The 72089-nt window shown below is 45.1% G+C and overlaps 2 pseudogenes; both read right to left on the reverse strand.

Moving 5' to 3' along the window:
• Positions 1 to 34920: 34920 nt before the first annotated feature.
• On the reverse strand, positions 34921 to 37357 carry LOC147985363 (replication protein A 70 kDa DNA-binding subunit A-like; annotated as a pseudogene).
• A 263-nt stretch (positions 37358 to 37620) lies between these two features.
• LOC147985364 (uncharacterized) lies at positions 37621 to 51551 on the reverse strand (annotated as a pseudogene).
• Between the last annotated feature and the right edge of the window lie 20538 nt (positions 51552 to 72089).

Below are 72089 nucleotides of genomic sequence, written 5' to 3' on the forward strand. Positions count from 1 at the left end.
TTTAAGAACAAGCAAGATGCTCATGGGACCATCATTCGAAACAAGGCAAGATTGGTGGCACAAGGTGAAGGAAATATGCCCTAGAGGCAATAATAATGTTATTATTTTATTTCCTTATATCATGATAAATGTTTATTATTCATGCTAGAATTTTTTTATCTGGAAACATAATACTTGTGTGAATATATAGACAAACTAAAACGTCACTAGTATGCCTCTACTTGACTAGCTTGTTAATCAAAGATGGTTATGTTTCCTAACCATAGACATGTGTTGTCATCTGATTAACGGGATCACATTATTAGGAGAATGATATGATTGACATGACCCATTCCATTAGCTTAGCACCCGATCATTTAGTATGCTGCTATTGCTTTCTTCATGACTTATACATGTTCCTATGACTATGAGATTATGCAACTCCCGTTTGCCAGAGGAACACTTTGTGTGCTACCAAATGTCACAACGTAACTGGGTGATTATAAAGGAGCTCTACAGGTGTCTCCAAAGGTAAATGTTGGGTTGGCGTATTTCGAGATTAGGATTTGTCACTCCGATTGTCGGAGAGGTATCTCTGGGCCCTCTCGGTAATGCACATCACATAAGCCTTGCAAGCATTGCAACTAATGAGTTAGTTGCGAGATGATGTATTACGAAACGAGCAAAGAGACTTGCGAGTAATGAGATTGAACTAGGTATTGAGATACCGACGATCGAATCTCGGGCAAGTAACATACCAATGACAAAGGGAATAGCGTATGTTGTTATGCGGTCTGACCGATAAAGATCTTCGTAGAATATGTGGGAGCCAATATGAGCATCCAGGTTCCGCTATTGGTTATTGACCGGAGACATGTCTCGGTCATGTCTACATTGTTCTCGAACCCGTAGGGTCCGCACGCTTAAGGTTTCGATGATAGTTATATTATGAGTTTATGAGTTTTGATGTACCGAAGTTAGTTCGGAGTCCCGGATATGATCACGGACATGACGAGGAGTCTCGAAATGGTCGAGACATAAAGATTGATATATTGGACGGCTATATTCGAACACCGAAAGTGTTCCGGGTGATTTTAGAGAAAACCGGAGTGCCGGAGGGTTACCGGAACCCCCCGGGAGAAGTAATGGGCCTTATGGGCCTTAGTGGAGAGAGAGAGAGGGGCAGCCAGGGTGGGCCGTGCGCCTCCTCCCCCCTGGTCCGAATTGGACTAGGAGAGGGGGGGGGGGGCGGCGCCCCCCTTTCCTTCTCCCCCCTTTATGAACGTCTGGCAGAGCAAAGCTGATGACTACTCGATAGTTCAGTGTGCCATGCTTTACGGCTTAGAACCGGGACTTCTGCGACATTTTGAACGTCATGGAGCATATGAGATGTTTCAGGAGTTGAAGTTAATATTTCAAGCAAATGCCCGGATTGAGAGATATGAAGTCTCCAATAAGTTCTATAGCTGCAAGATGGAGGAGAACAGTTCTGTTAGTGAGCATATACTCAAAATGTCTGGCTATTATAATCACTTGATTCAATTGGGAGTTAATCTTCCAGATGATTGCGTCATTGACAGAATTCTCCAATCACTGCCACCTAGCTACAAGAGCTTCGTGATGAACTATAATATGCAAGGGATGAATAAGACTATTCCCGAGCTCTTTGCAATGCTGAAAGCTGTGGAGGTAGAAATCAAGAAGGAGCATCAAGTGTTGATGGTCAACAAGACCACTAGTTTCAAGAAAAAGGGCAAAGGGAAGAAGAAGGGGAACTTCAAAAAGAACAGCAAGCAAGTTGCTGCTCAAGAGAATAAACCCAAACCTGGACCTAAGCCTGAAACTGAGTGCTTCTACTACAAGTAGACTGGTCACTGGAAGCGGAACTGCCCCAAGTATTTGGTGGATAAGAAGGATGGCAAGGTGAACAAAGGTATATGTGATATACATGTTATTGATGTGTACCTTACTAATGCTTGCAGTAGCACCTGGGTATTTGATATTGGTTCTATTGCTAACATTTGCAACTCGAAACAGGGACTACGGATTAAGCGAAGATTGGCTAAGGACGAGGTGACGATGCACGTGGGAAATGGTTCCAAAGTCGATGTGATCGCGGTCGGCACGCTACCTCTACATCTACCTTCAAGATTAATATTAGACCTAAATAATTGTTATTTGGTGCCAGCGTTAAGCATGAACATTATATCTGGATCTTGTTTGATGCGAGACGGTTATTCATTTAAATCAGAGAATAATGGTTGTTCTATTTTTATGAATAAGATCTTTTATGGTCAAGCACCCATGAAGAATGGTCTATTCTTATTAAATCTCGATAGTAGTGACACACATATTCATAATGTTGAAACCAAAAGATGCAGAGTTGATAATTATAGTGCAACTTATTTGTGGCACTGCCGTTTAGGTCATATCGGTATAAAGCGCATGAAGAAACTCCATACTGATGGACTTTTGGAACCACTTGATTATGAATCGCTTGGTACTTGCGAACTGTGCCTTATGGGTAAGATGACAAAAACACCATTCTCCGGTACTATGGAGAGAGCAACAGATTTGTTGGAAATCATACATACAGATGTATGTGGTCCGATGAATGTTGAGGCTCGTGGCGGATATCCTTAGTTTCTCACCTTCACAGATGACTTAAGCAGATATGGGTATATCTACTTAATGAAACATAAGTCTGAAACATTTGAAAAGTTCAAAGAATTTCAGAGTGAAGTTGAAAATCATCGTAACAAGAAAATAAAATTCCTACGATCTGATCGTGGAGGAGAATATTTGAGTTACGAGTTTGGTTTACATTTGAAACAATGCGGAATAGTTTCGCAACTCACGCCACCCGAAACACCACAGCGTAATGGTGTGTCCGAACGTCGTAATCGTACTTTACTTGATATGGTGCGATCTATGATGTCTCTTATTGATTTACCGCTATCGTTTTGGGGTTATGCTCTAGAGACGGCCACATTCACGTTAAATAGGGCACCATCAAAATCCATTGAGACGACGCCTTATGAACTGTGGTTTGGCAAGAAACCAAAGTTGTCGTTTCTGAAAGTTTGGGGCTGCGATGCTTATTTGAAAAAGCTTCAACCTGATAAGCTCGAACCCAAATCGGAAAAATGTGTCTTCATAGGATATCCAAAGGTAACTATTGGATACACCTTCTATCACAGATCCGAAGGCAAGACTTTTGTTGCTAAATTTGGAAACTTTCTAGAGAAGGAGTTTCTCTCGAAAGAAGTGAGTGGGAGGAAAGTAGAACTTGACGAGGTAACTGTACCTGCTCCCTTATTGGAAAGTAGCACATCACAGAAACCAGTTTCTGTGACACCTACACCAATTAGTGAGGAAGCTAATGATGATGATCATGAAACTTCAGAACAAGATACTACTAAACCTCGTAGATCAACCAGAGTAATATCCGCACCAGAGTGGTACGGTAATCCTGTTCTGGAAGTCATGCTACTAGATCATGATGAACCTACGAACTATGGAGAAGCGATGGTGAGCCCAGATTCCGCAAAATGGCTTGAAGCCATGAAATCTGAGATGGGATCCATGTATGAGAACAAAGTATGGACTTTGGTTGACTTGCCCAAAGATCGGCAAGCAGTTGAGAATAAATGGATCTTCAAGAAGAAGACTGACACTGACGGTAATGTTACTGTCTACAAAGCTCGACTTGTCGCAAAAGGTTTTCGACTACGATGAGACCTTCTCACCCGTAGCAATGCTTAAGTCTATCCGAATCATGTTAGCAATTGCCGCATTTTATAATTATGAAATTTGGTAGATGGATGTCAAAACTGCATTCCTGAATGGATTTCTGGAAGAAGAGTTGTATATGATGCAACAAGAAGGTTTTGTCGATCCAAAGGGAGCTAACAAAGTGTGCAAGCTCCAGCGATCCATTTATGGACTGGCGCAAGCCTCTCGGAGTTGGAATAAATGTTTTGATAGTGTGATCAAAGCATTTGGTTTTGTACAAACTTTTGGAGAAGCCTGTATTTACAAGAAAGTGAGTGGGAGCTCTGTAGCATTTCTGATATTATATGTAGATGACATATTACTAATCGGAAATGATATAGAATTTCTGGATAGCATAAAGGGATACTTGAATAAGAGTTTTTCAATGAAAGACCTCGGTGAAGCTGCTTACATATTGGGCATTAAGATCTATAGAGATAGATCAAGACGCTTAATTGGACTTTCACAAAGCACATACCTTGACTAAATTTTGAAGAAGTTCAAAATGGATCAAGCAAAGAAAGGATTCTTGCCTGTGTTACAAGGTGTGAAATTGAGTAAGACTCAATGCCCGACCAATGCAGAAGATAGAGAGAAAATGAAAGATGTTCCCTATGCTTCAGCCATAGGCTCTATCATGTATGCAATGTTGTGTACCAGACCTGATGTGTGTGTTGCTATAAGTCTAGTAGGAAGGTACCAAAGTAATCCAGGAGTGGATCACTGGACAGCAGTCAAGAACATCCTAAAATACCTAAAAAGTACTAAGGATATGTGTCTCATATATGGAGGTGACAAAGAGCTCATCGTAAATGGTTACGTTGATGCAAGCTTTGACACTAATCCGGACGATTCTAAATCGCAAACCGGATACGTGTTTACATTAAACGGTGGAGCTGTCGGTTGGTGCAGTTCTAAACAAAGCGTTGTGGCGGGATCTACATGTGAAGCGGAGTACATAGCTGCTTCGGAAGCAGCAAACAAAGGAGTCTGGATGAAGGAGTTCATATCCGATCTAGGTGTCATACCTAGTGCATCGGGTCGAATGAAAATCCTTTGTGACAATACTGGTGCAATTGCCTTGGCAAAGGAATCCAGATTTCACAAGAGAACCAAGCACATCAAGAGACGCTTCAATTCCATCCGGGATCTAGTCCAGGTGGGAGACATAGAGATTTGCAAGATACATACGGATCTGAATGTTGCAGACCCGTTGACTAAGCCTCTTCCACGAGCAAAACATGATCAGCACCAAAGCTCCATGGGTATTAGAATCATTACAGTGTAATCTAGATTATTGACTCTAGTGCAAGTGGGAGACTGAAGGAAATATGCCCTAGAGGCAATAATAAAGTTATTATTTTATTTCCTTATATCATGATAACTGTTTATTATTCATGCTAGAATTGTATTATCCGGAAACATAATACTTGTGTGAATATATAGACAAACTAAAACGTCACTAGTATGCCTCTACTTGACTAGCTTGTTAATCAAAGATGGTTATGTTTCCTAACCATACACATGTGTTGTTATTTCATTAACGGGATCACATTATTAGGAGAATGATGTGATTGACATGACCCATTCCATTAGCTTAGCACCCGGTCGTTTAGTATGTTGCTATTGCTTTCTTCATGACTTATACATGTTCCTATGACTATGAGATTATGCAACTCCTGTTTGCCGGAGGAACACTTTGTGTGCTACCAAACGTCACAACATAACTGGGTGATTATAAAGGAGCTCTATAGGTGTCTCCAAAGGTAAATGTTGGGTTGGCGTATTTCGAGATTAGGATTTGTCACTTCGATTGTCAGAGAGGTATCTCTGGGCCCTCTCGGTAATGCACATCACATAAGCCTTGCAAGCATTGCAACTAATGAGTTAGTTGCGAGATGATGTATTACGAAACGAGTAAAGAGACTTGCCGGTAACGAGATTGAACTAGGTATTGAGATACCGACGATCGAATCTCGGGCAAGTAACATACCGATGACAAAGGGAACAACGTATGTTGTTATGCGGTCTGACCGATAAAGATCTTTGTAGAATATGTGGGAGCCAATATGTAACACCCTCGATGCGACTATATCTCCCACATGTCGAGGCACGACTTAGAGGCATAATCGCATTGAAGGCATATGTCGCAAGTTAGACGATCTTCACAACATCCCATGTAATATGAATAATAAAAGGGGAGATAACATAGTTGGCTTACACTCGCCACGTCAATCAAGTACATAAATAACATTACATCATCCAAACACTCATGGCCTGACTACGACGCCAAAATAAAAGATAACCCAACATGCGACACGGTCCCGATCACCCCCAACTGGGCACCACTCCTGATCATCAGGAAAGGAAACATAGTAACGTTGAGAGTCTTCGTCGAACTCCCACTTGAGCTCAAACGCGTCTCCTGGAGCGGAATCATCAGGCCCTGCATCTGGTGTAATAGTAATCTGTGAGCCACAGGGACTCAGCAATCTCACACCCTCGCAATCAAGACTATTTAAGCTTATAGGTAAGACAAGGCAAATATATGGAGCTGCAGCAAGCGACTAGCAAATATGGTGGCTAACCTATTCGCAAAAGAGAGCGAGAAGAGGAGGCAAAGCGCGAGCGAGAAACTAGAGAGCAAGCTGCACAAACATTACTCCAACACCGTGTCCGCTTCCCGGACTCCGCCGAGAAGAGGCCATCACGGTAACACACTCAGTTGATTCATTTTAATTAAGTTAAGGTTCAAGTTATCTACAACCGGACATTAACAAATTCCCATCTGCTCATAACCGCGGGCACGGCTTTCGAAAGTTCAAATCCCTGCAGGGGAGTCCCAACTTAGCCCATGACAAGCTCTCACGGTCAATGAAGGAATAGACCTCCTCCCAAGATGTTCCGATCAGACTCGGTATCTCGGTTATTCAAGACACTTCGACAGGTTAAAACAAGACTAGCAACACCGCGCGAATGTGCCGACAAATCCCGATAGGAGCTGCACATATCTCTTTCTCAGGGCACACTCAGATGAACACTACGTACAACTAAAAACCAACCCTCAAGTTGCCCCGAGGTGGCGCTGCAAGTGGCTCTATTTGGACCAACACTCAGAGGAGCACTGGCCCGGGGGGGGGGTTTAAAATAAGATGACCCTCGGGCTCCGGAAACCCAAGGGAAAAAGAGGCTAGGTGGCAAATGGTAAAACCAAGGTTGGGCATTGCTGGAAAAGCTTTAATCAAGGCGAACTATCAAGGGGTTCCCATTATAACCCAACCGCGTAAGGAATGCAAAATCCGGGAACATAACACCGATATGACGGAAACTAGGGCGGCAAGAGTGGAACAAAACACTAGGCGAGAGGCCGAGCCTTACACCCTTTACCAAGTATATAGATGCATTAAGATAACATGGCAATATAATGATATCCCAACAAGTAAATAAATGTTCCAACGAGGAACGACCTTCAATCTTCACCTGCAACTAGCAACGCTATAAGAGGGGCTGAGCAAAGCGGTAACATAGCCAATCAACGGTTTTCTAGGACATGGTGGGTTAGAGGTTTGACATGGCAATTTGGGAGGCTTGAAAGCAAATGGTAGGCATCGTAGCATTGGCATAGCTAAAGAGCGAGCAATCTAGCATAGCAAAGATAGTAGTGATTTCGAGGCTATGATCATCTTGCCTGCACAGTTGTCAGAGTTGACCAGATCCTCAAAAGCAAACTCAACGGGATCCTCGTTAGCGAACTCGTCTCTCGGCTCTACCCAAACAAGACAAACAAGCAACAAGGACACAATCAACCACGTGCAAGGAACAAACAAAATGATGCAAAGATGATATGCTATGCGGGATGCTAATGCAAGATATGACAAGGAATGCATGAACCTGGCCTCAATTTGGAAATGCAAGTGTGCCACTGGAAATATGAGATGAAATCGCTTGAAAACGATATAAAGAACACCGGAATCGGAGTTACGGTTTCGAAATGGCAAGCGATTCAAAAATGACTCCGGTCTGCGATTTATAGCAAGTAGCCATCTAAATGCAAAGAGATGAACATGCTACAGCACCCAAACATGACAACAAAATACATGGCAGGGATGCATTCAAGATTCTTAACAAAAGTCTAGCACTGAGCTACGGCTAATTCATCCATTAACAGGTTCAAACAAGCATGGCAAAAATGCATATGGCAAACAGATCTCAGACTTAGTGAAATTAACACTTGTATGGAATTTCAGATCAGGTAGCTCTCTTCGGAGCAACAAAACTACATGCTACAGGACCTGAACATGGCAAAGTAAAGCATGGCATGGAGCTACCCAAAGAGATTAACAAAAGTCCCTTAGTGACCTTGAGCCAAAAGGGATCAGAAAATACAATTGCAAGCATGTGAACATAGCAAAAACATAATCAGTTTTCAGACTTAGTGAAAACTGGAGCATGCTGAAAACAGATATCAAGTAGGCATGTTTACGAGCTCGATGCACTCACTACGGTGCATGTCATGATAAGCTAAGCATACATATATCAAGAACACACAAAATGCAAGCTAGACATGTCAAGAACAATAGCATAGCATGCACGGATCAACTACAACATCATCGGCAAAATTGCAAACAAGTTGACAATCTGCCCAGATTCACAAAGTAGCAAAAGTAGAGCTCGATTGACTCAAGCTAGGGTGCTCCATAATTGCAAACAAAGGCATAGATGGATAGAGCACTACATGATTAACAAAACATCCTTACTGATCATCCTCAAAAGAGGCACGGATCACTAGGAAACAACATAAACATATGGCAACATGAGATAAACAGCTCAAGGACTTAGTGGAATTGCTAAGTCCCTGAAATCAGAGTTACCAAGTGCACCACTTTGCAAGCTTGTGCAAGTCACCACACACATCACAAAAATACATGGGTTGCACCTCTGAAAACATGACAAAACCCTTAACAAAACATATGTAGAGCATCATGGCATATCAAGCACACAATAATCATGTCAAAAATGACAAAAAGCTAAATGGAGCAGCAGATCTGACAATTATCTCAAGTAGCCCTCTTCTAACAGCATTTCGGGCATCAAGATGAACTCAAATGAAAATGATGCAATGGAATGAAATGATGCACTCTCTAAGATGAACATTTTGATATGCTATATGCATGAATCGGAGCTACGGATGCAAAGTTACGAGGCCATAAACAGGAGCATATGGATCTGAAAATCCGAGGACTTAGTGAAGAAAAAAAATCAACCTAGGGTTACTGTTCACCGGATCTGGATCTCGGCGAAAACACTGTTCACCGGCGGCGCGGATAACGAGGATGACCGGCCAGCGTTGGTGGGGCTTGCCGGAGGTCGGGGTCGGAGCGGCGGACGGCGGAGATGGCTGGAGAGGGAGCCACGAGGCTCGGGCGCGGCGAGGCCGTCGAGGTGGCCGCGGCGGCGCCTAGTGCTGCGGGGCAACGAAGGTGGGCCGACAACGAGGTGCTCCGGCCACCCGGCGGCGGGGCAGCCGATGGCACGCGGCGGCGCTGCTTCGGGCGCGGGCGGCGCTCGAGGAAGAAGGAGGCGGCGGCGGGGTGGATCTAGGCCGCGGGGGCCGGATCTGGGCTCCCGGGCCGCGGCGGCGCGCGGTGTCGGCGGTGGTGACGTGGCAGGCGGCGGTTGGCCGTGGAGACGCGTCCGGTCGGGGCAGACATGTCCGGCCGGCGCGGAGGCGATTTTTATAGGGTTTCCGGGGGAGAAGGAGATCCGAATTTGGAGGGGTCTTTAAATAGGTATAGAGGGAGCTAGGAGAGTCCAAATGAGGTGCGGTTTTCGGCCACGCGATCGTGATCGAACGATCTAGATGATGGAGAAGGCTTAGATGGGTTTTGGGACAAATTGAAGGGGTGTTGGGCTGCAACACACACGAGGCCTTTTCGGTCCCTCGATTAACCGTTGGAGTATCAAACGAAGTCCAAATGATACGAAACTTGACAGGCGGTCTACCGGTAGTAAACCAAGGCCGCTTGGCAAGTCTCGGTCCAATCCGGAAATGTTTAATCCCCACACACAAAAGAAAGCTAGAAATGACCACCGGAGGAGAACGAAGTGCCGGAATGCAAAACGGACAACGGGGAAAATGCTCGAATGCATGAGACGAACACGTATGCAAATGCAATGCACATGATGACATGATATGAGATGCATGGCAATGATAACAACACACGGAGACAAAAACCCGAACCCGAGAAAAATAAAATAACTTAACGCCGGAAATGGCAAGAGTTGGAGTACAAATTGGGAAAGTTACATCCGGGGTGTTACACAATATGAGCATCCAGGTTCCGCTATTGGTTATTGACCGGAGACATGTCTCGGTCATGTCTACATTGTTCTCGAACCCGTAGGTTCCGCACGCTTAAGGTTTTGATGACAGTTATATTATGAGTTTATGAGTTTTGATGTACCGAAGTTAGTTCAGAGTCCCGGATATGATCACGGACATGACGAGGAGTCTCGAAATGGTCGAGACATAAAGATTGATATATTGGACAGCTATATTCGAACACCGGAAGTGTTCCGGGTGATTTCGGAGAAAACCGGAGTACCGGAGGGTTACCGGAACTCCTCCGGGAGAAGTAATGGGCCTTATGGGCCTTAGTGTGGAGAGAGAGGGGCAGCCAGGGTGGGCTGCGCGCCTCCTCCCCCTGGTCCGAATTGGACTAGGAGAGGGGGGCGGCGCCCCCCTTTCCTTCTCCCTCCCCCTTCCTTTCCCCCTCCTAGTAGGAGTAGGAAAGAGGGGAGTCCTACTCCTACTAGGAGGACTCCTCCTCCTCCTTGGCACGCTATAGGGCCGGCCGGCCTCCTCCCCTTGCTCCTTTATATACGGGGGCAGGGGGCACCCCTAGACACACAAGTTGATCCACGTGATCGTTTTCTTAGCCGTGTGCGGTGCCCCCTTGCACCATAATCCTCGATAATATTGTAGCGGTGCTTAGGCGAAGCCCTGCGATGGTAGAACATCAAGATCGTCACCACGCCGTCGTGCTGACGGAACTCTTCCCCGACACTTTTCTGGATCGGAGTCCGGGGATCGTCATCGAGCTGAACGTGTGCTAAAACTCGGAGGTGTCGTAGTTTCGGTGCTTGATCGGTCGGGCCGTGAAGACGTACGACTACATCAACGCGTTGTCATAACGCTTCCGCTGTCGGTCTACAAGGGTACGTAGATCACACTCTCCCCTCTCGTTGCTATGCATCACCATGATCTTGCGTGTGCGTAGGATTTTTTTTTTGAAATTACTACGTTCCCCAACACAAGGCTACTCCCAAGTCGAGGGTATCGACTACGGTGAAACCTTTGCTCCCGTTGCTCGCCTCGAGTCCATTCGTTTATTGATTGCTTATGCTTCTCATCATAACTTTAAGTTGCAACAAATGGATGTGAAGAGTGCTTTTCTTAATGGTCCTATTAATGAGTTGGTCTATGTCAAGCAACCCCCTGGGTTCGAGGATCCCTACTTTCCCGATCATGTGTATCAACTCGATAAGGCACTCTATGGGCTTAAACAAGCCCCACGTGCGTGGTATGACCACCTTACCGAGTTGTTACAAGATCGTGGGTTTGATGTTGGGCTAATCGACCCCACTCTTTTTACTAAGAAGGTCAAAGGGGAGTTGTTTGTATGCCAACTATATGTTGATGACATTATCTTTGGTTCCCCTAACAAAGCTTTCAATGAGGAATTCGCCGCTCTCATGACCTCTAAGTTAAAGATGTCTTCCATGGGAGAGTTGAAGTTCTTTCTAGGGTTCGAAGTGAAGCAAAGAAGAGAAGGAACCTTCATCAACCAAGCCAAATACACTCAATACATGCTCAAGAGATTCAAGCTAAGTGATGTCAAGCCGGCTTCCACTCCATGCCCACAAAGTGCCAACTTGACATTGATCCCAATGGTAAAGCGGTGGATCAGAAGGTATATTGCTCCATGATTGGCTCCTTGCTTTACCTTTGTGCATCTAGACCGGAAATTATGTTGAGTGTGGGAATTTGTGCACGGTTTCAAGCCGCACCTAAGGAAAGCCACTTTGTGGCGGTCAAGCGAATCTTTCGATATTTGGCTCATACCCCAAACTTTGGCTTATGGTACCCAAGAGGAGCAAACTTCAAGCTTGTAGGATATTCGGACTCCGATTGGGCGGGAGACAAAGTGGATAGGAAGTCCACTTCCGGAGGGTGCCAATTTCTTGGTTGCTCTTTGGTGAGTTGGTCTTCCAAGAAGCAAAGTTGTGTCTCTCTCTCGTCCATCAAAGCGGAGTATGTGGCGGCCGGTAGTTGCTGTGCACAACTTCTTTGGATGAGGCAGACTTTAAAGGATTACAGTGTCATTTGTTTCAAAGTGCCTCTTTGGTGTGACAATGAAAGTGACATCAAGATTTCTCTCAACCCGGTCCAACACTTCAAGATGAAGCATATTGAGATTTGGTATCACTTCATCCAGGATCACATTAGGCGAGGGGAGATCGAACTCAACTATGTCAACACTCATGATAACCTTGCAGATATCTTCATGAAGCCCTTGGATGAAGCAAGATTTCGTGAGTTAAGGCATGAGCTAAATATCATTGATTCGAGCAATGTTGCTTGAACCTTTCACACCCTACCATACTCAACTTGTTGTCTAGTTTAGATGTAGGCATGGACATAGGGGGAGTGTTGTTCTCTCAATGAACCTTCCCTCCCCCATTATGCATAAACTAATCAAACTCTTTCAGTTTAGCCATTTTTATGGTACTTGTGCTTCAAAAATGACTTTTGGTCATGGGCCCAAGGTTAAAATCTTCGTGGCGCCATACCTCCGGACTCAACCATAGGTGGCCTCGGCCACCGCCCTCTCTTGGAGAGGTGTGTGTTTCTCGTCCTCTTTGTGTTGGTTTTGCATGTGTGTTTTCTCTCGTTTTCTAGTTGGCTTCTTTTCTTGAGCTAAGCCGTTTTGGCCAGTCTTTTTGCGGCTGAGCGGTACTACCGCTGGGTGCGCAGTACTACCGCTGATGATCGACAAGTGGTACTACCGCCCACCCCAGTGGTACTACCGCTACAGGGCGGGCGATCGGGGTTATGTTGGAGCCTGGGGAGTTGCTTTTCTCCCCCATACCCATTCACTCCACTCGCTCGTCTTCTTTGTCACTCCAGTGACGTCTCGCCGCAGGAGGGCTTCGGCCGGCCGCCGCCTTTGTGTCGTCCCTCTCCAGTTCCTCCGGTGGAGTCAATCCCCACCGTGTCCTCTTGCCATGGATGCGGTATTGCCCCCGTTCCCGTTCTCTTTTTGCCTAGATCTCACATCTAGTTGTTAGGGGCAACTAATTGACCCGTTGCGCCAAATGGCGCAGAGACCCGCTGAAGACATGTTGTCGATGAAAATAGTTTCATGCTGCAAGAACCTTGAACTAAACCATAGTCTGGGAAAAGGGAAATTTTGCATAATATGAATATGTTCAATCTGAAAAAATGGCCACTATGATGAGGTAGTAAAGTTGGCATGGCTGTATTTTTTAGCAAGTTTGAAATGATGGTTATCATGATGAAAAATTTGTGCATGCATATATTTCTTGGGATGATGAGAGAGTAAAGCTGGATTGGCTGTATTTTTTTAGCAAGTTTGAAAACATGCATTATGATGAGAAAGCAAAGTTGGCTTGGTTGTATTTTTTTAGCAAGTTTGAAAACACGGTTATCATGATGAAAAACTTGGGCATGCATATATTTCTTGGGAAAAAGAGGGGAAAAGATAAGAAACCTAAAGAAAAAAGATATAATATAGTCGGTTTATCTTAAAGTAGTTGATTTATTTTAATAGCATAGAGTGAAAGCCGAAACAAAAAATATTCGTTGGTATGAAAAATGAAGATAGAAGTGTTTTGAAATGTTGTCTCTCTCGATAAAAATTGGCTGTACCAATTACTGAGGCATATATGAATATAGTTGGTTTATTTTAATATACTTGGTTTACTTTAGTAGCATAGAGTCAAAGTTAAAAAAAACAGCCGTTGTTATGAAAAATTAAAATAGAAGTGTATTGAAAAGGTTGTGTCTCTCAATAAAAAACGCTTGTACCAATTACTGAGGCATATGCATGTATTATGTGGACTGAAAGTTATGTGCCTGTTTGGCCTAAAAAAAGAGGTATGTGTATGTTTTCTTTTAGAAGCATGTCTAATATTATTTACAGAGGATTTAAGGTTTACTGGGCTGGCCTGCTTGTTGTTTGGCCCACGGGCAATTTTTTTGCCTAGCCCGCTCGCTGTAGAATATCAAGCGGCAGGCATCGGTCCTCCTGCTATTCCTCTTCCTCGGCATCTCCGTCCGGTGGTCGAACCCTTTGTTGAGAGACGAACCCTAGCGTTTGCGTGCTGGTGAGATTTATTCCCCTTTCTGACTGGCTGGGGCTTATTTGAAACATGGATCTGGTCCGCATTCATTTGGATTTGGCAACTCCTTTCGTTTTCAGCCGACTCCTACTCCATTGCTGTCTTTTTTCAGCATGATGTTTTCTTCCTGTTTCCACATAGTTTGTGCCGATTGAAAATCTTTGTTGTTTAAGGTTTGAAGGCATGAGGGGAGATCACATCAACGATCCTGTGAACATTAGCTCTGATGAGAGCGCGGACAACAGCTCTGATGAAGCTCCGGACACGAGCTCTGATGAACCTGCGTACACCAGCTCTGATGAAGCTGACACAAGCTCTGATGAACGGGCGTACAACAGCTCTGATGATGGCGTGGACACAAGCTCTGATGAAGGTATTTTTAGTAATGGTAAACATCAGACATTTGACCTAATAAAATGTGGCCATGATCTGTATTTTAATCATTTGCGTTTATGGGCCATTTGTTTGTTGAATTATTGAGGCATGTGCTACCGTATGAAGAAAAAGAAGCTTTAGAAGACATGCAAGGATGTGTGTGACTGCCCTAGGAAGTGTTCAGTTGGTAAGGACTAATCCTAGATAATCTAGAGTGTTTCTTTCTATAGATAGGAAATTAATTATTTTACTTTTGTTGTTAGGATATGATCCTAATTCTGAAGCCGACTAGATGTATTCAAAGAAATTTATGATGTCAAAGTGTGCTCGAAAGCGTCTTAGTTGCTATGTTCGTTCTGTTAAGCCTGCTATTATGCACTATGTGTGTGAGATGAACAAGAATTTTACCAAAGCTGGGCAGGGAATGGTGAGAAGCGAATTTATTTGCATATATGTGTATTTTGCCTACTCTATCAATCATAGTGTATAACTATAAGTCTGTTGAATGCTTGTAGTACTTCTCTACTTTGTTCACTGAGAAGCACCTGATGAAGTTTCTCTCCAGTCCGGTTGATCGAATGCGGATTAAGCTTTCATCTGGGCATTGTTTAATGTATGTTCGACTGATGAAAGGGGTTAACAAGAGGGCTGCTATAACACATAACTGGAGCCGCTTTGTGGAAAGAGCGAAGCTAAAATAAGGGAAAATCTGTGTCTTTTCTCTCCGACATTGCAAGGGGGTGCCAGTGCTCACTGTGCACAAAATCTAAAGAGGTTGGTGTATGAAACAGAATTTTATTTCTGAAAGAAATATTTAGTTTATTTCCTGGTCTAAGTAAGTATGGGTTTCTGTAGGTTTCTGTGATGCAGTTTGGAAGGAGGAAGATGGGAAGGTGTTCTGCAAGGACATGTAGATATGTTCTCTACTATGATGGTATGCCTATGTTTAGTAATGTTCAGTCGTTTCATAGACCGCGGTCGGGTTTGTTGGGTCAAGGGAACCAGGATGCTTTTCTTTTGGCACTAATGTATCCTCTATGCTATCTATGCAATGCAATGATGATGAAGACTCTAAACTATTAGTGAGCTATATGCTTTTGCCTAACATTGTAATTCTGTCTGTCTGAAGTAACTAAACGTACGCACATAGATATAACATAGTCAGTACATGGGATTTCATAAGATAGGATTAAAGTTTTGTCTGCATGAAAATACTCCGCACGAAGGATAATAAGTTTTGGTAATGCCTTTGAGATAGCTTTCAAAAGTATCCTGGTCGACGTTGTTGCTTGGGTTTACAGCTCATTGCCATGGTCCAACAATGCTCTTTTTGCACTTCTTTTTCCAGACACCCTACATACAGTGCTTTCTTGGTCGGTCAAAGAGGAAGATAGTTGATTTAGTAGGTTTTTCTTGTGAGTGTTTTACCTAGTAGTTCCGTTGCCTGCAATTTCTGGGTCCAGCTTGCTGGTAGCAGGAAAGAGGTTAGAGATCACTTCAGCTGGCGGTCTGTTTGTTGCGCTGCCATTAAACTGTGGTTCTGCTTCAGGTGTTGGAACCAATTCATCATCGGGTTCCTGAAACTTGTTATGAGATATACATGGTCTATTTTTTGTATGTGTAAAACCGGTACACAAACTAAGACAAAAGTATGTCTAATATACCTCAAGAAGTGGTGTATTTGGACTGTCATCATCGGATGAAAGCAACAATGTTAATGGTTGCACCCTATCTTTTTCCATGGCTTCGACTTGTTTTTTAAGCTGCATAGTAGATTGCTCAAAACCCCATGACCAGGATGTTGCTTGTAGAAGTTCTCTTCTGTATTTCTTTAGGGGTTGTAGGTTTGCATCATAAAATACTACTATGTTGTTTTCTTGTAGATAGCTTATTGCAGCTACATTAGCTGATTTAGCAGCTTCGAGGGATGTACTTTTGAAATCCCCATATATTTTTTTGGGTTCTTGGCTGCCCAACCTCTATGAGGTGGTAAATTGATTGAAAGAGAGGCAATTAGGCCATGCTCTCCCATGTCAAGTATGTCATGGTCAGTGAATTGCAGCTTAAGAGTGTTCGTGGCTTGCTGAAGAATGTAACGTTTGCTTATGTTGACATGGGTTGGCGACATCTGCAAGTTGTAAATCAGGCATGGATCATGCAAATGGACAAAGATGTCGTTGCATATATGCTTTAATCGACTATATAAACAGGAAGTAAATTACCCAATTGTCTTGAGGCATGTACCAGTGGAAGGCCCCTGACCATGAGTTCTTTGTCCAATGGAGAATCCGGATCCTCGCCCGCCATATCCTTGCACTAGATGCGTGGCTTACGGAGTTGGAAGATAGAGGCGGCTCGGGGGGTGGTAGATCGAACTGGAAATGGATGCGGCTGATAGAAACCCTAGAATCTGTGAGTTGGAGTCAGTGTGCTTGCTGTATATGGACTGCTGTGGGCTTGGCAAGGGTTTTCAGTGCGGTCTGATATGGACACCAGGCCCAAGGCTTTATTCATTTTTTAGCGCGTGTATTTTAGAATATGAGCCCACTCTCATAGCCGCGCGATCGCATTTTCACAGGCAGATAGAAACAAGCTATTTTGCACTGCATTAGCGAATTAGCTTTGCTGTCTACAGAAACAAGAATTGTATACGGAATAGGAATCCTGAAGTATATTGATGGTCTTGGCTATGCCAGTTATAGAGACATGAACGACACTAAAAATTAAATACAAAGTCACACAGATATAAACGGTACAAGCAACAGAGTCTTGACAGGGCCATCATTAGTTCTTACACAGTCTTGGCAAGTCTTACACAGACAGAGAAATATAATTATACATTATGGTTAAATTATGCGGTTAAACAAAAGGATCGAAACAGACTACAATTCTAAAAGGTCTGGTTTAGGATCCATTCTTGTAGAACAGAACTCTAGAAACCTCTCCTGATGCTTTTTAGTTGCTTTTATGATTTGAGCACCCTGCGCTTGAGCCTTTCTGCTATCTTCTCAATGTTGTTAAGAGGTTCGTTCATAAGCTCATCCATGTGTTCTTTCCTAGATGATCTGTTGAGCGTTGTCACATTGCATATATGATTAGATAATCCATGCATGTATCTTGTAAGAACGAACCAGCCCATAACATTTTTCTTGTTCTTATACCTAGCCATCATTAATTTGTTCTTAATGGTTCTGGTCTTCGCCTTTGTTTTCTGCTTGTTATACTTCGCCACTGCTAGCTCATGCTTTAGAGACCGATTTTCCTCATCCAGTTTCTTCATGTTGCTGTAATTGTAGTCTCTTAGTTTAGTCTTAACCATGCATTTTATGTATCAAATTGCTTCCATGGCAGCTGTGTCCTCTGACATTGCGTGATCGATACACTGTACCCCGGGAATAGCCATACGACTGCCATGATCTTCAACATATGATGTGGGCGTATGAAAAAAACAGTGACACATAGTCTACCGCCATCACATGCTTTGCTTCGATATTCAGCTGCTGGAAGTTCTAAAGTCTGTAAAAGAACATCTAGCATCATCCTGTAAGGGATTTTGATCATCGGTGGTATGGCCTGTGATTTTAAACGGATGTCATTAGGCGCGAGGGCATGAATCATATGTCGGCAGGTAAAAGCTTTTAGAAGGGAAAGTGTACTTTGAATAACCCAAGCAGAACTAACACTATATTAGTTTTTGCAATGGTAACAGCTGGAATGAAGATAACTAATTTATTCTGGACAACTTTATGCACAAGATGTTGATGGAGGTAAGTCTGTATATGATCACTTGTATAAGCATAAGCTATGCATCGAGGTTCTAATAATCACAAGTATGAACTAATGACTATCACAAGTGTGAATTGAATCCTGAATGCAATGTATAAACAGGAGTATTGCGCCTGTATGAAACAAAAAGACACACATCCAACACTGAATCAATGCAGGAAGCTCTCTAGTACTGTGCCTATATGAAACAAGAAGACTTTGGTGTGTGCTTGTATGGAAGTATTTGGTGTATTCTTTTTAGATGACCACGCCAGCATTGGTTTTCGTGGTTCAAAATTTGCCTTGCTGAGTGGTGTCAGTACAGGCACATCTTTTTGCCTGCTTAAAACTTCATGACATTAAGAAATAGTTTTCATAATAAGCCCACGAAGCTTAAACTATAGATCTTGCTAAGAGGAAATAGGCATAGAAAAAGTATCCACAACAGATAATAAAGTATCAGTTGTTTTCTACCATATAACCACCGACCTCAAAACGGGGCTGCGAATTCTCATACTGAGTGTAGGCCTCTTCCATGCCTGGCATTTCCTCCTGCATAAAAAATCAGAACATCTTTAGTGCATATTAAGGAAAATCATTCTGGTCAAAGGAATGCTTTTTTATTTTTCTGAAAGAAAGCCACCTCAAGTAGCTGGCCTTCAGATTGGTTATTATTGGAGTATTCTTCATCCGGAGAAAACCTGGCATGTATCTCCTCTGCATCCAGTGGCATCTCCTTTGAAATCAGGTAGATAGATTAAGCACCGACCACAGCTGCAAGCTTAATTAGAAAGAGGGCACATAGATCTGCGGCTACATCACTGAATCGTAAGGGTAGTTACCTGTGGTCCTGCTAAGGAGTTCTCCGGGCATCCAGATGCTGAAACACATGGACAAACAGCGATTAGCAATATTGACTGCGCTCGCGCCGGTGTGGTCATTGTTTGGGAGCGAGGCACTGAACGTGTGGGAGAGAACACTGCCGATCTAGGGTTTCATCTGGCTGCCTTCATAGCAATATATGATATGTCTATGGGCCTTTTGGCTGGGCTATTGTATCTGGGCCCATACACCACAACTTTCAAGGGCCTCCGTAGTAGTTGGAAAGGAAAAATGCGAATAGAAAGGTACATAGAGGGCCACTGTAATTGTTGATCGCAGGTAATAGAAAAGAGAAGCAGGTAATACATGTCTTAAACTGGCGTTACAATTTGAAAATAAAAATACACTGGTGGCATAGTAAGGTTGCTTGCTAATAAGACATTTGTAATAGGTAGTTTAAGTTTTTGATCTTCTCCCCTATTTGATGTATAGCAGCTTGCTCAGAGAGCAGAATACATCAACTTTTGTAGGCTTCATCACAACAATATTCCTGTGGGAAATGAAGAAATAAGTTAATTGTTATATCATAGGACCTTGTCAGTATGTGTACATAAATTGACCCACACATATAGTATACCTTAGTTTTACAGCATTGTTGGAGATTGAACCGTTATCTTTGCCTGCCACATGTACAACAACATGTAATGATGTCCTGTATGCATATAGTCTGATTCGCATCCACGTGGTGTTATGTAGATGGTAATATAATCTGGGATATCAATCACACTGTCAACCCAGCCGAAATAGTCATATCTATGTGTATTTATGAAGCCCTGTCCAGGCAAACCATTCTCTTCAACCAAGACAAACGGGCTCAATAGCTGGCTTGCTATTTCGTGTCAGAGGATGCCAGCCGGAAGTTCACCTATACTCACACGAATAAATCGGGTAAGTGAAATTTGCTGGCCACCATAAGAAGAACACCAAGGAATAACCTTGAAGATGTGGCCGCCTAGCTCAATGTGTCCCCTTGACAGAACAGTTGATCTGAATGCTGCAAATGTAGCATACTGAACATCCCCTTGATAGTATACAAGGAAAGCATCAAAGCTAATTGGCTTCACCATGATGTATCTTGACACTGGTATATACCGAATGATTGCAGGAAATATTTCATTTGTGTCTATGGGTTCAACACCATCTTCTCGTTTGAGGATTATAGAATGTGATAGCTCCTGGAATCTATCGGGGTCGACCTCGGTGTCTTGCAGAAAATAGTGTGGGGCAGCAGCATCGACGGTGATGTCCCGAGCATTTGGCATAGGTGGTAATGGCTCAATGGGCCTCATTATCTTGCTGAAAGGTTTGTTAAGCACACTAATAAGCACAGCGAACATGTCCAGGTGGATCCCTATTGCTGTGTTTGCTGGATGCCTAAACCTACGTCTGATCTTGATATTCATCCGCAATGGCACATTTTCTGGCACGTCTGTCCAACATATGCACCGGAACGCGAGAAGATCATTGTAGGTGATTGTGTCAGGGTAAAGCTCAGGGACGACACAATATGGATGCAGCATAAAATACACTGTCTTGAATGTCCAAAGATGTAGTGGAAGGTTTGTTATTTCAACTAAAACCTGGGATCCGGCATGGTTATCATTGAAATCATAGCCTGGTGTGCCACAAAATGTTGAGTTTTCATCTGCACAGAGGGTGGTAAAGTATATATTACCCAGGTTAAGCCTTTGTTCGGACTGAAGGAACTTGACTGCTTGTCTGTTCTGCTGCTTGTTTGGGATGCTAATTAAGAACTCCTGGTCAAGAGTATCAATGGTAACAATTTCATCGCATTCAAGTTGAAAAGCTTTAGCCAATGCATTATCAAAGTGCCTTTGTGCAGTTCTACTATTAGGAGAGAAAGTGATTTGGAAATGGTAGTGTGTCCAGATCTCTGGGCATTATGTTTCACCATAAGAAAAAAAATCTCTTGTAATATTTCTTCCGAAACAGACAGACGAGGACGAAATACCTAGCAAGATTATAAAATAGTTTAGGCTATCCGCCAGCTTAGGCGCTGAGAAAGGACGACTGGATCTAAGAATACAGGGGCAGTGGCTCAGCTTAGAGGAACAGGGAGAGAATGGAATCTACCTTGAACTGAAATGGCAGTATAGGATGCAGCTTCATCGGTTGAAGAAGACGCCATAAGCCTAGGGCACCAAGATGTAGCGAGGGAAGAAACCCTAGAAATGGATGCGCGGAGAGTGTGGCAGTGGGTTGGTGGGGTGGAGTAAGAGAGCGTGCAGGTTATGGGGGACAACACATAGGCCAGTCCTCAGCTACACAACCTGTCTGGACATGAGGCACAACCAAGAATGAGCCTACTGGGCCGAAGTAAAAACAGGAATGGGCCAGTGCCTTAAAGGCTATGAAAAAAGGAGGAAATGACCAGAGTCTAAAACAGAGGGGAAACAAAATCATCTATGAAAAGAAGAAATCATCTGCAGACTATGGGGCAGCATATCACGCATAAAAAGTCAAATGATAATCGAACAGCACACACAAAACAGGCTAGAGTTCACTTGATTATATAGAGGAGTTTTTTGTTTTGTCGTGCTTTGATGCTGCTACTTGAGTAGCCAAAGACTTTTTAGCACACAGACATATAAACAGAGGAGTTTTAGACATGCTTCGTAAGAAGCATACACCGCCATCTTGTATGCTTCTACCATGGTCAAAGAGCAAGAAGCATACACGGTCTATGCAAGAAGCATACGCAACAACAGACTCTGCTTGTAGCTGGTCAAAGAGCATTGTGATGGAGCGTTGTCGAGAGCAAAGCTAGATGCATAAACCGCCATCTTTCTCCTTCGATCTTGCTAAGGAGAAGCTAATGTACATAGGATAGATAACCTACAGTAGAACGCAAAGTTTCAGAAACTAGTTCCAAGTATGAGAATGGCAAAACAAGTCCAAGAATAGTAGTATATAGGGAAATTGTGGTGTACCTATAGATATTTTAAGGTTGCATAGGCAGGGCAAAGGAGTCACTGCTGCTTTGTTTTCTTCCCTCCTCCAGCTCCTTTTCCAGCAACGGGGTTCCTTTATTTCAAGGTGTGTTAGTCAAATATAAATAAGCGGAATGCTATACACAGGTTTGGAAACCATCTATATTAGTGGAATGTAAGAAGCAGTACTTACTTCTTGTTTTTCTGAAGTGGACTCTTATCATCTTTTGCATTAGCAGCACCGGAAGGATCTTCAGCCTTTTCATCATCGTTCTCCTAGAGCACCCAACATATACATAAGCTTGATGTAGAGAGACATAGCATATTGATATTGGATGGTTATTAGGCTATACAATAGTAAGATTTTGCCTTGACACCTGTGTATCAGCGCGTGACCATGCTGCTCATTTACTAAAGGTATATGCGTGCATTTATAGTATTATGCGTTAGTTAGGACATGTGTGTTAACAGGTATCTCAGGCGGAGCAGAGAAATATTTACCGCATGTCCTGGAATTGTCACGGCAGATGTCCTCATGGAAGGACTTAGTCGTGGAGCCATCACTACGGGTTAGCTTGAAGGGGTTAAACCGGACAAAGGGACACGAGAGTTTTATACTAGTTCGGCCCCTTCGATGAAGGTAAAGCCTACGTCTAGTTGTGATTGGTATTGCTGGGGTTTCGAAGACCAGGGAGCGAATCCGCTTTGTCTGGCTTCGAGTTGTTGTTTTCTGTCCCTGAACCGCCGCCGGGTCACCCCTTTATATATTCAGGAGGATCCCGGCCGGTCTACAGAGTCCCGAGGCTGGCTCATACAAGTGTCCGCCTCGGTCTCTTCTTTCTTATCTTACAATGCAAGTTTATACAATCATGACGGTTTATTATCATGGGCCCTAAACCGCCTGCGGGCTCTGGGCCTCTAAGCTTCATCCGTAAAGCGCCATCTTCTGGGTTTCCTTGGGCTTCAGTATAACTGAAGGTGAACCGACCCCTCCAGGGTGGTTTACCCTCAGTGGTTATATCCTCAACATTAGGCCCAGATTGATTTGAACCTGTTCATGTCAGTCTTCAATCCTTGAATTTCTGGCAATTCTCGTAAACCGCCACATTGTCTTCTCCCTATGAACTTTGATGAATCGCCATGACGTCATCTTCTGTTACTGTAGTAAATCATTGTGATGTCATTCCTGTATAAAAAGTTTTATAAAGATTCCCTTCTCTTTAATTAATTCCTGAAGATCGAGGCGACAGCTGCATCCTCTTTTGCCGCTTTCGATTCCTCGATTTTCGCGCCTGCCGTTTTATCTCACTTCCTTATAAATAAGACCGAGGTGCCTTCCATTTTCCCCCTTTCCTAACCACATCGTCTTCCTCCTCACGACCTGAAGACCTCAAATATCACCGCCGCCGCCGTTGTTGATCTTCCAGTCCGCACCAACTCAGGCCGCTGCATCGACCTGACTCTGACCAGAAATCAACGGCGAACCTCCACAGCTCGTCCACATCTGTGAGTTCTTCTCCTTCCCCTTCTCAGATCTGCATTGGAACTTTGTTTGAGTTCATCGGCGGTCATCACCGCCCGATGCAAAACCCTTGTTAGTTTTCACCTCCAATGCCCTGTTTAGATTGTAAAAACAACGTAGAACTGTCGCGGCAACTGTTTGTGCTTATCTTGCATAAAAATAGATCTTATTTCCATTGTTTGGAAGCCCTCTTCGAATGCATGAACTTCTCTGCACTGTTTTAGGTCTAGAAATTTTTCCTTCCAGAGCGATTGTTTGATCCAAAATAATAATTGCAACTTGTGAAACCTGTTTGTTCCACACTTAACAAATTTCCAGCTTGGGGTTCTGCCCCCAAAGGCGGTTTATCCTTTAGTGTTGATAATCTATTGTATGTCATTAGACCTCTCTTAAACCACCATCCAGACTTTGAACAGCTATGCCCGGTTCACTTCATACGTATACCTTGAATTGCCGGTTTAACATTTTGACAAACACATACGAACCGCCAATCGTAAACCGTCCATTTTCCTTTTACAAACTTTGTAAGATGACGAAGCAATTCGCTGCTTGCAACTGGGTTCCGTCTCGGATCACAGAAACGCAAATCAATGAATATATCACCACTCGCGCTTTGGCTTCAAAAAATGTCCTCCGTTGGCGAGTTCCTGGCCCTGAGTGCCCCCCTGAACCTCAAGATGGAGAAGTTACTGTATTCTTGCAACATTTAGCTCGAGGTTTCAGTCCTCCCGGATCAAAATTTTTCCGGGATGTTCTTGCCAGGCTCCAACTTCATCCTCAAGATATTGGACCAAATTCTGTGTCCAACATATGCAATTTCCAAGTATTCTGCGAGGTTTATCTACAAGAAGAACCAACTGTCGATCTCTTTCTAGATCTCTTTCACTTAAACCGCCGGACGGAATTTTCTGATGGACCTAATACTGAACTTGGCGGTGTGTCAATCCAAAAAAGGAAAGAGGTTGATTTTCCTCACGCCAAACTTCACAGCCATCCAAAAGACTGGAACCAAACCTGGTTCTATTGTCAGAATACCGCCCCTGCTGAAGAGAATCCCTTGCCGGGCTACCGTCTGCACCGGCTCAGTAATAATCACCCTTTACCTCAAAGATTGCCTGCCAAATATCGACAAGCCTATGCACCTCAACTCGCCAAACTTCAGGCTCTTCTTGCCAACGGTTTAACTGGTGTTGATCTCGTCCGTTGCTGGATTTCATGGTGCATTCTTCCCTTAAGCCGCCGGCCCGGATTGATGTTCGAATACACCGGCAAAACCAATGATCCTCAACGGTTTAATTCAATAGCACTGACGGACGATGAAGTCAGTGAAAGTGTAAAGAAAATACTCGACGAACCGCTTGCCGTATGTACTCAAATTGGTCTGCGTCCTTTTTATGCCTCCAACAAATCGCCCGGGGTAAATATTTTAACCTTGTACTTTTCCTTATCCTTCTTCGCTTTGACACTGCTATAATAATACTTTTGTGCAATCCCATAGGCCAGTAGCTCTTTTTGGAAAAAGAAAACTCAAGACAAAGTAGCTAAGGCTCCTCGTAGTAAGACAAAGGTCATCAAGAAAGCTGCCAGAAAGAAAACTGCTGAGTCTTGAGAACCACCAGAAGATGTCGATGACTCGGCTGAAGAGGTAAAGTTTGATCTCCCTTGACTTCTATCCATATATTTTACTGACAATGATTATTTCCAGGATGATGCGGAGGCCAGCCATGCAGATCATGATGAGGTAATTTGTCTTTCTTCTGACTCGGAACTTGTGCCGGTTCAACGATTTCGCCGTGCAGATCGAAAAGTGAAATGCTCTCACCCTGTTGCTCATTTGGATCAAAAGCTTTCTTTGAAGACACAGCAACCCGAAGGGCGTCGCACAACCCGGCACAGTGGTCAACAGGTCACTTCTTCTGGTTTACCTCATACCCCAAACCGGAAATGTCGTCCAGAGGTTGCTTGTTCTTCTGAAAAACGTTATCTTTTGAAAGGTTTCTTCCGATGCCCTCTCAATTCATCTGATTCAAATTATCAGGCATCTTCTAATTCGTCTGGAGGTTCATCAACCACTCAGCTACCTCCCCTGAAAACCGTCCCTGGGTAAATGTGTAGTCTTCCCTTCTCTTTCATAACTCAGTTGACCATGATAATCTTTGTTTTAATATTAGTGCTCAAGCTCGTTTGAGTAAGAAGGCCAAGACCAGCGCCCCTACTGGTGAAGTTGAGCCGGAGAATACTCCTATGGATGTTGATAAAAATCTCGATAATCTCATGGATGATTTTACTCTGCCAGAGCCAACTATCAATGTTAATCCGCCGGAAGCTGATCCGGCCATGCATGAGGATACCTTAAGCCCACATGCTATGCCTGCAAGTCCGGCTGCTGATCCACTGAAGTCAAGTGCTAATCCGCCAAGCGCAGCCAAAGACGATGACGTTATTGTTACTGGCACTGCTTATACCGCTCCGGGTGATCCGGTTGTCTTGTCAAAACATACCGCCAAGGATGAGTTTATTTCAATGGGCAAGAGGAAGATGGAAACTGATATGTCAAAATATGCTAATCTTTCTGCCCAGGATCTTCATTCCGGTTTCTTGAACCGGCTTTATACAAGTCGAGATACTGAGTCTGACTTGGTAAATCTGATGAAGGAACATTATGAGGTAAACATTTTCCTCCTTATCTTTGTATTTTCACTGCCTTGTATCCTGTAGCCCCCAAGGGTCGGTTTAAATTTGTAAAAACAAACCGGGACTTTGAATTTCCAAACTGCACATTGTTGACTTTTAAGTTTTTTGAACAAACACACATTAGCCCCCAAGTGCTAGGATTGAAACTTGTATGAATCCTTGGGACTTTGAATAAGCAGTAAGAACGAATTAATCCGCATTAGCCCCCAAGTACCAGGATTGAAACTTGTATGAATCCTAGGACTTTGAATAAGTAGTAAAAACGAATTAATCCGCATTAGCCCCCAAGTGCCAAGGTAAGAACCAGTAGTATGCTTGGGACTTTTGATAAAATATTGAAATGCTCCTCTTGATTTTGGCAGGCTGACATAAACCATCAACGGACGCAGATTGCTGATCTTCAAGAAATTATCAAATCTCAGCAAGAAGAATCTTCCAAAGCTAAAAATGAACTTCAAGCAGCTTTAACTTCCATAGAATGACTGAAAGAAAAATTCAAGACGGAACGTGCCAACTAGGACACTGAAAAGGGGACATTGCTGAAACGGGCTGAAGACGCCGAATCTGCACTTAAACCGGTAGCAGAAGAACTTTCTGGGTTAAAGTGCCAAGTAAACGCCATGACCTCCGCAGTATTTTGTAAGTACTCCTTAGCAAATTATTTGAAATACCCATCTCATAAGGTGCCGGTTGAAATATGAAATTCTTAAACCATTGCAGGGAGCCGCATTACTCATCTAGGTTCAGATGTACGGATGAAGCTGAAAGCAGCGTATACTCTTCTGGAACAACTTTACACGGGTGCTCAATGGGTTATCTGTGCAGCCTCCTATGACAAACCGGCCCCAACACTGATCAAGGATACTCTGACAAGGCTATCCATGGTACCAGCACAGCTAGAAGAGGTGAAGCGATCTGCTTCCAGGGCCGGCGCTTTGTTGGCACTTACCCGAGCCAAAGCATGGATAGCTGACTTGGATCCGGTTGACCTTGCCAAAGGCTTTCCAAGCACACAAGAAAATGGGGCAGATTTTGATGATGCAGCCCTTAAAAGAGTGACAAGGGAGATGCGTCCTCTGGCGAGTCAGTTGGCAGAAGATGCTAACTTGACGGTTCACCGGTCTTATTATGATGCTAACAACAAACGGGTTAACCCTGTCATTCCGGAGGCGCAAAATCTTATTCCAAGAATCCGTAAGCACACTTATGCCCCTGACATTGATCCGTCAGAACTTATCAATGAAGAAGCTATCTTTCAGGCCTTAACCCGGATTGACTGGACCACCACAAACTTCCAGCCGCTAGGTGGGGAAGAGGAGGCTGAACCGACGCCAGATGACCCATCAACTTCGCATCAACATGGTAATGAGACTTGATCCGGCAATTAGAATGATGCTCCAGAAACCTTGTTCTGCTGGAAACACCATATTTTGGGCCTTCAAGCGCCTTGTAATAAGCTAGTGGAAATACTTTGATCCGTTGCCCTCGTGTAGCGGGATATACTTTGCGTTGATTTGTCATGAGAATTTCAGCACTGGCTTATGTATTTTTACAATATTATGCAGTCCCTGCGCCTGCATAAGGAAAATCTGTGATATAAAACATTGCTGTTGGTTTACCAATTGTGATGTGAAGAAAAGGTGAAAACCCAACTTCCACCATGCCATGTTGGCATATATGATATAAAACCGGGTTGTGATGAACACTTGCCGATTGCTGGAGACAAAGTGTCAAAGCCAGACCGGTTTTGAGGGATGCCGGATTACCTTTAATTGTATACTTTAACAGAAGATCCATAAGCCATGCCGGGTTTAAGCAACTCCGGTTTAACATAGACCTCACGAAAAACAAAAACTTGGCAGAAAAAAGCAAACAAAAAACTGCAGTCGAGGCTTTTTGAGGGCTGCCAGGCCCAAATCGAGGCTTTTCATGGGCTGCCAGGCCACTAAGTTAAACCATTTTGGCAAAGCCTTTTAAGATGGCCCTCCAACTAACCAATCATCATTTTAACTTCGACAAGTTCAGGGTCTCAATGAGAGTAACTGTCAAACGTTCGACGGTTCGTGCCAGGATTACCTGGATAGGAGTGGCTTACTTGATGAAGGCAGGCTAACCCGGGGTTTTAGGTGAATACACCAGGCTTCCAAGCCGTGGGTCGATACCCAGCTACAAGGGTCCTTTCAAACTCTTTGGTATTTGACGCAAAGAGCCCCCAAGTAACTTTGTGAGCTGTGCTCAATGGGTGCCTATGTTTGAGTTGTGCGTAGCAACAAGACTCTCTTTGGCCCCTTGGGTGTGAAGCTCCCAAGCTTTGTTGTGGCGTGATAGCTGCATCAAGAGGGTAGTAACGCTATGTTCTCTTTGGTGAATACACCTATGTTTGAACAGGAAGCCCCCATGTTAACAGATATTTGAAGAAAAACGGCGGAGGCCCTGCTTGATAGCAAGGATGCCGGTTTATTATATTAATCATAGTATATACATTGTTGAAATATGTACATATGAAAAGCCTATGGCTTCAAGTGTAATAAGGCCGTAAGAGAGCTATGTTCCATGGCCGCCGGGTCTCTTCCTCAGAGCTACGTGAGTCTTCTCGAACGTCAATGAGGTAGTATGATCCGTTGTGCAGATTTTTGCTGACCGCTCGGGCATTGGCAGCCACGTACAACAGTAGAGGTTCATTATCAATTGGAGCAGCGAGGACTGGCGGTTCAGCTAGCTGCCGCTTCAACTCCTTGAATGCCATATCAGCGGCGTCACTCCAGACGAATTTATTTGTTTTCTTCAACATCTGATACAGGGGAATCGCCTTCTCTCCCAAACGGCTGATAAATTGGCTGAGGGCTGCAATCCGGCCCGCCAGGCGCTGAACATCATTGATACATGCCAGTTTAGCCAAGGATGTGATTGCTTTGATCTTTTCCGGATTTGCCTCAATACCTCTGTTAGACACAAGAAAGCTCAAGAGTTTGCCTGCCGGAACACCAAAAACACATTTGTCCGGGTTGAGCATCATTATGTAAACCCGAAGATTGTCAAACGTCTCCTTGAGATCATTTATCAGGGTTTCCTGCTTCCTGGATTTCACCACAATGTCATCCACATAGGCATGAACATTACGGCCGATCTGCTTGTGAAGACAATTTTGCACACAACGCTGGTAGGTTGCTTGGGCACTCTTGAGCCCAAAGGGCATAGAAACATAGCAGAAGGCTCCAAAGGGAGTGATGAAGGCTGTTTTCTCCTGGTCCTTAACTGCCATTTTAATATGATGATAACCTGAATAAGCATCCAGAAAACTCAGGCGCTCACAACCCGCCGTTGCATCAATGATCTGATCGATACATGGGAGAGCGAAAGGATCTGCCGGGCAAGCTTTGTTCAAATCAGTGTAGTCCACACACATATGCCAAGTGCCATCTTTCTTAAGAACAAGCACCGGATTAGCCAACCATTCGGGATGAAACACTTCGACGATAAATCCAGCTGCCAGCAGCCGGGCTACCTCTTCGCCGATGGCCTTGCGTCTTTCTTCGTTAAAGCGGCGAAGGTACTACTTGACCGGTTTAAACTTAGGACCAACATTTAGCGTGTGCTCAGCGAGTTCCCTCGGTACACTTGGCATGTCAGAAGGTTTCCATGCAAAGATGTCCCGGTTCTCACGGACGAACTCGATGAGCGCGCTTTCCTATTTCGGATCCAGATTTGCACTGATACTAAACTGCTTGGATGAATCACCAGGGACGAAGTCAACAAGCTTAGTCTCATTAGCCGGTTTGAATGTCAGGGCCGGGTCATGTTCAGTCGTAGGTTTCTTCAGAGGTGTCATATCTGCCGGATCAACATTGTCTTTATAGAATTTCAGCTCCTCCATGGCACAAACCGATTCTGCATAGGCAGCTTCGCCTTCCTCGCAATCCAAGGCAATCCTTCGGCTCCCATGTACTGTGATCGTCCCCTTATAACCTGGCATCTTGAGCTGCAGATAGACATAACATGGCCTCGCCATGAATTTCTCGTAAGCCGGCCGTCCAAATAGCGCGTGATATGGACTCTGGATTTTCACCACTTCAAAGGTCAAAGTCTCAGACCTGGAATCAAACTCATCTCCAAACACAACTTCCAAAGCAATCTTTCCCACAGGGTAGGCCGATTTACCTGGTACCACACCATGAAAGATAGTGTTGGACGGTTTAAGATTCTTATCCATCAAACCCATGCGACGGAAAGTCTCATAGTATAGGATGTTGATACTGCTTCCTCCATCCATCAGAACCTTGGTAAACTTATAGCCCCCCACCTGAGGCGCTACCACCAAGGCTAGCTGGCCCAGATTGTCAACCCGGGGCGGGTGATCCTCCCTGCTCCACACAATAGGCTGCTCCGACCATCGTAGATAATGTGGTACAGCTGGTTCAACAGTATTGACTGCCCTCTTGTGAAGTTTCTGATCCCGCTTGCACAAGCTGGTAGTGAACACATGATACTGTCTGCTGTTCAACTGCTTGGGGTGACTCTGGTAACCTGACTATTGCTGATTCCCTTGGTTATTCTGCTGGTTATTACCATGGTTGTTCTGATGGCCCTGGTTGTTCTGAAATCCAGAGCTTGAACCGCCGCCCCCATGGAAACCTGGGCTTGAACCACCCGGTGGATCCTGATCATACCGGTATAAATCAGAATTTTTGAACTCCCTCATTATGTGACAATCTTTCCAAAGATGTGTGGCAGGGGCCTCCTTGGTTCCATGCTTCGGGCAGGGCTGGTTTAACAAACGCTCTAGATTCATGCCGCGCTGGGGCGGTTTACCTTTGCGACGCTGCATATTTGTGTTAGCCACCAAATCTGAATTATCCGATTTACGCTTACTGTTATTCCCATGGCCCCCTTGGTTGTGGTGCTGCCCTTTTGCACCGCCGTTCTTCTTTCCCTTCTCCGGTTTGTCCTCCTCTGAATCCGGATCCTTGGTATTATCTGAATCGACATACTTAACTAAAGCGACCATGAGTGTTGACATGTCGTTGCAATGACATTTGAGCCTTCCCAACTTCTATTTCAATGGCTTGAAACGGCAATTGCCCTCCAACGTTAATACCGCGGTATCTGCATTAATACGATCTGACGAATGCAAAATCGTCGAGACTCGTTTAACCCAATAGGTCGTGGACTCCCCTTCCTCTTGGACACAAGCGGCCAGATCCACAATTGACATCGGCTGCTTGCACGTATCCTTGAAGTTCTGGATAAACCGGCGCTTTAATTCGGCCCATGAGTCGATAGAGTTGGTTGGCAAGCTCTTCAACCAAGTGCGAGCTGTTCCTTCCAGCATCATGGTGAAATATTTAGCACAAACCGCCTCATCCACATCTAACATCTCCATTGCCATCTCATAGCTCTCCATCCACGCCTCTGGCTGCAACTCGGCGGTGTAATTTGGTACCTTGCGAGGTCCCTTGAAATCCTTGGGCAATCGCACATTATGCAGTGCGGGAGTTAAACATGGTACTCCTAGGGAACTGAACATTACCCCTGGCTCCACGGAGGCAGTGGGGTGAACCGGAGTATGATGTCGTGCTTCGTGTCGAGCTGTCAACTCGGCCCCCCGTCGTGCGCGGCCGTGGTCCACAACATCTTGCGCATTAGCACCTCCCCTGGCCGGGTTGTTCTCCCGTGGCGAATTTCGGTGGCGTGCACTACTGGATACGGCCCGTTCGTCTTCCACGTGTCTGCTATAACTCCGGCTTGGACAGGGAGTGGAATGAATCCTCTCACGGCTGTGTGAATACGCTTGCTGTTGATTCAGTGCTGTCTGAAGGAGATCCCTGGCCCGACGCGCTTCCACTGCAACTGGTGATTAGCCGTCGGTTGGGAGAGCCGCCAGGCGTGAAGCGGCGGCCACAATATTATCCAACATGTTGGAATAATGCCCAGGCGGCGTCGATGATACAACGTTGTTCTGGCGAGGCAGGTTTGTTGCGCGTGGCTGAACCGGTGCTCCTTCTTCTGGTGCCCCCGCCCGGTTTGGCACGGGTTGGTTACCAGCTCCTGCACCTGGCGTGTTGAAAAGATTTTGCGGCTCATAAACCGACGAGAGACATGATCGGTACCTTCTTCTCATGACCTCTTCTGAAGCATTCTGATCTAGTCTAATTCGGTAAGCCTGTGCTTCCAACTCGGCCTGCTCTGTGGCCATCCTGGCGTTCTCTGCTACCAGGTCCGCTTTAGCCTGGGCTATCTGATCTTTCACCTTTAGAATCTCCACATCGTGCTGATCCCTGGCTGCTGTGTCTACCTCCGCGAACATCAGTGCCGCTAGAGCATCGAACAAATCAGACAAGACTTGGGCCGGAGGCGGCGCCGAGCTTCCTGCACCTGCTGGCGTGGCCGTTGTTGAACCGGGGAGTACCGCTGCGGCGGTAGATAAATGAGGCACCGGTCGTGTGCCGGCCATGAAGACAGCGACCCGGTTTGGTAGACCGGGGGAATCCGGAATACTGTTGTCCTCGGATCCTCCCTCAATCCGGTTGTCGTACAACTGGTAAAGCGATTCGGTTTCTCCGGAAGACTCGTCATCACTACGGATTACGGTTTCTCCATCGGTGATCGGTTCCTCCTCATAACCCGAACCGTGGATGACACCCACAAAAACATGCCTGGCCTCAGGCTGAACCGGTGAAGAACTTGCACGTCGAGCCGTCTCGATGATGTCGGTGCAGGTGTCCGGCTCGGGGGCCGGTTCGCCGATCTTGCCGATAAAGACGTGAATCCCACCAAAGGGGACCCGGTACCCATATTCGATTGAATTAGCCTCGGGACCCGTCCTGCGTTGTCGATGTAGAGCTTGCCGCGGCGACTCTTCGTCATCCGGCCCATAGCATATCCCCTCAGTCCATCGAAGTTGCCCTTAAAGAACTCGAAACTATCGTGCGATAGACCCACGGTGGGCGCCAACTGTCGTGGAATTGTCACGGCAGATGTCCTCATGGAAGGACTTAGTCGTGGAGCCATCATTACGAGTTAGCTTGAAGGGGTTAAACCGGACAAAGGGACACGGGAGTTTTATATTAGTTCGGCCCCTTCGATGAAGGTAAAGCCTACGTCTAGTTGTGATTGGTATTGCTGGGGTTTCGAAGACCAGGGAGCGAATCCGCTTTGTCTGGCTTCAAGTTGTTGTTTTCTGTCCCTGAACCGCCGCCGGGTCACCCCTTTATATATTCAGGAGGATCCCGGTCGGTCTATAGAGTCCCGAGGCTGGCTCATACAAGTGTCCACCTCGGTCTCTTCTTTCTTATCTTACAATGCAAGTTTATACAATCATGGCGGTTTATTGTCATGGGCCCTAAACCGCCTGCGGGCTCTGGGCCTCTAAGCTTCATCCGTAAAGCGCCATCTTCTGGGTTTCCTTGGGCTTCAGTATAACTGAAGGTGAACCGGCCCCTCCTGGGCGGTTTACCCTCAGTGGTTATATCCTCAACACGGCAGCTATTTCCTCACACTTCTTTGGAGGATCCTCTGCCAGAGGGAGCTTCTTGTCATTGCCGATAAATAAAGCACGTCTGGTCCTGCTGGGTGGGCATGGTGATTTGCTAGAAAATAAAATACGATTATAAGAGCAAGCAAGTATTAGAAAATACTGCAGTAGTCCTTTCTAAAGAGGCATACCCTGGAGATGCAGATGAAAGGAGACCAACACTGAGCTTTGAAGTTGGTGTCTACGTCTGAGTGTAAAAAAAGAAATGAGAAGAACTGAATTAGTTTTCGGGCATCTTGATTGAATAAATCGACCGAGAGATGGTAGACTAAGAAAACAACACACCGCGCCTATAGGTGATGGAAAAGTTATAGCAGGGCTCCCTGAGGAGCTGCCAGGCTGGGCTTGCTTGATGCTTGGGGTACTGGGTGTGAACATCTCATATGGTATTGGACTGTCAGTGGGGGAAGCAGAGGATGATGCTCCAGATGATCCAGGGACACAGTCAAAGGCAGATGAGCTTAACTCAGGCTTGTTGGTTTCCATAATTTTCACAACTTGAAATGATAACTATGTGCTTGTGGTTGCAAAGCTTCTCTTTGCAATGGACACAAGAAGTTTATACTTCTGCCAAATAATCTGGGTAACCTCTCGTGGAGGAATCCTATCAATCATCGATACACGAGCTATCTCTTGTATGGTTGGAAGTCCTGGGTTTCTAAACTTCAGTAAATTGAGGAGTGGTTTTCCAACAGCTGCTTTTCCAACTTTATCAAACATGGTGAACTCATCCTCACCTACGTCATCACTCGCAAATACCGAAAAACAGTACCTGCACATGGCACGAATAGAATGGGGATTGTAGTAAAGGACTAATAAAACATGGAAGAGGCATGTCTAAATAAATCAGGCAGGAAGCCTGAGGAAACAAACAACACAAAAGAAAAGAAACAGGAGACAAAGGTCTAGGATGGCACATACGTTTCCTGTGCTGCTATGGATGAGCAGTTAGGATTGGCACATCAGTAGTTCGATGCGACTATTGTAGAGGTCTTGTTGCAGGAGGAGCAAGAGAAGAACCACTAGCGCTGATCAGGATTGAGCCTCTGGACAGTAACGGTACATATGAACCGTTTTTCCTGTCGAAGTAAGATAACTTGCAGTTGAGCACAAGACCAGGAAAAGTGGGAACAACATATAGCGGAAAAGACAGCGAGGATACCTCGTTTTCGTAAGGGTTCAGGCGGAGGAGATCTAACACAGTCTTTTCAACAGGATCAGCGTAGATACGGGTAGTAAATGCACCCTCGGTCAAAGTAGCATCGTTATCAATGGGTTTGAAATTGGTCCCCAACCTATTTTAATACGCAACATGGGAGATAGTTAGCAGCGTGACAAATAAAACAACATTGTCTTCATATTCATGGTTAAAGCAAGAGAAGCCAATTAGAAGGCATACAGAAATCACCTGTTGCAGAAGTCATTTATCACTGGGAGATCCTCGTCAATGTACCAACGGCAAGCAGAACTACCACTAAGTCCTTGAACACCTCATAGTTATTGAACAATATAGAGGGGTAAGAGGCTACATTGAATATAGGATGAAAAGGCTGTACAATACAGAATGCATAAATGTATAAGATGCAATAGATTGACCACCTTGATTTATTTTAGGTAGTGTTCCTACGAAAATTGCAATCACAGCTTCCTTTTCGTCTCTTGCCCGCACTTCTTCTTCTTCAAATTCAATCGCTCGATCGCCCTAGAGGACCAGGCTTAGCTCCTTGCCCCTATAGGCTTCATATGACGAACAAATCAGTAAACAAACAAACGAGCAGGCGGCCTAGAATGGTGCATGCATAATAATAAGCAAATGACACTTACTGTAAATCAGTTAGGATTATTGTCCTTGTGTTTGATGGCTCTGGCTGATGCATTGATTGGATAGTGACCACATCAGAAATAGCAGTTATTCTTCCAATGACATCATCAAAACCATAGAATTTGCAAGAGCGTCAGACTCCAGATATTTGACAAGTGGTTTTTAATGTACTTAGGCGTGCAGTGACACAACTTACCAAGGAAACGAGGCAGTGGCCCACATGACCTGGGGATGTCCTGAAATGGGATCAAATTGTAGGTGCAGAACGGGTAATCTACTTCCTAGTCATGGCGTAAAACAACATTGCTAAACCTGGTGAACTGAATCATGAAGCGACTCTCAACAGGTCTATAAGTTGTCTTTGCTTCAATGCAGTTGAAGCTGCTCATCATGTAGACCTTTCCTTCCTGCAGCTCATTCTTCAGTTCTTCTGCTCGCTGAGGAGGTATCTGCACATACATATGGTTGCCCTACCAACAAAAACAGCAATCAGAAAGGTATCCTAGGCCAAATATGGATAGTTGGCGTTGAGCTAGCTATGTAAAGACAAACCTGGCTATCAAGAACAACTAAGTCCATGTGCTGGATAGGCCCATTGTCAGTCCCCCCACGATAAAACCATAGGCGCGAGACAAGGACAGAGACAACCCACTTCCTGCTGTGCTGGTGTATCTCAGAGAGCATCTGATGCGCCATCTGGAAACATAAAGACACTTTTGCTTAGGAAGGTAAAAATACACAAAGAAGCAACATATTAGGTTTTGCAATATGATAGCATACCTAATTGAAGTCAAGTGAACAGACATACTAAGCGAACTACCAAAATACCTTTAACACGTACATAGATGCACAGAAAAGAACAGTATTCGCTATCTTAGGTAATGAGTAGCAACATATAAAACAACATTTACAGTCTCAAATCTTATTGAAAAGTGAGCAGATAATCGAAATATTTCACCAAATTAGGAAGCATACAATAATAGAGACTAAGAGGCAGCAAGTAGTAGTGAGACCAAAAGCAGCTCGCAAAATAAAGCACGACGTAAGTACTATTCCAAAGACTCAAAGATCCCAGAGAAAACTATGTTTCTAGTCTGAGATCCAAGTGTGCCATCTTCGTTCTCGATAAGTATTTTCAAGTTTTTCTTGGAAGTCACACGTGAAACTGCCACGTAAAGCTGGCCATGAGTGAAAACAGGGCTTTTCAGATATAATCCAACAGCTAAGAGAGTCTGTCCCTGGCTCTTATTGATAGTCATGGCATAACAAACCCTGACTGGAAACTGGCGACAATGTAAAGTAAATGGCCATTTAGGATCCTTGGCAGTGAGGCAAATCCTTGGAATGTACACAATATCCCCAATATTAGAACCAGTCATGATAATAGCCTAAATGACTTTCTCACCAAGTTTAGAGACAACAAGACGAGTACCATTACAAAGACCAGTTGCCTGACTCAAATTTCTAAGGAGCATAATCGGCATGCCTTTTTTCAATAGCAACTTGTGCTGTGGGAAATTGTTAATTTTAATTGTATTGAGGTACTCGATGGGATAAAACACATCCATATTACGCATTGAGTCAACATCATTTCCTATAGAATCATAGCTTAAGTACTCTCTCTCAGCAGAAGGCATTAAGGCTAGCACATGGTCATTAACTTCTTGAGCTAGATCATTTGTTGTTGTTAAGATAGCCCTTTGGCACAAGTACTTTCGATTAGAACAATTTTTAGCAAAGTTTGTATATACAACATTAACAATAGCGCCTATTCTATTTTCCTCAGAATGGATCAACATATCATCAGGAATTGTTACCCAACTTGGCTCACACTCCCCTTGTTTAGTAACACAAGGCGTTGTACCATCACCAATACTCAAGATCCAACCAGTAAAAGAAGCTATCTCAGCTTGTAAAACAGGATCTGTTGTTTGCACAACCAAACGCATGTTCACGTTAAGATGTAGAACTTCTATAAAACGCCATAGTGGTGAATTTGTTATAGCAGCATTTATAACCTGTGAGCAAGTCGCACCCTCAATGACTGGTAAAATCTGTCTCAAATCGCCACCGAGAACCATAACCTTACCACCAAAAGGCATGTCAGCTATAGAAGGATCGTCGATAGACAGAATATCACGTAAGCTATGATCCAAAGCCTCAAAACATCTATGATGCGTCATTAAAGCCTCATCCCATATTATTAGGGAGGCTAATTCGATCATCTCTGCTAATTTGCTAGATCTTTTTATATCACATGTTCCATTGTCATCTAGACTGATTGGTATTTTAAACCTAGAATGAGCAGTCCTACCTCCAGGTAAAAGAAGTGCTGCAACCCTAGAAGATGCAACTGTGAGAACAATCCTTTCTTTACCTCTAAGATAAGCAATTATGGAACTCCAGAGAAAAGTTTTCCCAGTTCCACCATATCCAGAAACAAAGAAGAAGCCAGGTTTTCCAGACACAACTCGGTCGATAATATTCTTATAAGCTAGGATTTGATCTGGATTTAATTGGTTGTACATGGTTTCTGCCTTTGGTAGTTCACTTTTAGTATCAACAGATAGTTCATCGGTTATCATGTCATTGTCATCAGAGTTATCATCATATGTAGTCATTAATGGCAGCCTGTGGTCTAGAATATTAGAACCATTTTTACTAAATAGAATTGTCAACTTATCAAGCAAGATGTCTCTCAGCTCATTGACGACCCACAAGTATAGGGGATCTATCGTAGTCCTTTCGATAAGTAAGAGTGTCGAACCCAACGAGGAGCAGAAGGAAATGATAAGCGGTTTTCAGCAAGGTATTCTCTACAAGTACTGAAATAAGTGGTAACAGATAGTTTTGTGATAGGATAAATTGTAACGAGCAACAAGTAACAAAAGTAAATAAAGTGCAGCAAGGTGGCCCAATCCTTTTGTAGCAAAGGACAAGCCGGAACAAACTCTTATAATAGGAAAAGCACTCCCGAGGACACATGGGAATATCGTCAAGCTAGTTTTCATCACGTTCATATGATTCGCGCTCGATACTTTGATAATTTCATATGTGGGTGGACCGGTGCTTGGGTGCTGTTCTTACTTGAACAAACATCCCACTTATGTTTAACCTCTATTGCAAGCATCCGCAACTACAACAAAAGTATTAAGGTAAACCTAACCATAGCATGAAACATATGGATCCAAATCAGCCCCTTACGAAGCAACACATAAACTAGGTGTCGGTGTCAAAACCGGCGGATCTCGGGTAGGGGGTCCCGAACTATGCGTCAAGGCCGGATGGTAATAGGAGACAAGGGACACGATGTTTTACCCAGGTTCGGGCCCTCTTGATGGAGGTAAAACCCTATGTCCTGCTTGATTAATATTGATGATATGGATAGTACAAGAGTAGATCTACCACGAGATCGAAGAGGCTAAACCCTAGAAGCTAGCATATGGTTTGATTGCATGTATATCTTGTCTATCTATCGACTAGCCTGGCCTCGGTTTATATAATGCACCGGAGGCCTAGGATAACAAGAGTCCTAGCCGAATACGCCGGTGGGGAGAAGTCCTTGTCTTGATCGCCAAGTCTTGTGGAATCTTCCGTGTATGCGGCAGCCGTCCGAATTGGCCCATGAGTATACGGCCAAGGGGGTCCTCGGCCCAATCTAATAGATCGGGAGACGACGTGGTGAGTACCCCCTAGTCCAGGACACCGTCACTAGGGTTTAAGCTTCTGACACTCTAGCTTCCCATCATCTACTTATTACTTCCCAATGCCTTCCTCTAGGCCCAAATAATGGTGAAGTGTTATGTAGTAGATGTTCACATAACACCACTAGAGGCTAGACAACATACATCTTATCAAAATATCAAATGAATACCAAATTCACATGACTACTCATAGCAAGACTTCTCCCTTGTCCTCAGGAACGAACGTAATTACTCACAAAGCATATTCATGTTCATAATCAGAGGGGTAATAATATGCATAGAGGATCTGAACATATGATCTTCCACCAATTAAACCAACTAGCATCAACTACAAGAAGTAATCAACACTACTAGCAACCTACTAGCACCAATCCCGGACTTTGAGACAAGAATAGGATGCAAGAGATGAACTAGGGTTTGGAGATGAGATGGTGCTGGTGAAGATGTTGATGGAGATTGCTCTCTCCCGATGAGAGGAGCATTGGTGATGACGATGGTGATGATTTCCCCCTCCCGGAGGGAAGTATCCCCAGCAGAACAGCTCTGCCGGAGCTCTAGATTGGATCCGCCAAGGTTCCGCCTCATGGCGGCGGAGTCTCGTCCCAAAAAGTTCCTTCTTATTTCTTTCTCATCGAAAGACTTCATATAGGAGAAGATGGGCGTCAGAGAGCCACCAGGGGGCCCACGAGGTAGGGGGTGCGCCCTAGGGGGGGGCACCCCCACCCTCGTGAGCAGGGTGTGGGCCCCCTGGCCTTCATCTTTGGCGAGGATTTTTCTGTATTTGTTTTAAGATGTTCCATGGAGTTTCAGGACTTTTGGAGTTGCACAGAATAGGTCTCTAATATTTGCTCCTTTTCCAGCCCAGAATTCCAGTTGACGGCATTCTCCCTCCTTATGTAAACCTTGTAAAATAAGAGAGAATAGCCATAAGTATTGTGACATAAAGTGAAATGAGAGTCCATAATGAGATAAATATTGATATAAAAGCATGATGCAAAATGGACGTATCAACTCCCCCAAGCTTAGACCTCGCTTGTCCTCAAGCGAAAAGCCGATAACAATAAATATGTCCTCATGTTTAGAGGTAGAGGCGTCGATAAAAATAAACTACGGACATGAAGGCATCATGATTATTCTCATAACAGCAACATATATAGATTTTGTCATATGATTACTTATGTTCAAGTGATGATCTATTCACAATGCAAAAGTATAAATCATAAACCTTATTGGGCTCCGACAAACTATAATCTCAGTCATTGAAGCAATTGCAATTTATCATAACATCGGAAAGAGTCTATGTCAGAGCTAAAAAGCAAGTCCACATACTCAACTATCATTTAGTCCTCCATAATTGCTAACACTCACGCGATACTTGTGGTTACGGAGTTTTAGTCGGACACAGAGAAAGATAGGGGCTTGTAGTTTTGCCCCACAACCTTTTACCTCAAGGGTAATGTCAACAATAATGGTTCATGCTCCCCTACATCCAATTAGATATATATATCATGTTCTTTCCAACATGCTGAGCTTGCCAAAGGATAAAATGAAAAAGAAAAGGTGAAGATCACCATGACTCTTGCATAAGGTAGAAGATAATAGTAAAGGATAGGCCCTTCGCAGAGGGAAGCAGAGGTTTCCATGCGCTTTTATGGTTGGATATATAAAATCTCAATGCGAAAGAACGTCACTTTATATTGCCCCTTGTGATATGAACCTTTATTATGTAGTCCGTCGCTTTTATTACTTCCACATCACAAGATCGTATAAAGCTTATTTCTCCCACACCAATCAATCATACATATTTAGAGCAATTTTTATTGCTTTGCACCGATGACAACTTACTTGAAGGATCTTACTCAATCCATAGGTAGATATGGTGGACTCTCATGGCAAAACTGGTTTAGGGATTTTGGAAGCACAAGTAGTATTTCTACTTAGTGCTGAGAATTTGGCTAGCATGAGGGGGAAAGGCAAGCTCAACAAGTTAGAGGATCCATGACAACATACTTTATCTCAGATATAAGAAAGACATAACTCATTACGTTGTCTTCCTTGTCCAACATCAACTCTTTAGCATGTCATATTTTAATGAGTGCTCCGAATCATAAAAGATGTCGATGATAAATATCTATATGTGAAAACCTTTGTTTCCTTATTACTTCCTATTAATTGCAACAATGACCAAAGCTATGTCTGCCAACTCCCAACAACTTTTAATCATCATACTCTTTCTATGTGAAGTCATTACTCTCAATAAGATCAATATGAACTCTTTGTTTCTTTTTATTCCTTTTCTCTTTTCTTTTATTCACCCAAGATCATGGTAAAATAATCAAGCCCTTGACTCAACACTAATCTTTATTATATATAGCTCACGGACTCGATTACATAGAGAGATCATAAAGCAAAACTCAAAACTAGATCATGCCATAAACTTTATTCCACTAGATCAAGATACTACTAATAGGATCGAACTAAAAGAAAACGATAAAGATAGGAGTTGTGATGGTGATACGATACCAGGGCACCTCCCCCAAGCTTGGCAGTTGCCAAGGGGAGTGCCCATACCCATGTGATTATATCTCCTTCTTTGTTGTCAGTGTAATATTCTTGGCGATGATTCCCCTCAGGATGGGTTCTCCTCCTCAAGCTTGTTGACTTGTTGTTTGAGGTCCATTATTTCCTTACGAAGCTTTCCAGTGACAGCTAAAGCTCCTTGCACCCAAGGGTGTTGCATAGCTGCGGGAGAACAAGTGACACTCCTCTTCATATTTTCATAAGAAAGAAATCTAACATTAGAAGGGATAACCGAATTTGGAATAGCTGAGCTCTGTAGTTCCCCCATCGTGAACCCAGCTCGGTGGCGAGAGGTGACTTCTTCATCCTCCATGGCATATACTCTCATCAAGTCAGCTTCCATCTCTTCCTCCGTTGCTGGCCCAAAGTGGTCAGCGTCGCTGTTTGCCATTGGTTCTGGTGCCGGATTAGATACCCGGCTCTCCCCGATTGACTCTTGAGAAGACATCTTGTTCTAATCTGCAGCAGCAACAACTCGAAAACAAAAACAGAGGAAATTTGCGTGATACAGGAGTCAAAATCTTTAGGAGAATATATAATGAATTTTTACCGACCAAAATACGTAACGTGCAAGAAAACCAAGTCCGGAAGGCACACGAGGTGCTCGCGAGGTAGGGGGCGCGCCCAGGGGGGTAGGGCGCGCCCACCACCCTCGTGTCCTTCCCGGACTGCTACTTATTTTTCTATTTTTCTAAATATTCCAAAACGGAGAAATATTGCCTTAAAAATTGTTTTGGAGTCGGTTTACTTACCGTACCACATACCTATTCCTTTTCGGAGTCTGAAACGTTCCGAAAAGTGTCTCTTATGTATTCCTCCGGGGTTACGGTTTCAATAATATTGGTTTCAACATTTATGGGATTACTTGAGATATAATGTTTGATTCTTTGACCGTTTACCACTTTCGGATTCGTGCCCTCGAAGTTGTTGATCTTTATGGCACCGGAACGATAGACCTCTTCGATAACATAGGGGCCTTCCCATTTAGAGAGAAGTTCTCCTGCAAAAAATCTTAAACAAGAGTTGTATAGAAATACATAATCACCTACATTAAACTCACGCTTTTGTATTCTTTTGTCATGCCATCTTTTAACTTTTTCTTTAAACAACTTGGCATTTTCATAAGCTTGGGTTCTCCATTCATCAAGTGAGGTAATATCAAATAACCTCTTCTCACCGGCAAGTTTAAAATCATAGTTGAGCTCTTTAATAGCCCAATATGCCTTATGTTCTAGTTCAAGAGGTAAGTGACATGCTTTTCCATAAACCATTTTATATGGAGACATACCCATAGGATTTTTGTATGCAGTTCTATAAGCCCATAATGCGTCATCAAGTTTTTTGGACCAATTCTTTCTAGACCTATTAACAATCTTTTGCAAAATTAATTTGAGCTCTCTATTTCTCAACTCTACTTGACCACTAGACTGAGGGTGATAAGGAGATGCAATTCTATGATTAACATCATATTTAGCAAGCATTTTACGAAAAGCACCATGAATAAAGTGTGAACCACCATCAGTCATTAAATATCTAGGGACTCCAAACCTTGGGAAAATAACTTCCTTAAGCATTTTAATAGAAGTGTTATGATCAGCACTACTAGTTGGAATAGCTTCTACCCACTTAGTAACGTAATCAACAGCAACTAGAATATGTGTGTATCCATTAGAGGCAGGAAAAGGTCCCATATAATCAAAGCCCCAAACATCAAATGGTTCAATAACAAGAGAATAATTCATAGGCATTTCTTGACGTCTACTAATATTACCAATTCTTTGACATTCATCACAAGACAAGACAAACTTACGGGCATCCTTGAAGAGAGTAGGCCAATAAAAACCAGATTGCAATACCTTATGTGCAGTTCTATCTCCAGCGTGGTGTCTTCCATAAGACTCAGAATGACACTTGCGTAGGATCTGTTCCTCTTCATGCTCAGGTACACAATGTCTAATAACACCATCTACTCCTTCTTTATAAAGATGTGGGTCATCCCAAAAGTAATGTCTCAAATCATAGAAGAACTTTTTCTTTTGTTGGTATGTGAAGCTAGGTGGTATAAACTTAGCAACAATATAATTAGTATAATCAGCATACCATGGAGTACTACGAGAAGTACTTATAACATTTAATTGTTCATCAGGAAAGCTATCATTAATAGGTAGTGGGTCATCAAGAATATTTTCTAACCTAGACAAGTTGTCTGCAACGGGGTTCTCAGCTCCCTTTCTATCAACAATATGCAAATCAAATTCTTGAAGCAAGAGAACCCATCTAATAAGTCTAGGTTTAGCATCTTTCTTTTCCATAAGATATTTAATAGCAGCATGATCAGTTTGAATAGTTACTTTAGAATCAACAATATAAGATCTGAACTTATCACAGGCAAATACAACTGCTAAAAGCTCTTTTTCAGTAGTAGCATAATTTCTTTGAGCATTGTCTAGAGTCTTACTAGCATAATGAATAACATTTAATTTCTTATCAACTCTTTGCCCTAGAACAGCACCTACAGCATAATCACTAGCATCACACATAATTTCAAAGGGTAGGTTCCAATTAGGTGGCTGAACAATAGGTGTAGTGACTAATGCTTTCTTAAGTATTTCAAATGCTTCTACACAATCATCATCAAAGACAAATGGTATTTCTTTTTGCAATAAATTAGTCAGAGGCCGACAAATTTTTGAGAAGTCCTTAATGAACCTCCTGTAAAATCCGGCGTGACCAAGGAAACTTCTTATACCTTTGATGTCCTTGGGACATGGCATCTTTTCAATAGCATCAACCTTGGCTTTATCAACTTCAATACCTCTTTCAGAAACTTTATGCCCCAAGACAATACCTTCATTAACCATAAAGTGGCACTTTTCCCAATTCAAGGCAAGATTAGTTTCTTCACATCTCTGCAAAGCTCGATCAAGATTGCTCAAGCAATCATCAAAAGAGGAACCATAGACGGAAAAGTCGTCCATGAAAACCTCACAAATCTTTTCACAAAAGTCAGAGAATATAGCCATCATGCATCTTCAAAAGGTAGCAGGTGCATTACATAAACCAAAAGGCATACGTCTATAAGAAAAAGTACCAAAAGGGCATGCAAAAGTAGTCTTTGATTGATCTCTAGCCGACACAGGTATTTGAGAGAAACCAGAATAACCATCTAGAAAGCAATAGTGTGTATGTTTGCATAATATTTCTAGCATTTGATCAATAAAAGGTAAGGGGCAATGATCTTTCTTAGTAGCTTTATTTAATTTGCAGAAATCAATTACCATCCTATAACCTGTGATAATTCTTTGTGGAATCAATTCATCTTTATCATTAGGAACAACAGTAATACCTCCCTTCTTAGGGACACAATGGACAGGACTTACCCACTCACTATCAGCAATGGGATAGATTATACCTGCCTCCAGAAGCTTTAGTATTTCTTTTCTTACCACTTCTTTCATTTTTGGATTCAGACGTCGTTGAGGATCACGAACTGGTTTGGCATCTGCTTCCAAATTTATTTTATGTTGACATAGAGTGGGACTAATGCCCTTAAGATCATCAAGAGTATATCCAATAGCAGCATGATGCTTCTTCAGAGTTTTCAATAATCTTTCTTCTTCATGCTCTGAAAGGTTAGCACTAATAATAACAGGATATATCTTCTTTTCATCAAGATAAGCATATTTAAGATTATCAGGCAACGGTTTAAGCTCAAACACGGGATCACCCTTGGGTGGAGGAGGATCCCCTAAAATTTCAACAGGCAGATTGTGTTGCAGAATAGGTTCCTCTTTAAAGAATACTTCATCTATTTCTCTTCTTTCATTCATGAACATATCATTTTCATGGTCTAGCAAATAGTGTTCTAAAGGATCACTAGGAGGTACGGCAATAGAAGCAAGACCAATAATTTCATCCTTATTAGGTAATTCTTCCTCACGATGTTGTTTACTAAATTTGGAGAAATTAAACTCATGAACCATATCATCCAAGCCAATAGTAACAACATTCTTTGTGTAGTCTATGGTAGCATTGACAGTATTTAAGAAGGGTCTACCAAATATAATGGGACAAAAGCTATCTTGTGGGGAACCAAGAACAAGAAAATCAGCAGGATATTTAGTTTTCCCACACAAGACTTCAACATCTCTAACAATTCCAATTGGTGAAATAGTATCTCTATTGGCAAGTTTAATTGTGACATCAATATCTTCTAACTCAGCAGGTGCAATTTCATTCTTAATTTCTTCATATAAGTCAATAGGTATTACACTATCACTAGCACCCATATCACATAAGCCATGATAACAATGTTCTCCTATTTTAACAGAAATAACAGGCACGCCTACCACAAGTCTATGTTTATCTTTATCACAAGGTTTAGCAATTCTAGCAGTTTCTCCTTCGAACTGAATAACATGCCCATCAATATTATCAGACAAGAGATCTTTAACAATAGCAATATTAGGTTCTACTTTAACTTGCTCAGGAGGTGTATAAGTTCTAATATTTCTTTTACGAACAACAGTTGAAGCTTTAGCATGATCCTTTATTCTAACAGGGAAAGGTGGTTTCTCAATATAAGAAGTAGGAACAATAGGATCATTATAAGTGACAGTCTTTTCTTCAACTTTAATAGGTGCAGCTACTTTTACTTCTATGGGAGGATGATATTTAAACCACTTCTCCTTAGGGAGGTCAACATAAGTAGCAAAAGATTCACAGAAAGAAGCTACTATCTCAGAGTCAAGTCCATATTTAGTGCTAAACTTACGGAAAATATCGGTATCCACAAAATATTTAACACAATCAAACTTAGGTGTCATACCTGACTCCTTACCTTTGTCGAGGTCCCAATCTTCAGAGTTGCGTTTAATTATATCCAATAAATTCCATCTGAATTCAGTAGTCTTCATCATAAAAGAGCCAGCACAAGAAGTATCGAGCATGGTGCGATTGTTATCAGAAAGCCGAGCATATAAATTTTGAATAATCATTTCTCTTGAGGGCTCGTGATTGGGGCATGAATATAACATTGATTTAAGCCTCCCCCAAGCTTGAGCGATGCTTTCTCCTTCGCGAGGCCAGAAATTATATATATAATTGCGATCATGATGAACAAGATGCATAGGGTAATACTTTCGATGAAATTCCAGCTTCAAACTTTTATAGTCCCATGATCTCATATCATCACATAGCCTATACCACATCAATGCATCTCCTTTCAAAGATAAAGGGAAAACCTTCTTCTTAGCAACATCATCGGGTATACCTGCAAGCTTAAATAATCCACAAACTTCATCCACATATATTAAGTGCTCATCAGGATGCTTTGTTCCATCTCCTGTAAAAGGGTTAGCTAGCAGTTTTTCCATCATACCCGAAGGAAATTCAAAAGGAGTTTCATTTTCAATAGGTTCAGTAGGTTGAAGAGCAACTCTTTGCTCTACTGGGCGGGGTGAAGATACCCCGAACAAGCCGCTCAGAGAATTACTTTCCATAGTAACAAGTGACAGTAAATTTCAGCACACTATATAAATTTTTCCTTACCAAATTCCACCTACCAAAGGTGCTACACTCCCTGGCAACGACGCCAGAAAAGAGTCTTGATGACCCACAAGTATAGGGGATCTATCGTAGTCCTTTCGATAAGTAAGAGTGTCGAACCCAATGAGGAGCAGAAAGAAATGATAAGCGGTTTTCAGCAAGGTATTCTCTGCAAGTACTGAAATAAGTGGTAACAGATAGTTTTGTGATAGGATAAATTGTAACGAGCAACAAGTAACAAAAGTAAATAAAGTGCAGCAAGGTGGCCCAATCCTTTTGTAGCAAAGGACAAGACGGAACAAACTCTTATAATAGGAAAAGCGCTCCCGAGGACACATGGGAATATCGTCAAGCTAGTTTTCATCACGTTCATATGATTCGCGTTCGATACTTTGATAATTTCATATGTGGGTGGACCGGTGCTTGGGTGCTGTTCTTACTTGAACAAACATCCCACTTATGTTTAACCTCTAGTGCAAGCATCCGCAACTACAACAAAAGTATTAAGGTAAACCTAACCATAGCATGAAACATATGGATCCAAATCAGCCCCTTACAAAGCAACGCATAAACTAGGGTTTAAGCTTCTGTCACTCTAGCAACCCATCATCTACTTATTACTTCCCAATGCCTTCCTCTAGGCCCAAATAATGGTGAAGTGTTATGTAGTCGACGTTCACATAACACCACTAGAGGCTAGACAACATACATCTTATCAAAATATCAAACGAATTCCAAATTCACATGACTACCCATAGCAAGACTTCTCCCTTGTCCTCAGGAACGAATGTAATTACTCACAAAGCATATTCATGTTCATAATCAGAGGGGTAATAATATGCATATAGGATCTGAACATATGATCTTCCACCAATTAAACCAACTAGCATCAACTACAAGAAGTAATCAACACTACTAGCAACCTACTAGCACCAATCCTGGACTTTGAGACAAGAATTGGATGCAAGAGATGAACTAGGGTTTGGAGATGAGATGGTGCTAGTGAAGATGTTGATGGAGATTGCCCTCTCCCGATGAGAGGAGCGTTGGTGATGATGATGGTGATGATTTCCCCCTCCCGGAGGGAAGTATCCCCGGCAGAACAGCTCTGCCGGAGCTCTAGATTGGATCCGCCAAGGTTCCACCTCGTGGCGGCGGAGTCTCGTCCCGAAAAGTTCCTTCTTATTTTTTTCTCATCAAAAGACTTCATATAGGAGAAGATGGGCATCGGAGAGCCACCAGGGGGCCCACGAGGTAGGGGGGCGCGCCCTAGGGGGGTGCCCCCCCACCCTCGTGAGCAGGATGTGGGCCCCCTGGCCTTCATCTTTGGCGAGGATTTTTCTTTATTTGTTTTAAGATGTTCCGTGGAGTTTCAGGACTTTTGGAGTTGCGCAGAATAGGTCTCTAATATTTGCTCCTTTTCCAGCCCAGAATTCCAGCTGCCAGCATTCTCCCTCCTTATGTAAACCTTGTAAAATAAGAGAGAATAGCCATAAGTATTGTGACATAAAGTGAAATAACAGTCCATAATGCGATAAATATCGATATAAAAGCATGATGCAAAATGGATGTATCATTCATCAGGAGGTATAACATGATTATCATCATGAAAAGAGCGCTTGATATTGTACTTAATATCCTCAGCTAAGTGTGACCAATATTTTTCGAAGAAAGCATTTTCATCGTTAACACCACAATGAACAAGGATTGTAACAAAAAGCCTGCGCAGCTGATCTCCCATACCCCAGGTCAAAGCCTCATCAAACGCACTACACCATTCAAGATCATCTCCAAGTAAGCCCCTAGCAGCACATGCCTCCTTAAAGGTTTCATACACAATCCCATTATAAGTTCTAACATCCGTATAAGACATGGCACCTTTGACAACCATCAAGAGCATTCTAAGATAGAAAAGTTCTCCAGCTGTAGGGTGAACAGAATAAATTCTACCAATCCTATAACTTGAGGTCTTAGGAATCCATTGTTTTTTGCTTGCTAGCCAAGTCCATTTGGTTGGGAAGTCACAATAAGTAAGAGACCTAGCATTTGCATGGCATCTATTAGCTACAAACCACTCGGTTAACATTGTTCTCTATAGCCACTCATCGTTAACATCTGACTTCAGTTTTGCTTTAACATTGAAACGCACCATGTGTTTATTTAATAAATGAACAGGCAATCTTTCAACAGAAGGCATCTTACTGTGTATATCAAAGCCATATATCCTCCAGCAACCATCTTTATTACATATGTAACGACATTGTCTATATTCCATGATCTCATCAATCTCAATACCATGCTTGTTTTTGATGCTTTCAAACAAAGTTTTTGAAAAATCAGGACCCTTTGTAACATACTTATAAAGATACTTGATGACATGGGTTTTATTGCACCACTCAACGTTAATATGCGCTTGGTATTTTTTTAGCATGAGCAGATTATAAGGAACAACATGCCTATTATCAAGTCTGACCTTTTTTAATTATAAAACGGCCATTGTCTGGGCGACTATACATAGGGAATCCACTATCATCTAGAGAGGTCTCGAGCTGAAATGACTATACATACACAATCCATCTTTCATGCAAGGACATTTAACACCATCTTCTCCGCAAGGGCCGTGCATCATGTGTTCAGAAACAAGAACGTATCCAAGAGGATTCGCAACAGGATCAGGGATGGAAGCCGATATAAAAGAGTCAATTAAAGCAGGACTAACCTCCCGTTTTTTCCTATCAAGCCAGATCAGGATATGGGCATGAGGAAACCCTCTTTTCTGGAACTCCACAGTGTGCAATATGTGAATAAAGGGATAAAAAACAATCACAAGCTGAGGTGGAAAAGAACAGAAAAAAAGAGATGAGAGGAATCGCAAAGCACGTTTTACCCGCTACGACAGGACCAAAGGCCTCCCTACTCTTAATATCATGAATATAGACATTGAGCTTCATGTGATAAACCCTGACCGGAAGATCCACCCTGGCTGAACGCATCTGGCCAGGCTCAGAACATAGGGCTTCTGTTACCTCAGGCCACTTGGGATTACAGGTAAAGGTGGTGAAAAGGTCTGGTGGGCCAAAGACACGTGAAATAGCTACTACGTCATGGAAGTTCTCAATCATATAACGCCGGCCACTGGTAAAAGAGGATGGAAGTATGTTTTTTTGCCAACAAAACTTGCATCTGTCTGCCCTTTTCCAACAGCATCGGTGACTCCTTGCAAGTTCTCTGCTCTAAGATCATTATTAGCCTTCATGATGAAATGCAGCCTCCACTCGTCTATGCAAGCGCGTGCATCTACAATGGCATGTGAGGAAAGCAAACCACAACAAAGGTATGGATTATGCTGCTCTGGTCTATAGTGGAGACAATACGAATAATAGTCCTGCATAGTGAGCCTGGTTCTTTTGCTAGTATCTAAAGGGTCTGAACCAATATATTTAAGCCCGAGCTGAAACCCACGTTCTGCATAAGGGAAGAGAAGAGGATACTGCAAAGGCATATATGAAGTTTGCAAAGAAGATATTTGCTACAGATTGTCATCTCTACCATGTATTATTATGTCACGACAAGAAGCCTCCACCGTGAACTCACCAAACATTAAAGATGCTAGCTCATCAGTTGTAGGAAGGCTAAACTGTGGGCCATCAGATTTTCCAGGGGCAACTAAACGAATGGCTATCTCGGCATGCTTATTGGCTGCTAGTATTTCTCCGGCTGATCTAAACATTTTGACATAAGAATTGTGTGTATCAAGCATATGCATCAAGCCTTCAACAATAGATTCATCTAAACCACCATCACTCTTTTCACCCTTTTCTAAAGCCTGAATCTTGTTTTGCACCTCATTCTGGGTATCATATATATAGAGTTCGGCATACTTAGGGGTATTTCCTTCCTTAGGCATAAGAGATCCCATTCGATGACAAACCTGCCCGTTTATTTTGTATATATTTGGACCATTATAATCATTTACAGAACGGTCAACAGTAGTTCCCATGGAAGTAAATGCAAAGAGGCAGTTGTACTGACGAATTTTTTTATAAACTCTCTGCTATGCGAGGGACCATTTGATACGTCTCCAATGTGTCTATAATTTTTGATTGCTCCATGCTATATTATCTACTGTTTTGGACTATATTGGGCTTTATTATACACTTTTATATCATTTTTTGGGACTAACCTATTAACCCAGAGCCCAGTGTCAGTTTCTGGTTTTTACCCTGTTTCAGTGTTTCGAAGAAAAGGAATATCAAACGGAGTCGAAACGGAATGAAATCAACTGGAGAAGTTATTTTTGGAAGGAAACCTACCGGATAGACTTGGACCCTACGTCAGAAGATGAAGGAGGAGCTCACGAGGGTAGGGGGCGCGCCCACCCCCTTGGGGCGCGCCCCCTGCCTCGTGCCCCTCCCCCTTCGGTCCATCGACGTACTCCTTTCACCCATATATACCCATGTATCCTAAAACTTCCAGAACAGAGAATAGATCGGGAGTTCCGCCGCCAGAAGCCTCCGTAGCCACCGAAGGCCAATCTAGACCCGTTCCGGCATCCTGCTGGAAGGGGCAATCCCTCTCCGGTGGCCATCTTTATCATCCCCGTGCTCTCCATGACGAGGAGGGAGTAGTTCTCCCTCGGGGCTGAGGGTATGTACCAGTAGCTATGTGTTTGATCTCTCTCTCGTGTTCTTGAGGTGATACGATCTTGATGTATCGCGAGCTTTGCTATTATATTTGGATCCTATGATGTTTCTTCCCCCCTCTACTCTCTTGTAATGAATTGAGTTTCCCCTTTGAAGTTATCTTATCGGATTGAGTCTTTAAAGATTTGAGAACACTTGATGTATGTCTTGTCATGGATATCTGTGGTGACAATGGGATATCACGTGATTAACTTGATGTATGTTTTGGTGAAAAACTTGTGGGTTCTGCCCATGAACCTATGCATAGGGGTTGTCACACGTTTTCGTCGTGATTCTCCGGTAGAAACTTTGGGGCACTCTTTGAGGTTATTTGTGTTGATTGAATAGATGAATCTGAGATTGTGTGATGCAAATCATATAATCATACCCACGGATACTTGAGGTGACATTGGAGTATCTAGGTGACATTAGGGTTTTGGTTGATTTGTGTCTTAAGGTGTTATTATAGTACGAACTCTAGGGCTGTTTGTGACACTTATAGGAATAGCCCAACGGATTGATTGGAAAGAATAACTTTGAGGTGGTTTCGTACCCTACCATAATCTCTTCGTTCGTTCTCCACTATTAGTGACTTTGGAGTGACTCTTTGTTGCATGTTGAGGGATAGTTATGTGATCCAATTATGTTATTATTGTTGAGAGGACTTGCACTAGTGAAAGTATGAACCCTAGGCCTTGTTTCAACGCATTGCAATACCGTTTACGCTCACTTTTATCATTCGTTACCTTGCTGTTTTTATAATTTCAGATTACAAATACCCACATCTATTATCCATATACCACTTGTATCACCATCTCTTCGCCGAACTAGTGCACCTATACAATTTACCATTGTATTGGGTGTGTTGGGGACACAAGAGACTCTTTGTTATTTGGTTGCAGGGTTGCTTGAGAGAGACCATCTTCATCCTACGCCTCCTACGTATTGATAAACCTTAGGTCATCCACTTGAGGGAAATTTGCTACTGTCCTACAAACCTCTGCACTTGGAGGCCCAACAACGTCTAGAAGAAGAAGGTTGTGTAGTAGACATCAAGCTCTTTTCTGGCGCCGTTGCCGGGGAGGTTAGCGCTTGAAGGTATATCTTTAGATCATGCAATCGAGTCTTTTAGTTTCTTGTTTTATCACTAGTTTAGTTTATAAAAGAAAACTATAAAAAATGGAATTGAGTTTGTCTCATACGCTTCACCTTTTTAATATCTTTCGTGAGTATGATGGAAAGGATAATTGTGCTCAAGTTCTAGAAGAAGAAATCTATAAAATGTTTGGCACTAGATATTTGAATGATGAGCATGATTGGAATGTTGTTAGTATGAATTCCTTGAATATCCATGATGCTAATGATATGCAAAGCCACAAGCTTGGGGAAGCTATGTTTGATGAAGATGATATTTTTTGTCCCCCAAGCTTTGATGAGCAAATTTACTATGATGAAAGCATGCCTCCTATCTATGATGATTATTGTGATGACACGTATGCTTTAAAGAATAATGATAATCATGAAAATTGTCATCTTGATCTTAATTTTCAATCACATGATAGTTATTTTGTTGAGTTTGCTCCCACTATCATTCATGAGAAGAATTTGGCTTATGTGGAGAGTAATAAATTTTCTATGCTTGTAGATCATGAAAAGAATGCTTTAGGTGCTGGTTATATTGTTGAATTCATTCATGATGCTACTGAAAATTATTATGAGGGAGGAACATATGCTTGTAGGAATTGCAATAATATCAAGTTTCCTCTCTATGTGCTTAAAGTTTTGAAGTTATGCTTGTTTTGCCCTCCTATGCTAGTTGATTATTGTTCCCACAAGTTGTTTGCTCACAAAATCCCTATGCATAGGAAGCATGTTAGACTTAAATGTGCTAGTCATATTCCTCATGATGCTCTCTTTATGTTACAATTCTTATCTTTTATGTGAGCATCATTGAAATCATCAATCCTAGCTAGGGGCGTTAAACGATAGCGCTTGTTGGGAGGCAACCCAATCCTATTCTTGTTCCTTGCTTTTTGTTCCTGCTTAGTAATAAATAATTCATCTAGACTCTGTTTATATGTGGTTTTATGCTTTTAATTAGTGTTTGTCCAAGTAGAACCTTTGGGAAGACTTGGGAGAAGTCTTGTTGATCATGCTGTAAAAAACAGAAACTTTAGCGCTCACGAGAATTGTTGCCATTTTTATTTGGAGAGTGCTATTTAGTTAATTATTTTTGAAGATGATTAATAGATAAATTCCTCAGGTCCAGCAATTTATTTGAGAATTGTATGAGTTCCAGAAGTATACGTTTGATTCAGATTACTACAGACTGTTCTGTTTTTGACAGATTCTGTTTTCAATGTGTTGTTTGCTTATTTTGATGAATCTATGGCTAGTAAAATAGTTTATAAACCATAGAGAAGTTGGAATACAGTAGGTTTAACACCAATATAAATAAATAATGAGTTCATTACAGTACCTTGAAGTGGTGATTTATTTTCTTATACTAACGGAGCTTACGAGTTTTCTGTTAAGTTTTGTGTTGTGAAGTTTTCAAGTTTTGGGTAAGGATTCGATGGACTATGGAATAAGGAGTGGCAAGAGCCTAAGCCTGGGGATTCCCAAGGCACCCCAAGGTAATATTCAAGGATATCCAAGAGCCAAAGCTTGGGGATGCCCCGGAAGGCATCCCCTCTTTCATCTTTGTTCATCGGTAACTTTACTTGGAGCTATATTTTTATTCGCCACATGATATGTGTTTTGCTTGGAGTGTCAATTTATTTTGTTAGGATTTGCTTGATATTATTTAGAACAATGTTTTGCATCTTTTATTTCAATAAAAGTGGCATTAATAGTCTTTACTATGCCTATGTTACAAGTATACATGTTGCTGTTTGAAAACAGAAAGTTTACCGCTGTTGCAATAATTCCCTAGAAAAGTCAGATGATAAAATGTTGAAACCTTTTGCATATTAAGCTCTGATAAATTTACTACAGTGGGAATTTTATTTCATAATTTTTGGATCTAGGTAAGTATGGATGTTGCAGCATTCTTTACAGACTATCCTGTTTAGGCAGATTGCTGTTATGTTTGCATTGTTTGCATATGTTTGTTTCTTTAATGATTCTATTTGAGGATAGGACTATTAAATATGCAGAGGCATTTAGTATGCAATGTTGAATAATAATTTTAGTGATTTGCTACAGTAGAGTATGATAAGGTTTTTGCAATGGTTTATACTAACTTATTTCACGAGTCCTTGTTGAGTTTTGTGTGGATAAAGCTTTTGAGATTTAGGGAGACCGTGATATTAGAGGAATTAAGGAGACACAAAAGCTCAAGCTTGGGGATGCCCAAGGCACCCCAAGATAATATTTCAAGAAGTCTCGAGCGTCTAAGCTTGAGGATGCCCCGGTTGGCATCCCACCTTTCTTCTTCAACAACTATTGGTTAGTATCGGTTGATCCTAAGTTTTTGCTTCTTCACATGATGTTTGCTATTATTAGATGCCATTTTCTTTTGCTTTGCTTACTGTTTGAATAAAATACCAAGATCTGAAATTATTAAATGAGAGAGAGAGAGAGTCTTCACATAGTTGCATAATTATTCGACTACTCATTGATCTTCACTTATATCTTTCGGAGTAGTTGGTCATTTGCTCTAGTGCTTCACTTATATCTTTTAGAGCATGGTGGTAGTTTTATTTTGAAGAAATAGATGAACTCTCATGCTTCACTTATATTATTTTGAGAGTCTTGAATAGCATGGTAATTTGCTTAAATAATCATAACATGCTAGGCATCCAAGAATAGTAAAAACTTTCATACAGAGTATTGAATACTAAGAGAAGTTTGATGCTTGATGATTGTTTTGAGATATGGAGATAATAATATCAAAGTCGTGCTAGTTGAGTAGTTGTGAATTTGAGAAGTGCTTGTGTTGAAGTTTGTGATTCCCGTAGCATGCACGTATGGTGAACCGTTATGTGATGAAGTCAGAGCATGATTTATTTATTGATTGTCCTCCTTATGAGTGGCGGTCGGGGACGAGCGATGGTATTTTCCTACCAATCTATCCCCCTAGGAGCATGCACGTAGTACTTTGCTTCGATAACTAATAGATTTTTGCAATAAGTATGTGAGTTCTTTATGACTAATGTTGAGTCCATGTATTATACACACTCTCACCCTTCCACCATTGCTAGCCTCTCTAATACCGTGCACCTTTCGCCGGTATCATAAACCCACCATTTACCTTCCTCAAAACAGCCACCATACCTACCTATTATGGCATTTCCATAGCCATTCCGAGATATATTGCCATGAAACTTTCCACCGTTCTGTTTATTATGACACGCTCCATCATTTTCATATTGCTTTGCATGATCATGTAGTTGACATCGTATTTGTGGCAAAGCCACCGTTCATAATTGTTTCATACATGTCACTCATGCATCATTGCACATCCCGGTACACCACCGGAGGCATTCATATAGAGTCATATCTTGTTCTAAGTATCGAGTTGTAATTCTTGAGTTGTAAGTAAATAAAAGTGTGATGATCATCATTATTAGAGCATTGTCCCAGTGAGGAAAGGATGATGGAGACCATGATTCCCCCACAAGTCGGGATGAGGTCTGGACAAAAATAAATAAATAAAAGAGGCCAAAGAAGCCCACATAAAAAAAGAGAAAAGAGGCAATACAAAAAAAGAGAAGGCCCAAATAAAAAAATAAAAAAATGAGATAAAAAGAGAGAAGGGGCAATGCTACTATCCTTTTACCACACTTGTGCTTCAATGTAGCACCATGATCTTCATGATAGAGAGTCTCCTATGTTGTCACTTTCATATACTAGTGGGAATTTTACATTATAGAACTTGGCTTGTATATTCCAATGATGGGCTTCCTCAAAATGCCTTAGGTCTTCGTGAGCTAGCAAGTTGGATGCACACCCACTAGTTTCTTTTGTCGAGCTTTCATACACTTATAGCTCTTGTGCATCCGTTGCATGGCAATCCCTACTCACTCACATTGATATCTATTGATGGGCATCTCCATAGCCCGTTGATATGCCTAGTTGATGTGAGACTATCTTCTCCTTTTTGTCTTCTCCACAACCACCATTCTATTCCACCTATAGTGCTATGTCCATGGCTCACGCTCATGTATTGCATGAAGATTGAAAAAGTTTGAGAACATCAAAAGTATGAAACAATTGCTTGGCTTGTCATCGGGGTTGTGCATGATTTAAATATTTTGTGTGGTGAAGATAGAGCATAACCAGACTATATGATTTTGTAGGGATAGCTTTCTTTGGCCATGTTATTTTGAGAAGACATAATTGCTTAGTTGGTATGCTTGAAGTATTATTATTTTTATGTCAATATGAACTTTTGTCTTGAATCTTATGGATCTGAATATTCATTCCATAGTTAAGAAGAATTACATTGAAATTATGTCAAGTAGCACTTCGCATCAAAAATTCTGTCTTTATCATTTACCTACTCGAGGACGAGCAGGAATTAAGCTTGGGGATGCTTGATACGTCTCCAACGTATCTATAATTTTTGATTGCTCCATGCTATATTATCTACTGTTTTGGACTATATTGGGCTTTATTATACACTTTTATATCATTTTTTGGGACTAACCTATTAACCCAGAGCCCAGTGCCAGTTTCTGTTTTTACCCTATTTCAGTGTTTCGAAGAAAAGGAATATCAAACGGAGTCGAAACGGAACGAAATCAACTGGAGAAGTTATTTTTGGAAGGAAACCTACCGGATAGACTTGGACCCTATGTCAGAAGATGAAGGAGGAGCTCACGAGGGTAGGGGGCGCCCACCCCCCTGGGGCGCGCCCCCTGCCTCGTGGCCCCCCCTTCGGTCCACCGACGTACTCCTTTCACCCATATATACCCACGTATCCTAAAACTTCCAGAACAGAGAATAGATCGGGAGTTCCGCCGCCAGAAGCCTCCGTAGTCACCGAAAGCCAATCTAGACCCGTTCCGGCATCCTGCCGGAGGGGGCAATCCCTCTCCGGTGTCCATCATCCCGATGCTCTCCATGACGAGGAGGGAGTAGTTCTCCCTCGGGGCTGAGGGTATGTACCCGTAGCTATGTGTTTGATCTCTCTCTCTCTCTCTCTCGTGTTCTTGAGGTGATACGATCTTGATGTATCGCGAGCTTTGCTATTATATTTGGATCCTATGATGTTTCTTCCCCCCTCTACTCTCTTGTAATGAATTGAGTTTCCCCTTTGAAGTTATCTTATCGGATTGAGTCTTTAAAGATTTGAGAACACTTGATGTATGTCTTGCCGTGGATATCTGTGGTGACAATGGGATATCACGTGATTAACATGATGTATGTTTTGGTGACCAACTTGCGGGTTCCGCCCATGAACCTATGCATAGGGGTTGGCACACATTTTCGTCGTGTTTCTCCGGTAGAAACTTTGGGGCACTCTTTGAGGTCCTTTGTGTTGGTTGAATAGATGAATCTGAGATTGTATTGATGCATATTGTATAATCATACCCACGGATACTTGAGGTGACATTGGAGTATCTAGGTGACATTAGGGTTTTGGTTGATTTGTGTCTTAAGGTGTTATTATAGTACGAACTCTAGGGCTGTTTGTGACACTTATAGGAATAGCCCAACAGATTGATTGGAAAGAATAACTTTGAGGTGGTTTCGTACCCTACCATAATCTCTTCGTTCGTTCTCCACTATTAGTGACTTTGGAGTGACTCTTTGTTGCATGTTGAGGGATAGTTATGTGATCCAATTATGTTATTATTGTTGAGAGGACTTGCACTAGTGAAAGTATGAACCCTAGGCCTTGTTTCAACGCATTGCAATACCGTTTACGCTCACTTTTATCATTCATTGCCTTGCTGTTTTTATAATTTCAGATTACAAATACCCATATCTATTATCCATATACCACTTGTATCACCATCTCTTCGCCGAACTAGTGCACCTATACAATTTACCATTGTATTGGGTGTGTTGGGGACACAAGAGACTCTTTGTTATTTGGTTGCAGGGTTGCTTTAGAGAGACCATCTTCATCCTATGCCTCCTACGGATTGATAAACCTTAGGTCATCCACTTGAGGGAAATTTGCTACTGTCCTACAAACCTCTGCACTTGGAGGCCCAACAACGTCTACAAGAAGAAGGTTGTGTAGTAGACATCACCATTGTATCTCAGCAACTCAGAGAGAAACAATGGTGGCTTTTTATAAGGTGTAATATACACCTTACCACCCTTGCAACATTTGTTGTAAACCACCCGCCTTAGCATAATAGCGGATTCCGATCTCACCCTCTCCTCGAACCAGAAGACTGCACCACATTTGGTACATTTGTAGTCTGGGCCACAGTAGAAACATCTCTTTCGGTACCCAGCTGCAAATTTATATTGACTCAGTAACAATGGTAAATCAGCAATGCATCATACAATAGTTTCTACTCAGCATACCTTTCAGCATCTCAGACACCTGAGCCGTGAATCCAACCCAGTCAGCACTTAAGGGTGATCCAATGGCAGGCCCCTTCCCCCTAAGTCTATCAACAACCACCCTGCATCTCTTTCTATTACGAGACGTAATTTCTGGACTAAGAACGGGGAAGAAACCATCATCTAAAAAAACAAAAGGGCCTGTCACAGGTACGAAGAGGAATCGAGAGAGTGTAGGAGGCATACCTATAAAGGAAAAGGACTTATTTTAAAAGGGCACCCCGTACATTTTCTTTTAGGTAGGCCTGAGGATATGTAGGGCAATGGTGAGTCACAGAAAGACAGCCTTCGTCGAACATTACGGCACGGAGGTGGTTGAGTGGTGCTTGAACTGGCCTTACGACGAACAGAACGGCGCTGAGGCATGACTCACAGGAACGACATGAAGAACGGAACAACCACAACACACTGCAACAGGAACGTAACACAAAGAAAGGCAATTTAATCAGGCGCATTAAACAGCAAAAAGGCATACACCTAGACCCAGGAACAAAATTCAAAAGACAAGGCTCTATAAAGGGCATGGAACTATTTTTTTAAATGAAAGGGAGAGGCATCCCAAAAGTAAACTGTAAGACTTTTTAAAAATACACAGGCAGAAGGAAAAGGCAATCAAACAAATCCGAGCGGGGAAAAAACAAGAGAGAGAGAGAGAGAGAGCAAGTACACGAAACACCTTCCCAAGAGCCCATGGGAAACTATCAGCCCAAACGAACAAGATTCTGTAAAGTTCGTGGCCCAAGAAATACATTCCCAAAATCCCATGAAGAACCAGAAGCCCGAAAGGAACAGGGTCTCTAAAGCCCGTGCTAGTTTTTTCTCTATAAGAGAAGGGGGTGGTCCAAAGGCCGAAGACCCAGCCGAGGAAGAATCAATAAACAAGTAACATATTTATTATTTGGGAACGTGGGAAGAGCATTGAATTCGAAGAAGAAGACTATTCTTTTCAGTCTTGCAAAACACAGAAAGAAAACACTATAAGAGCCATATAGAAAGCCCAAGGACTTTATTGCATCAGAGGAATGAACCAATTCAGTATAAAGCAGGCACGCAGGCCCAAATAGGAAGCCCAGAAAAGATAGCTAAAGAGATTGAAGAGAGGAAAGCATCTGAGAGCACAGTAGACCCCAGTCAAACTGGACCAGAACAGGGCCAACATCTAGATTTATCTCCGTCTCCGCAGACGTACGACGCAAGCAAAATAGCTCTCTCTCCAAGTAACCAACACGCTGAATAGCAGAGACTGCAACCGTTATGGAAGAACAAAGGGAGCTCCTATAGGCCATCATACAGTCATAATTATAGTCTCGAACCACAAACCCATACAGGCGCTGCAAAAAACATATAGCCTGGAGGGCAGCCTGTTCATAAGCATGGACAAAACCACACCAGGCTGAGCTCCAAAAAAATTCTTGTCGCAGAATCGGAGCAGAACTATCCCCTGGAAGCTCCAGTTCTACCCTAGCAAGAACGGACCCATCCTCCGTGACCTCACATAGATACAAAAGCGCCGGCAAAGAACACCGAGCCACCACGGCTTCCAAAATGGGTATAACAGTTGAAATAACAGTACACATCCTGCTCACACGCAACGAAATTATAAAAAAACTGAAAAATAACACGACCCCCGGAGCAGATCCGGAATAGCGAGATTATCAATACATCAACAACCATGATAACATGCACAAACAAGTAAATACATCTGAACCCAAAGGTAGCTGACATGCAATGGAAAAGGAGAGCAAACCTTGAGGAGCAGCAGCAGGTCATAGATTCAAAAACAGATCAGCCTTTCCAACCTACAAAATAAATGCAGACAGAACCATTAGAACACAGCAAGTCACAGAGCACACACACACACATATATATATATTCTATCAAAGGTACTAAACAAGTGCAGAGCTACACAACGGCACCAGAACAATTCTTCTTTTAACCAAAGGAAACAACATCAGTTAGCATGACAAAACACCATCCACTACATCTATAGCAGCTTTTAATCACTGATCGAGCAATCAAACTGTATACATGCAGGAAGCGAAGGACCATCAATCAGCTTCAACCACCGTGTTTTTTCAAGCAAAGTAAAAACACAAGAAGTATAAACCTTCAGGGCCACTGCAGAGGCAGCAGGCAAACAAAACGAACTAAGCACGACATCTTCTCGGACCTAGTCTTTCGGGCTATCACTAAGCAATGCATCTCTCGACAATCCAAAAATAGAGACAAACAGGCAAAAGAGAAGCACATTACCAGAATGACGAAGCACAACCGGAAGAGCAGCCAACAAGCGAACGTGGACGAACAACCAACCAACCTGAAAACAACCTAAAGCACAAACCATACTCATATTAGCCGCCGACAAACAGCATGAAGTATGCACATGCACAAATCACAGAACGCGAAAATGGCAAAGCAGAGCACACGGTAGCAGGCAACCATCCTATCGAGCAGCACCCAACCATTTCAACAAACACCTCAAAGGCATATGTCCACACAAAGGCAGAAGAGACAAGCACTAACCTGAACAGCAAGAAGTAATGGCGCACGCTCCCACGCAGGAGCCAAGGGGAAAATCGGCAGCAAACTGCGCACCAATGGAGAAAAGACAAGCAAAGCAGGTCAGTAAGTAGGAGAAGGAACGACAGAAACAAACAGGGAAAGGATAAGAAGATGAACCTCAACCAACACCACCCATGGAGGAACGCGCGGCCATGGTGAGAACCGCAATGTAAGCTAGCCGAACTGGATGAAGGCAGGCGAACAGGAGAGGACGCGGCGGCCTGGAAGTGTGGACGAAAGCGACCGAACGAAGCGGTGTGGAGGAAATGAGGGATAGAAGGAGGAAAGGGGAAAACCGGAGAGAAAAGCCCCCCCGACCACCGCAAGGGCAGGGGCAATTCTCACAGAGGCGTATGGGAACCCACCACACATCCATCAACACGCGGCCTGCCTGTCGGGCCCAGGGGTTCCGGAGCCCACTATCATAGGCTGCAACGACCCCACAGAGGGCACCCGCCAGAATGCGCACCACCGACGCACACGTCGGTGACGCGGGGCGTCACGCGTACCCATGCTGCACCGCACACACGTCCATTGGCCCCGCCCACGCGGAGGGAACAGTAACCGGCAACCAGTGAGGCCACGCGCAAGTATACGTAACGAGCAACGAACCAGTGGTCCCATCCCACCGCCTGTCCCACAATCAGCAGCACGCGGCAGAGCACACGAACGCCCGAGCGAATCCAGCCGAACCACCAACCCGAGCAGAGACACCACCCATCCCGCCCAGCCGTGCATACATCAACGAAGAGTCAAAGCAAACGCATGCAAGCACTCAAGCCCAGTGACCCGCGGGACCAGCGAACGCGGGACCCAAGCAGCAGCGACCAACGATGGCATAGAAAGGGTGATCGACGACCTGGGGATAAAAAAAGCGGCAGTACAGCCCGGAAATGACGCGACATGGCGCTGCCGTTCGACGAGACGAGCGATATGAGACCGCTCGCCCACTCTCCATGCGCCGGGCTGGCCGAATCATGAGGTCAGCAGGCGAAACAGGCAATGCGCACACGGGTAAAAGACACCAGGAAGCTGACGCGCGGGGCCATGCGTCAGCAAGGGCCACCTGCAGCCGTAGCACTACCCAGCGAGAGGGTAACAAAAAAATACAAAGCGCAGCGACACAGGTTTCTCACGCGCACGTGGCGCGGCACGAGCAGCTGCCTCGCGTCCACGCACCGGAGGAAGCAACACCTAGCCGTTTCGATCCAAGTGGATGCAGCGCCGGCCCACACGTCATCCCTCGCGATGATCCACCGCTCGGTAAAAACGACAGGGTTGAATTCTAGTGACAATCAGACGGCCAAGACGCGAAAAAAGACCTGGTCAACCCTCATCGAATGGGCAGCGAAGGAACTGATCGAGGGAGCGCCCTGGGAGCAAGTTGGCCAACCTCTATTTTGTTTTAAATAGGCATTGCATTTCTTGATTTTTGGCTAAGTAGAGGCTTGAGTAGGATGGAGATGGCATCTAGGCCTTTTGAATTGATGTTTGGTAGGCTTATTTTTGAATTTGGCATCCCCGGTAGTGCCAGATCTGTCCACGGCAGTAGGGAACCGCCGTTCCCCGTCTAGAGCGGTACTACCGCTCATCTTGCACGGTACTACCGCTCGAGCGGTACTGCCGCGGTTGGGTCGCGGTACTACCGCTGGATGCCCAATTCAATCATTTCCTACCACTTTTTGATCCATGTTATCTTGTTTGGAGATTTATGCTCTTTATTTCTTGTTGTTTCTTCTGCTCGTGTGTTTGGTTCCAGGTGATGAACATCCTGAGCAGCAAGTCCGCCGTGTCAACCCCGGACGTGCAACGTCCAAGCGCTACCACACCTCTAAGACAAAGGCGGCCTCATCAAGTGTTCCTCCAAGTGTTCCGCCTCAAATGAAGAAGATGAGTGCGTCCTAGCCCAAGCCAAGGGCCAAGTCTGTGACAGAGATGTCTGCCAAGGAATTCTGGGAGAAGCGTCGGCGCAACCCCTATGAGGTCGATTAAGAACCTGCTTTGGTCAATCGCCCGTTATGGAACCGTTTTCAGTATGCCATCTACTTTGATGTGATCAAAGCCAAGAAGAATCTCCATGTTGATGTTCGCTCCATCGACGTTGCCTTTATGGAGAAGGATCCTGACTACTTTGGGGAGGCTCTTTAGATGTGCTCTCAATTGAACATCCTTAGGATCATGCAGCTCAACAAGGATTTTGATGCAGATTTGGTGGCTCAGTTTTATGCCACCGTCCATCTTGGAACAGATGAGGACAGGACTCTGACTTGGATGACACATGGCAGGCTGCTTACTGTCAAGTGGAAGGCCTTCATGGAGCTTCTTGAAGTTGAAGATCAAGGTCTTGAGAACCCAGTTGGTTTTCGACCTCACCGCAATGCAACTTCCACTCACAAGCAATCTCTCTGGCCATATTGTACCTTGAAGGTTAACCCAGTGACTCAGAAGGAGACCTATGAGCTGCCAGCATTTCTGGATATTCTCCATCGCATCTTCAGGGTGACCCTCTTCCGTTGCATTGGCAACTTGGATATGGTACACTCTTATCTTGTGGACATGCTTCTTTTCTGTCAACATGAGAAGGAAGAAAACACTAGAGACTCTTTGGATATCTCTGATGTCATGTGGTCTGAGTTGGTTTCCGCCATCTCTGAGCTCAAGTGGCCTATCTATGGACCATTTATCATGTTGCTCATTGAGAAGGCCTGTGAGCGTGTGTATCCTGGGGTGGTGCTGGAGACTGGGATCTAGTTTCTCATGAGAGGAAGAAGGAGAACTAGGGAACCACAGCTCCGAGTTCTAGCATTCCTCCTGGAGCTGTTGACATGGAGACCGAGGCCGAGGCGGATGATGACTGTCGGATTTCGTGTTCCGGCAGACCCTTGAGGTTCGAACACTGGGGTGCGCGTGGAGATTTCTCCTTCTACCTACCTGCACCCCACCACCATGCTAAGATCTAAGCTATGGAAAGAACAGCACAAGAGACACAGGGTTTATACTGGTTCGGGCCACCGTGGTGGTGTAATACCCTACTCTAGTGTGTGGTGTGGTGGATTGCCTCTTGGGCTGATGATGATGAGCAATACAAGGAAGAACAGCCTCGCGAGGGTCTGTTATTGGCTGGGGCGATGAACTGCTGGGAGGAGTTCAATCACCCTTCTCTCTCTCTCTCTGTGTGTGATGCTACTCGATCCGATCCCAGCTTGTTTCTGGGTTGGCCGATTCTCGATCTCCCTTCTTGATTATCGTCCTTCTTGATTGCCCCCCTACCCTGGGGGTGGCTAGTCCTATTTATAGGCAAAGGCCCTGGGCCTCTTCCCAAATATTGAGCGGGAAGGGCGCCAACAATTGGCCATTTTGAAGGGGAACGTCTGGTACACTTATCCTGACTAAAGTTGGTCCTCGCCTGCCAAAGGCTCTGGTGGTGACGCTGGCTTGGGCTCCACAATGACTTCCTCCCTGCCATTGGACTGGTCTTGGTCTCGTTGCACCGAAACGGGTGCCTTTGCTTGATGCTCTCGCCTGCGCTTGCTCCCTTTGCACCAAAGAGGAAAGGAGGACACTACGCGGCTGGCGTCCGCCTGGCGCCTTTGGTCGTCATGGCTTGCGTCACGGGCACCTCGTGAGGTACCCCGCCTTGATCTCTCCGCCTCCTCGCGAGCCAGTCCTGATGAGGCTTGGCCCCTCGCGAGGGTCTTGGGTCTGCGTTGATGAAGATGGGCCGTGCTGGGCCCCCCTTTGAGCCATGCCGCAGGCCGCAGGCAGGCAAGTCTGGGGACCCCCGTTCCTAGAACGCCGACAGTAGCCCCCGGGCCCAATGCGCGCCCGGACTTGGCCGTGCAGGGAGGCGAAAGGGCAAGAGCGAAGCGCCGCGGGCCCTAACAGCCTGCGGCCTTGGGCGCCGCGTGGCGGTTGACTGGACGTGGGCGCCTCAGCAACCGCGCGAGTTGATAAGGGAGCGGCATCTGCCTAGGCTTTTCTTCTTTTTTGCTTTCTCCGGTTGCTGCTCAGATCCCCTTTCTTGCGCCTCTCCTTCCTTCCTCCAAAATTTCCAGATCTACTCCGACCGCGTGACCTAGGAAGCCATGGCGCCTCGTCAGTCTCCGGCCGGAGCTTGGTACTCGTCTGCTCTGGACTCGCCGAACGTGTCGGAGGCGAGCCTCGCCCGGTTGCGCCAGATGGCGGTGGCGTAGGGCATCGACGGGGCGAAGGCCTTCAAGGCTGGCTCCGCCGCCCCTGAGGGCCAAGGGAGCACCTTCTATCCGTTCTTTGTAAGCGCCATTGCTGCTGGCCTGGTGCCTCCCTTCTCCGAGTTCTTCTTCTCTGTCCTCCGCCATTATAAGCTACAGGCTCTGCATCTCCACCCCAACTCTGTCCTTCTCCTGGCAATCTTCGCCTATTACTGCGAGGCTCACGTAGGGGTGCAGCCTTCGGTGGCCTTGCTGCGCCACTACTTCTACCTCCGGACCTCTCGCGGTCCTGCTTCTGTGTGCGCGAGCTTCATCGCGTACGGTGGCGCCATTGCCATTTCGAACCCCGGGAAAAGGATTGAGGGCTTCAGGAGCAAGTGGGTCTTGGCAGATGCTGGGCGCATCCACCCTCGGCTGATCTTTCCCATGGAGCAACCCACGAGCTCCAACTATTGGGGTCGAGCGGAGCTCGCGGACCCCCACGCGAAGCTGGTGTTGGAGAAGATGGACGCGGATCTGAGGCCGGCCAACATGGCGGCGGCGAAGCTGACCAGCGCGTCGCTGCTGAGGGAATTCCTGGAGCACCAGCTGGCTCCGCTTTGCCAGTACTCACTTCTGATGTGGAGGCCCCATCCAAGCCCCGCGGCCTTGGCCGCCGGAGATCTGGCTGCGGTCCTCCAATCTCTGGTCGAGGGCGATGTGGCGAGGTTGGAAGGCGCTCCTACGCCCTTGTTCCTCCGCGACGACTGGGAGCAGGTAGTGGAGTCCATGCCCGTCTTCAACAGGGACGGGCCCGTGCCCATGGAAACTCCCAGGGAATCGGTGGACGTGTCCTCCGACGACTCCAACGAAGAGGAGGAAGGAGGGGTGCGGGAAAAAGGGCCTGGCTCCGAGGCGACTGATGGAGAGTCGAGGGCTCCCCTCCCCCGGCGCAGGTCCCGCGTTCTCCACCTCTCTCCGAGCGATGACGACGAGGATGATGACAAGCAGGATGGCGGGAGCTTGCCCCCGATCCCGAAGAAAGACAGGACCGGGCTGATCTCCCGCGGGTCTGCCCCGGCCCCGAGGCGGACCGCAGACGCGCCTTCCGCTTCCAAGCTTCCCGAGGTTGACCCTTCCAGCCGGCTTTCAGGCTTCAAATTTGGCCGGAGGCTGCTTGAGCTCACTGGCGACGACCCGTAAGCGCTTGATTCTTGTCTTTATTTGTTGTTCTGCTTCTGAGGCTTGACGTCCGCATCTCTTGGATAGGCTGGCGCCCGCAGCAAAGAAGCCGAAGGGAGCTCCTGAGGTTCCATCCGTGGCAGCACCTCTGCCCGCGAAGGAAGGTGACCGCGACGCATGGGCTTCTCCTGCCCGGTCGTCCTCGCGAGGCCTGGCTGAGCCGGCTGGGGCGAGCTCAGCCCCCATGGCCCAAGTGAATCCCGAGGCGCCTTTGCCTGCTGCCGCCACTACAGCCATTGGGGCGCAGCAAGCTTCGCCTCAGGATGCTGTGGTCGCGCTGCCGCCTTCTCCTCCTACTCCACCGACTGTTGTCTCCCCGACTCCTCCTGCCGTTCTGGATCGTGCTGCTGCTGAGCTGGACCGGCTACGGCAGGATCTTCTTGGCGCCGACCCTCGCTTGGTGGCCGGGCGCTTGGAGCTGGCTTCAGGATGGATTCGCTCTGACGCTTTGATTCGGGCGACAATGGTTCGGGCCTCGACGGGTTGCGGCGAGGAGAGGCAGGCCGTCTTTGAGGCGAAGGCTGCTCGTGACGCAGCCCTGGGGGAGGTGGTCGATGTCCGCGGTCGCTGCAAGGCGCTGGAGGACGAGTTGCAAGGCCTACGGGACCAGCTCGCGAAGGAGGTCCGCCTTCGCCAAGAGCAAGAAGAAGGTGTGAAGGCTCGTGAGGCGGCCGTCGAGGGCCGGGAGGCCAAGCTCAGGAAGCGCCGCAACCGCCTAGGCGCGCTGGAGCAGGAGTTGGGGGCGAGGAAGGTCGAGCTGGACGACAAGGCCCAGGTTCTTGCCGAGGACCGCGTGGCCTTCGCGGAGATGGAGGCGAAGGCTCGCTCCTCGCTGAGGATGCTTTACGACAGCGGCCTGGAGAGCCTGCTGGCTGGCGCCGAGGACGGCCCCGCCAAGCTGCTTCCCTTCCTGGTTCGCGCTCTTGAAGATGTCGCCCTTGGCCTTGGCCCCACGGCCGAGGCCGAGGCGTGTGTCCTGTCTTCTGCAGCGCTGACGCGGGTCCTCACCCACATCTACCTTCGCAATCCCGGCGTCGACCTCGACAGCCTGCTGGAGCCAGTAAGCGGCGAGCGTGCCGCTGCCGAGGTCGTGAAGGGTCACGCGGAGGCTCTGCTGGGGAAGTTCCGGGCCTTCAGCAACAAGCCGAAGCAAGGCGCTGGCGACCTCGCTGCTCCATGAGGCGAACCCACTCCGCGCTGCTCCACCGCCGACAAGTGACTCCGTTGTGGCTCCTGTCCTGCCTTTAATTCCTGCACATGTATCATGCCTCGGGGAGGCGTTTAAACTTGCGTTTGGCATTGAGATAACAGTGTGGACTGTAATATTTGCTTTTAAATTCCTTGAAATTTATGCTTTTCCTTCCTACTTGCTTATGTTCTACGCCGGCAGAGCCCGGCCCCGCGCATACCTCAGCCGCCATTAGCCCCGACCGGAAACCAGGACGGGACCAAGGAGTGAGGGGCTACGTGACAAGTTAGGCTCCTGAGTCGCGATGCTCAGGAGTCCCCCTTGGCGCACGAACAGCAAGTAGGGAGGTGTGATGTGGGTGGATCTATCGTTCTACGTCTGCAGAGCCCGGCCGCGCGCATACCTCAACCGCCGTTAGCCTTTCGGAACTAAGGAGTGAGGGGCTACGTGACCAGTTAGGCTCCTGAGTCGCGATGCTCAGGAGTCCCCCTTGACGCTCAAACGGCCTTCGTACCTTGGCTCCGCTCGGGGAGAGACGCGCGACGAACCAGGCCCGGGGGGGCCTGGCTGGGTGGCGTGCGTCTGGGCATGACCCAGGCGCAGCCCCCGTGCCCAGCCTCCTCGCGCGGCACTCCCGAGGGTAGGCGTTACAATGAGGCTAGACACAGAGCTCTAGGCTCCCTGAGGTTGATGCGGCCCAGGGGCCGCCCTCAGTTGTTTATCACCAGCGCGGAGCATAGCGCTTCTGAATGTGTACGGGCATAGCCGCTCCTCGGCAGTGTCGTCAGCCAGCACGGAGCATGGTGCTTCCACTGGTACGTGGGAGGGGGCTCCCCTCCGGGAGGAGCCCCCGAGGCGTGTACAGCCCCGCCCTGACACGTGGCTGGCACGGTAGGGCCTGGCGAGGTGTATCTGGGCACCCGTGAGCCAGCGCGGGACTCACGGGGCCCTACCTCTAGGCGGGTTGCGCCTGGCATTGGGCCTTATCTTGTGATGTGTCCCTGCAAATTTGATTAGATGCCGGCACTCTACGTCCTCGGGTCCCGGCCCTCGAGCTGGTCTCAGCCATCGCTGGTATGTCAGGTCGCGATGCCGTGGACAAGGCCAGAGGGTGAGGGCTGGAGAGCCAGTAAGAGCCCTGAGTCGCGATGCTTAGGTACCCCCCTTTAACGTGCAAGTGGTCGGCATGGAGAAGAAGAGGTGCCGTGGACATGCATCAAATAATCAAGCATGGTGGGTCGAATGCATAGCCGGAAATAAACGCAAAAGGGATACATGCCGCTGGGTCTGGCCCGAGCGACTTGGGGGATGATGCAGCCCGAGGGGCGCCCCCAACAAGGTAAGCTAACAACATGAAATAAAAGGGATACATGCCGCAGGGACGGACCCACGCGGCCTGGGAATAATGCAGCCCTGGGGAGCGCTCCCAGCTGGAAGTGAAACTTGAAAGATGTCACCTGATGATGTTGAGGACGAAGGAGTGTTGGTGTAGCAGACTCGGTAGGCTGCGGAAGCCGATCCTCACGAGCCCCCAGGCCCAGGGGTCTCGGGAGGCTCCGGAGGCGCTGGTGGCTCTTTGCGGACCATCTCCATCTCCGCCAGGGCTGCGGAACGCCTGGCCTCTTGAGCCTCCATGATGCCCCTCATGAGGTGCTGGTACGTGGAAGCCGCGTTCGGCAAGCCGTAAGGCATGTGAATGTAGCTGTGGGGTGGACCTTCGCAGCGCCCCACTCGCGAGGGCCAGAGGCGCTCCAGAGAGGCGACTTGATTGAGCCCTGGTATGTCGATGCAGACGCGCAGCCCACCATCCTCGCCTGGATGGGGAGCCACAGCTGGTAGGCGGCGGCCGCCTTTCATGACTCTTGACTCCTGTAGCTCCTGAATGGCCTTGCTGACGAACTCCTGAGGGTCTGGCTCTCCTTGCCTTACTCCTTCTTAAGGGAAACGTGCTTCGAAACACACCTCCATGTGGTGCCCAAGCGCCTCCCTCATGACTTTAGCCAGGTCGGCGGCCCTCCAGGAGGGCGCCGGGCGTGCTTTCCTATGCGATGGAAGGAGGTTCCCCCTGGGCAGGCGCGGGCCCTGAGGGGCCTGCCTCCTGAGGGGCCGGGCCGGACGATGTCTTCTTCTTCTTGGGGGCGGTCTCGGGAAGCCTCCCGCTTCCGCGATCCGGGTCTTCCAGTGATGCGGCCCGGAAGGCTCGTTCCAGGGAGCACACCGAGTCCTTCTCTTCACAGGGCACCGTGATGACTCCGCCACTTCCTGGCATCTTGAGGACGTTGTAGCCGTGGTGAGTTACGGCCATGAACTTGGCCAGCGCTGGGTACCCAAGGATGGCGTTGTACGACAGGCGAACGTGAGCGACATCGAAGTCGATGAGCTTAGTGCGGTAGTTGTCGCGTGCCCCGAAGGTGACAGGGAGGCGGACCCGCCCAATCGGGACCGTGGTGCCGTCGGTGACTCCGGAGAAAGGCTTGGTTGGCTGAAGCTGGCTGTAGGGCACTTAGAGATTGTTGAATGTTTCCACGGACAGGACGTTGAGCCCTGCCCCGCCATCGATGAGGGTCCTGGTGACCACCACGTTGCTGATGATTGGGGAACAAAGCATCGGGAGGACTCCGGCTGTAGCCGCACACTTGAGCTGATCTGCTGAGCTGAACGTGATGGCGCATGCTGACCACCTGAGAGGGCGCGTGGCTTCCAGCTTGGGGAGGACTGCATTCACTTCGCGGACGAACTGCTTGAAGATGCGTTGAGAGGCTGGGGCTTGAGCCCCGCCCAGGATGCAGGCGATCACGCGCGGCTCCTGGTAGCCCCCAGCCCCCTCGTCCTGATGGCGGTCCTCGTTTCTCCTTGGCTGCCGCGGCAGCAGAGGGAGGCCTGCGTTTCCTGGCGGGCGATCCTCGTGAGGTTGATCCCTCCAGTCTCCCTCGCGAGGCGGGTCTTGCCAGCGATCCTCGCGAGGTCGATCGCGCCACCCTTGGCGCGGGCAGCGGTCTTCCCAGCGTCCTGCGTTCCTTCCTCCTCCTCGACCGTAGCCCCGGTCACCGCGGTCGGGGCGACGGCCGATCCTTCCTTCTCGCACGGCTCGGAGCTCTTGACATTCGTTGGTGTTGTGGGTGTGGAGGTCGTGGTACACACAGTACCGACTGCCCTTGGAAGAT

Source organism: Triticum urartu, chromosome 2A (assembly GCF_056163025.1).
Source record: "Triticum urartu cultivar PI428250 chromosome 2A, HENAU_Tu73, whole genome shotgun sequence".
In the NCBI taxonomy this organism is placed as follows: Eukaryota; Viridiplantae; Streptophyta; class Magnoliopsida; order Poales; family Poaceae; genus Triticum; species Triticum urartu.